The following is a 50,773-nucleotide window of genomic DNA, read 5'->3' as shown; positions in this document are numbered from 1 at the left end:
TAAGAAATACCAATCTGATGGAAAATGTGGGAAATATTCAAGAAATGAATTATATATCAGCAAAGAAAAGCAGCTCTATCGGTCCCTTTTAAATTGAAATAAACTTTTCAGCTCTGAACTTTTTTCTCAACCAGACTCTGAAGCAACGTTTATCTCCTTGGACAGCAATTTGCCTGCCAAGGATGAATAGAAACATTAGTGAGAGTATTAGATAAAATGAATTAAAATGAATGTCACCCATTGAATAACATCAGCATGGTATCGCCATGAGTGCAACAGACAGGCTCACACTACAAAGTTAGTGACCAACTCAAGGAAGGCTTTATAGCTGAGATAGAAAATGAGTCTCCTCTCATATACCAACATGCACAGATGATGGCTGCTGGAGAACTCTGTTGAGAGGAATTATGAAGTCACCTCCACAATTAATCAGTGATGTCTGCACAGACACAAGGTGGCTCTGTGTGTGTGGGCGTGTGCGCGCGTGTGCATGTGTAGGAGATGGAGGTGTAATTATTGCTTAAGGGCACTTTTTTTTATATTCCAGCAACATCTCCTTTAAGTCATGCCTAACTACCTGCAGTTTCTATCATGCACCTGTTCTCTCTATTCCCTATGACTTTGCTTGGGCTACTCCCCCTGCCTCATACACCCTCCTGGGTCTAGTTTCACTACTGTGTGGCTCTGTGAGTTCCAAGTAAAGATGGAAACACTAATAAAGACAGGCAACTTCCCTTTCTGATCCAGACCAAAACAATAAGGAAATACAAAAATAAGGACAAAGCACACACGAGTACTGGAAATGAACCATTGAAATACCAGAAATTTCAAGAGATAGCAGTTGGATGCAGTGCAGATGAGTCAAGATTGAAGAAAAGCACAAAGTCTGGTTATGCAATTCATCACACTAAGAAAGCAGCCTGATCTCTTAAAATATTAGGTGGGGAAAATCTCAAAAATAACTCCTTGTTTGGAAGGGCAAAAGCAGGTTGTGAGACAGAGGGGAGGGTTTGGGGGAAGTAGTTCAGTCTGGCTCACAGTGTCGGGAGGGTGGGGGGCTGGGAGGAGTAGGATGGTCCCCAGGGTACAAGTAGCTGCACCGAGTAAACAATCAGCAGTGGAATGGGCTTGCACGAAACACCTGAAACACAACTAGAATTTGGGTCAAGCTATGCTGAGGGGTCAGGACTCAAGCAGAATGAACCTACACCAAACTGTGACACTCGTTTATTTCTTCCCATAGAAAACTTTTAAAAAATTTTAATTAAAAAATTTTTTAATAAAACTAATATTAAAGTTAAGGAAAACCAGAAATGTATAAAATACAAAGCTTCCAATTCTTCACCCAACATATACATGCACCAACCCAATAAACTTTCAAAAGATTACTTTTTATGATCTGGTTTACATTACTCCCAACATGTTTTTCTCATATATAGATCCATACTCACATATTTAATAAATAGGTTCACACTGTTTTGCAAACTATTGTTTTTACTCCAAATATTTTTTAGAAAGCCTTTCATGACAGCATGTTTAAATCCTTTTCATGGCCATAAAGTATTTCATTTTATGAATGTATAAGTTGTCTCCAATGTTTTGCAAATATAAGTAATGTTGCTGTCGTATATGTGTGATGGTTTCTAATGGACAGAGTCCTAAAAATAGAGTCATTTGTTTAAGGAACATGCATGTTTTTAACTTTAAGAGATATTGTCAAATTATATTCCCACCCACAATACGTACGATTCAGAAGAGACCTTTCACCACACCGTTGGCGACAGAGGAATATCATCAATCTAAATGTCTAACAGCAGAGTGCTGCTTAAGGAAATGATGTCATACCTATATGAGGAATATAGTTATGCTGATGATATTATTAAGGAAAAAAGATGCAGAAAAGAATACATAGTATAACACTATTCTGAGCTTTAGTGTCTTCACTAATAAAATGAGAATAATAATGTCTATCTACTTTGATAGGACCAAAATAAGATAATTTCCTTGAAAATGACAAGTAAACCATAAAGTTTCTGACAAATTATGATTCCCTAATTGAAACTAATGCTGACATTTTCCCAGAAGCTCTAAGTCAGTGGTACAATGCATATCACACCCACTGGATTTTGTACATAGAAGACCAACCAGAGGCACAGTAAATGGAACACAGTTTTTGCTCTGCCCATAGGCTGCCTGACAATACTGGCAAACGTGAAGACCCTGAGGACTTACAGACTCAGTGTGAAACAACCAGCACAGATTTGCAAAGGGCGTGAGTTTTCCCTTAAAAGTTTCCCAGGCTCCTTTTCTTTATCACTTCTAAGAGTGTTTAGTTTTTCCATAGAAACTTTCCTGACCACTCAAGTCTTGAATCATTTTCCTGTTTTTTACATTCTTCTGCATCTGAACACTCAGTCTCCCAATGCTGCGCAGGTATTTTAATGAGTTGTGCGTGTATGTCAACCTCGAGTCAGACAGATTCAGTCCAAAATCTCTGTCCTATCTGGTTCCCATTTGACCTGTATGAACTTAGGCTACTGATTTAACCTCTCTGGCCTCCAATTTCTTTATCTGAAATATGAAGATCATTGAATTTATCCCAGATTATGAATGTAAAGTACCTTACATAGTGACTGTCACTTGCATGTAAAGTACCTTACATAGTGACTGCCACAAAATAAGACTGCAATAAATGTTAACATTGTTATAATTGATATTATTATTTCTACTATACTTAAAGGCAGTAGCTAGGTATTATTCCCACAAGATTAAGTATACAATACTTTTTTTAAATGAACTTATTTAAATTTATGTACCTTTTATAAATTTGTCCCAGTATTATTTTCTTCAAATGACAACTTTTTTATATAGGTTCATACTCAAACTCACGATATTTAAGTCATAAAACACGAAAGATTACAAACAGAAAGGCAAATATTTCTTTGGAGATAGAAGATGGGAGGGGGAAAGTTGAACATGTGGAATAAAAAGAAAACACGTGTCTCTTAAAAAAAAAAAAATTGCCCCAGATGAGACATTATTAACCAGACCAAAATGTGTCAGGAGAAAAAAATAAAATCTTCACAGCAGAATATAAGACATAGAGAGATGAGATATGCATATATATCAGCTCAAGTTGAACACTTAGACATTTGTATCACGCTATGAGCAATTGCCAGGTATTGTACTTCCTCTTTAGTCAATAGAGCAAGTGTCATTCAGAGTTTAGGTCTGAACAAAATGGCTGGGCTAAAATTTGACTTAATGAAGTCAGAGCGGCTCAAAGTAGTTTGCACTGAGTGAAGCAAAACAAAGCCTCCAGTCTCCAGGGTGCTTATACTCAGAGGAGAGGTACCGAAACATACAGTAAAATTTGCAGCAATGGTTCTCAGATTAAGAATGATCTAAACAACCTTAAGGTCATCCATTGTTTCATATAACCCCACTTGCATGTTTTTAGCCGAATCATGATTTTTAAAAACATCCCTTCTTTGTGTCTGGTAACAAGCTGAGTCTGGGCAGGGCTGCTAATTGGCAATTCTAAAGACTCTTGGGGCCAACAAGGTCTCCTGAGTAGTGAGTGATCAACAGACTTGATTTATAATGGAAACAGAACAATGGAGATTAATAGTAGCATGTGTCTATCTTATATTTTAAAGGGATACATTTAAAAGAGTATAAAACACGTAAAGATTCCATCATCTTTCTCACAAAACACACAAACTATGTTTTAATGTCCTATATTTAGTATAAAATAAGTTGTTATATACTTATTGTATGAAATTATTTAACCCCACTAAGTGCTTTGATATGGCACTGCTTAAAGAACTTAAATTCATTAACTTTATCCAATTTTTGTTTTTTCTTAGACTCAGTTAAATTGATATTTCATATATAGGAAGAACTGGATTTATAAACACCTTCTTTTATAGCAGGATTTCAGCACCACATTGAGTACTGATTAAATATTTACCTACTTCCTAACCCATACTCAGTTGCAAAAAAAGTACAATTGATCGATGCATTGTGATCATACACAGCTTAATTCCTCTTATTAAGTACTGAAACTTTTATGGAAGGGAGGGAGCAGAGAAAGGAAAAGGAGAACTCCTTCACCCTGTAAGGGGTCAACAAGATGCACAAGTTTTGCATTCCTTATCCCATAGTACATCTGGGGTTGGCTGTGCAGTAGCACTGCTGCTAAAGATATTCCACAGCCTGAACATCATAACACCTAGAAAATTCGTGGACCGATTATATATTCATCTTCCAAAGCCATCTTGGCCCATCAAAGGATTTGAGTACACTCCCCATCCCCAAGTTCCTTACCTTAATAAAAAACTCTGGGGAGGCAACGATACAGGAGGAGACAGCCTTCTGCACACCTGGTATCCTCCTTGCCTGAGAAGAAAATTGAGGCTCAGGGTACATTTTTATTTGTATTAACTAAACCTTCTGAAGTTTTAAAATGTACATTATAAATTCATGTAAAGTTTTCATGAGTGATCCACATAAACTTCATTTTATTCTGAAATAAAATAATGTTTGAGGGTACTTTATATACAAGTCATTTATTAATACTTAAGTATCTAAGGGAAAACATACAGAAGAAAATTTCAAAGATCACCGTTTATATTATAATTATCTATTTCCTTTGGGTTTATTTCTCTATATGTGAGATTTTCTAAAATTACATTTAATTTTCATATTTTAAAGCTATATGTCACAGGGCTACAACTTTATATATTCAAAATTTATAGAATACATCTCTTTATAAATTCATCATACTGTTTTCTGCTATCATTTTCTTCTAACCACCTAAGTGTGGAATATAATTATCTATTTTAAGGTTAGGAAAGTCAAAGTTAAAATTGAGTATTTCAAACATAACTAAATTACTGATTAAATCTACCCATAAATAATGTTCACAGGAGATTGTATTTGGTTAAATATTTCAGTAGTTTCCATCTTTAAAAAACTTCAAGAGAATTCATGGCTGTCCTAGAATTCAGCAATTCATTTGCCTGGATGCATAGAATTCAATGAGAAGATTGTGAAGAATCCTTTTGAGCTCTACAAAAGCTCAGGAGCAGAAGCTAGCCAGAAATTTCTCACATCTACTTGGGATCACATAGAGCAGCTCATTCTTACTCAGTACAGAGAATCTGGTCTCCCTCCTCCTCACAATGGAGACACCTCTAATAATGCCAGTAGCTCTCTAAAGGCCCGTTAAAAAATTAAGCCTTGATAAGCAACCGCTACATACATAAAGCATAATGTTAGGTGCTAGAGGGTAGAAAAGATGGACACAGTTCCCATCCTGAAGAAGCACAGATAGTAGGAAAGGATTAATAAATACCTATTTTCAGGTTTGCTACATGAAGCAAAAAGTTATACAAAAGATACCAGAGACATAAAACAACCAACTTTCTTTTAATATAAATATACATTTTATACAAATATATAGTCCTCCAGTCTACCATAGGAGAAAGTTGAGTGGTACTGAAAGAATAACCATATAGCTACATAGATTATACATATTTATGCATATATGTAGGTATAACATATACACACACGAGCATGTGTACAAAACACACAAAGAAGGTCAGATGTTCAGGGTGAGAATCGATTTGGCCAAATTAAGATTGTTTTTTTCTTTACATTTCCATATTTTCTAAATATTCAAAATTAAGTGGTTTTTACTTAGATTTAGAAAAATAGTTGTTAAAATATAAAATAAACTTAAATCTGGGCTTTAAATATTTTCTCTAGCTCATTTATCTTCCAGAAATTTAAAAGGCACATTTCTAGTCTAGAAATCAAATAGAAAATGTAACTAGTGGAATAAATCCTGCATTTTGGACATCATGTCTAATCTACCTTATTAACATGATGAAAGAAGAACAGAAAGTAATGTTACAATTTGTATTCTAGTCAAAAATCTTTCTAGGCTGCCAGACACTATGATGATGAGTGCTTTAAATGCATGAATGAACCAAACTATAACGTAAAATCACAAGTGATTCTATCACAAATACATCCAGCTGTGTTTAGAATTTTGCCTCGTTATTTTCAAAAAGCCAACAAATTTAAATGCACCATAGAAGCTAATTATCTTCAAAACTCATTTCCTGTGGCTAGTAACAGAGAAAAATTTGCAAATAAAGCCAGTTTTATTTACTGTTATTGTCTTATTAAAACAAACCTTTAAAAATATTTGTTAATAATCAGTCACTAAGCTAAATATTGGGAATTCAAAAGTAATGTGATTAATTAATAAAAAAGACAGACAATATGATTTGGTAAATGTATAAAACACTTGAAGAAACACTTTGCAAAAGATATCCCAATGGCCAATAAGCAAATGAACAGGTGTTCAACATTATTACTCGTCAGATAAATACAAATTAAACCCACATTACATATCCACCAACGTGACTAAAATTAGACAGCTGGCCATACCACACATTGATGAGAGTGTGAAGCAACTACGAGCCTCATTAATGGTGGGAGAGTAAAATGCTAAACCACTTTGGAGAACTATTTCTAAAAAAGCAAAACACAAGCCTACTCTATGACCCTACGATTCCACCCCTAGGTACATACCTAAGAGAAATGAGTGTATATGTCCCCAGAAATACATGTAGAAGAATGTTAAGATCAGCTTCTTTCATAATAGCTCAAAACTGGGAACAATTCAAATATTCATTAACAGGAAAATGATGTATTCATATAATGGAATACTAAATAACAATTAATAAAACAACCAACTGATACACACAATGAAACAAATGAACCTCAAAATATGACATTGAGCTGAAAGAGTACACACTGAGTGATTCCATTTATATAAAGTTCAAGAATAGGTAAAACTAATTTATACAATACATATTACAACAGTGGTTACCTGGGAGTGGAAGCAAAGTCACTTATTAACTACTGACTGAGGAGGGACAGAGAAAACTTTCCAAGATGATTGAAATATTCTACATCTTAATCTAGGTAGTGGCTACATGGTGTATACATAAGTAGAAAGTAACTAGCTGAGTTGTACGCTTATGGCTTGTGCATCTTAGCATATGACAATTATATATCAATTTTAAAAAAAATTAACTTGAGTTTGACTTTTTAGGTCTCTACCTTCAAGAAGTTATAATAGGAGGAGACTGATAGTAATACGATGTGATAAGAGTAACGATATGCTTAGTGAACAGAGTGTCCACAGAGCTCAGAGGAGGAATCAAAGAATTCTTTCTAGGAAAGACTCAAAGGTACCATAAGCAAGTATGGAATTGGTGTTTGACTATGACCCTTAACCCAGGGAAGTCTTTCTCAAGGATATTATCATTTTCCTATTTACTGGTATATTAGAATCATTTTTTAAAAAATAGAACTGAATATTCATCCCAAACAACCCACCATAGGCATTGTTGCTTTGTATTTCATTTGTTATAATCTGTCACATAGTTCAAGCTACTCTAAAATATGTCTATTGGATCCTTAGTGTCCCTTATATTGGGGTGATGGAGAAGGCAGAGATAAGTGAAATAAAATTACAGGTTTCAAAAAGTTTATAATTTTTCAGAAGACCTCTTTTATCCATTTCTATTCCATTTCTCCTGATACCATCTAAGACCACCCTCTTTCCTGCAAAACCTGGACGAATCACAGTGGAATGCTACCTAGTGTTCTTGCTTTCCAGCCTCAGTGGTCATGTACACAACTGTTCTCATTAAATTCCTTCGATGTTCTGAATCTTTCAGTGGTTCCCCAGGCTTAATGCATCAAGTGCAAACTCTTCAGCATGGCTTATAAAACCCTCCACAATCTGGTTCCCTCATTAGTCTAGAAAGGGTAATGTCTGCTGAGTGACAGTAGTACTATAAAGACAAATGAGAGAACAATTCTTAGCTTACATTTTCTTCAAAACTTTTTTTTTAAAGGAGAAATTTGAGGTGATTTTTAAAAATGCATAATATCAATTCTAGGGATTCTATCTACATGGAAATCTGCTCTAGTCTGAATGCATTCATTCATTCATTCATTCAAAAATCACTTACTGATTATTTTGTCCACTCTGTGTTGGAGGAAATGCAGAAATATAAAAGACCACTTTACTTTCAAAGGAAAGACCAACATTTAAAGCTCACATACATCGTTTTTCCTTTTAACTTCATAAAATCCTTCTTCCCTACAGGGCCAAGCACAACAAACATCTATCTGCAATAGAGTTCCCTGGTGCAGTCACAATTTCCCTAAAGAGGATGCGTTAACTGGGATATTAGAGGGCATTCTCTTGCTTTATAAATGTTTAAAAAAAAATGCAATAACTTGAAAGTGTCGATCTGTTGATCTCACCCACGGAGCCTTTGAAGATAGATTTTTCCTTCTCTCCTTGCTTCAGATTTTATAATCATCGTGCCCTCAGATACAAGAATCATTTTCAAGACACCAACATTATTATTGAAAAATAAGACATTACCATCGTAAGCAAAACAGCTTCTTATGTAAATGTCAGTATCTTTTAAACTACTGTAGTCTGATTTTTGTTTCGCTAGAAACCATCATACGACAGTCTTCAATCAGCATCTACGGTGAGCAATATTGTCTATGAAGAAGCAAAAATACAGTTACCGGCTTTGCTTTTCTGTCAAAACTAATCTGGCTGATCATTTTTACACTTTCTTCATGAAGGTTTCACATCTTTTTTCTACCCTCCATTCCTGTCACAGCCTTCCGGCAATATGATGTTTCTGCACACAGATTTGATATGCATAACCATCAGTTTTTCCGGTGATTCATAATCTGTAATTTTAGAAAGATTAGGTTCTTTATCACTCATCTCATTTTAATAAAAGATCTTTGCTAGTATTTTCTAAAGTTCTTTTGGAAACAAAATCCTCTAAAAGATTTTCAGTCTGCAAAAGTGACAAACTCATTTAAATAATCAGTTCAGAACAACATTTTTGTTTATGGTAAGAACATGGCTCTGATATTTAAAGTGGTTTAAAGAAGTTGAACCAGTGAATATAAAATTAAGCATAATTGTCTCTTCTCAGAGAGCATGGAGGCTTCAGGGAAATCGATAACTCAGAAGATGTGCGGGGCCTTTCCTTGCTCCAAGGACTAATGCTGAATGCTGAGGACTGTAATTTGCAGTCTATGCTTACTAACTGGATTCTCAAGGTTTCCTTTCCCCCCTTCTATGGTAGCCCACTTATCTATGCCATTATTAATCATTCCGAGGCTACCTGATCTTTCTCAAAATTCCACTATAAGTCAAATATACAATTTCATACTAAGCGAACATTTTCTGGCACCAAGTCCAGAGCTTCGAAAGCATGAAGAGTTCAAAAGCTTAAGTTGTACAGCTTGACTCATTTTGGCTAACATGTTGAATGTTCACTTGATTATTGACTAAAAATGTATCCAGTGGTATAAGGGGGTGAAAGGGAACTATGGGAGACTCCGGCAGGCTATCTCCAAGCAATTTTTCAGGCAATAAATGTTGGACACAGAGAAAAATTCCTTAAAATCCTTGGGAGAGTTCTGAATTTACTAAGTCTGTCCAAATGGTCTGACTCGCCCAGGAGGCCTCTAGAGCTTCAAGGGGAGGAGCCTCATAGGTTAGAGAGGAGGCTGACCCAGGCCACGTGACACAGGAACCCTCTACCCCAGACTGCCCTCCTTTCAGACCCAAACTCCCACCTGGAGGAGGGAATGCAGGGCAGGGATGGATGCTGCGGGATCAGCTCCCAGGATGGAAATTTAAGGCCCTGCTCTTTGGGATCCAGCTGCATCTCCATGGAAGATTTTTTGTCGCAGAGCAGGTCTTCACACCAGCAAGGACAACGGCTCTTCTTGTTTCACAGAGCAGTACATCCAGGGGAACGTCATTCGATTTCAACTGCATCTTCACATTTTAAAAATATTTTGGGCTTACATCTTTTAGCTCACCCACACTTGTTAAAAAACTTTAATGGGTGGCCAGCACAGATGTAAATTACTCTGTCTCTAATTCCACATTCTTCCTCAAATTCAACAATGGCTCATTATGGGCTGAAATGTTTATTCAAAACTGGTGAAAAAGTACAGCTGGTTGGGCAGCCAGAGGGTCTTTTTCATTATAAGAAATAAACAGTGAATTCCGACTGGAAGAAACCACTTACTGTCTTGAAACAGGCACTATATACATCCGATTTCAGGAATATCTGAAGCCCTAATTCAGGTTAAAGTGAACCAGAAATGTAACAGCTCAAGGCTGTGTGCAATTTTAGACTGAGTGTCCTCATTATAGGGTAAAAATAGAAATACCTAGATAATATTGTGTTGTTCTGAGGTAAAGTGGGGAATAAGCCTGGGTGACTTCAGTTTCTTCTAGAATCTTTGAGAACAAGCTGTTTCTGAAATCCTAAGTATACAAAATGATGAATGAAAATAAATATGTTAAATTGCACACTACGTTGAAAAAATAAACACGATTTGGGATTTTGCAAAGAAAGAAAGAAAAGAAACAGACTTCTGGGAAAGAAAAAGTTCGAGTCCTAGAGGAGAAAAATAGCCAATCTATTTTCTCTGTGCCCTCTGCCACGGCAATGAAAGTAAACCAAGACTGCCTCAGATACTTGTATTATTTTAGAAACTTCACAGTTGCATTCTCATCTCTAGCTTTCTGGGCAAACTTCAAAATGATCATTTTCCTCTTTCACTTTTAAAATAAGTAAAAGTATTTAGATATGCAAATACTATTCTTGAAAATCCAGGGGGAAACACAATTGAGAGTATCTTCATCAAATTCTTGACAACTTTTCCTATTTTCCTTTTCAAAAAGAGACCTTACTTCCTTTCTCCTAATTGATAACAGGAAGGAATGTTTTCAAGAGATGAAGAAAAAATTAGCTTGCTGCTCTACTTGTACCTTTTAAAGAAAAAGGTTTCTAATACTGTGGTGTCTAATTGCTTTGTCTCATTCTTTGATGTTTCAAGTAGGCCAGAACAAAATCTAGGCCAACCTGGCCTCTTAAATCCTAAGTTAATAGTGGAGGAAAACTATTCCTCATTTTTCATACCTGTAATTGTTTGGAGGGCGATAGATAGCCTGCCTGATGGGATGACTGTTTTTGTTTTTCTTTTTTTTTTTTAAACAAAAAACAAACAAACAAAAAACATTCTATCACACTTAGCTAGGAAGGAGAGAAGCTCAGAAAATGCCTATTACGATGTCTGGCCACTCAAAGTCGTCTCAGTCAAAACTGTTAGTTATGGGGAAGAAGGGGGCACATTTGTCAGAATCTTAGGTCTCTGTATGAGACTTAACCAATAGGACTCTTTAAATCTGCCTCAAGTAGAAGTCAATTAGCTGAGACTTGAAGAATGGCAAAGGTAAAATATTTACTTGATTGTGTTTTCATTGTACCTGTAAAAATCAGATACATAAGTGATAGAAATAGAGAAATGACCTTGAAAACTATAAATGCTATTAACAAAAAATAGAATAGGAATATTGTATCAACATTGCTATCAGGACATGAACATAAATATATATCAGGAGGTTCAAGTGTTGGTGAAGACTAGCCAGGTGGAAGAAAATAAGCACAAATATCACAGTCCTTTTCTTACTTTTTGAAGATTCTTAGATATATTTATTATACATGGAAAATAAACCAGCATCACAGATATAGGTGACATGACAGCCAAGCCCATTTAATGAAACCAAACTAGAGCCTACTTCCTTCCCCTCAAAGCAAAGCCTTTCACCACACCTTCCTTGCTCAGCCTCCTCTCTCTTACTATCACCAGGACAACCAACCAACATGCCATAATAAACATAATAAGATGTTGTCAAAGGAGAGCTTTTGGTGCCTGTCTCATTTAAGGAGCTGACCTTTCCTCTCTGAGCTCTTGAGATGCTTGAGGTATGAAGGTCTAATTAATCAGCATTTGAAAGCTTCTATCAGCATCCCATCACCAAGGATACTATGAAGAACCATGTATGTGCACCTCAAAGGCCAGCACTGATTCATCAAAGATGAGGCCAACAGCAAGCCTGCAGAGTCACAAGATAAAACATGATATAAGACAGGCTCTGGCAGTACAAGACAGTCTAGGTCCCTTACACCTTTGAAAATAAAAGAACTAAAGGCAGAATCCTTAGTAAGGAGGGGCAGAGGAATGTGGGATAAAAGAATGCAAGACAAACTATAAATCTGGATCTGAGTAATAAGACTGACCAGTTCCATATTCTCTAACTCACCTGTAGGCCTTGATATACATTGTTTCCACTCTCTGTACTAATCTGTACTAAACACCCAGTAACCACTTCCCTGTAAGATTCATTGTGGAATATCACTGCCCTTTGAAATTCATTTTTCTAGGAATCTTTGCTATAGGCAATGGTCATATTTGTACCTAGCCTCAAAGAGTCTTACTAGGCTCTGAGGCTTACTAGTAGACTACAGGTACGGTGATGGTAAAGTAGCCCACCACCACCAGTCAGATCTGGGCTTAGGAGAGGAAGTAGCCCCTCCCTCACTGACTTGCAACATGACAGTTGCAAGTACTTAGTTCTTTAATATTCAGCTTTCTCACTTGTAAATTGGGAATAATAAAAGAAGGTACCATACAAGTAATTGTGAGGATAAAATGGAATAAGAAACATAAAGTACTTGCCACTATACCTAGTAAACAATAAACACTGTAAGTATATGCCATTAAAAACAATATTATTATCACCATTATAAACTCAATGGTTCATATATTTATAGTACGTGCTAAAAAGGAATAAAAAGTTTTATTTTGAAGTTTCCCACAGATTGTTCATTTCATAAAAAATTATCATCATTGGAGTTAGATTGAAATCTCCCAAATTAAGCTAACGAAAGTGGAAATTGCGCTAATGACATTATTTTAAAGGAGTGCAGTTTTTTCCTTCATAAATTCACAGAACAAGCAAAGATGTGTAAACATACACATCTTTCTAAATAAAAGTCCAGTTGGGGAAAGAATAATAATCACTTATTTGTAATTAGCATAAGCTCTTTAAATACATAGCAATATACTAAGTCTTTAAAGTAATTATGGGTTTTAAAAGCAATTTATTCTCCAGAACAAATTAAATGTGTTCCCAATACTTGTCTCAAACTAATAGTTTGCTTAGCAAACGATTATTTACTTTTTTCTTAGAGATTACTTTTATTTAAATGGTCTGCGTCTGTCAAATAATAAAATCCAGATTCATGATGTCTGACTATGTACACTATGTATCATAGGACATAGGCATGGAAGAAAGACCGTGTGAAGACACAGGGAGAAGACAGCTATCTTCAAGCCAAGAAGAGAGACCTCAGAAGAAACAGCCCTGCTGACACCTTGATCTCAGATCTTTAAACTCCAGAACCGTGAGAAAATAAATTTCTGTTGTTTAGGCCACCAAATCTGTGGCTCTTTGTTAGGGCAACCTTAGCGAATCAATACAGTTGGCTCTTCTACGACAGCTATATAATCAAAGAATTTTTTTAAATTGAAGATTCTAATGTATATAAATAAAAATACTAGGTGTAAAAAAGACATTAAGTATCTAAATAAAATTAAATATAAGGATCTGAGACTGCCAGGTCATACCTTCTCCATAAACATTAAACAGATCTCTTAGGATAGTACACTCTGCACAAAAGCCCCATAGTGAGTGTCACTGTGAGAGTCTGCCTATACTGCACCAGCACAGCAGTGCGCTGCAAAGAGAAAATAGAAATGGAAACGATTATCTATCAGCGTAAGAAAATCAAAACCACACAAAGGCGAGTACTTTTAATAGCCTCTCAAGAAAAGTATGTTCACAGGGAATGGAAGACCTCCTGCATGCAGTCACCAAATGCACCATCCATATAAAGGGAGTGAGCTCTGTGGAACCTTGATGCTTTGATAAACTGTTTTTATATGATTCCCCCCCTCCAACCTTAAATGGCAGCTTTAGTCCCTTGGGACAATAGCATTAATTAAGGCAAATAAACCCATCTCAGGAGGGCTCTCATCTATCCCTCTTTTGAATTTCCATTTCATTGTGTTTATACTTTTAGGGCACTTAAATTCCACCCTGTAGTGGGGTAATTTGTACACTTCTCTTATCTCAACAGGAAGCGAGGATTATTCCTTATCATAACTCTTACTTCTGGACCTAGCTCAGAGACTTGTACTCAGTTAATACTCAGTAATATTCATTAAACAGATTCAAACTAAATTGCCATTCAATAAAGCACCAAACTGTTAGTTTGCATTTTAGGTCATAGGTAAATACATACCTTAGTTAGGAAGGCCAGCAGTCACATTGAGAAAGTCACGAGATTAAGTTTGGAGAGATTAAGCAGGCATGGAACTTGGATATTTATTATCCTAGGAGTGATGAGATGAATTTAAACAGGGGAGCAACAGTTTCAGATTTGCATTTTTTTTTTTTTACAAAAATTAGTCTGGGTGCCAGTTGAAAAATAAATTATAGAGAATCATGACTGAATCCAGACACTGAAAGTAGGAAGAATTAGAGATCAGAGGTGTCTGAGTTTTGCAGTCCTTGTAATTGAAAGACTAGTGGGATCACTGTCAAACCAACCAAAGTACAACCAGGCAAGGTATGAAGGTAAACATGGCAACTTTGATTAAAGAAAAATGTTTTTATAGAGATATTGTTATATTAAGGTATGCAAAATGCTTTATTTTGAAATGACCAGCTGATGTACTTATACATACATGTATACTAATGCAATGTCTACCCAGATCAAGACAGAGAACACTTCTATTATCTTATGCCTCAGCCTAATCAGCAACATGTTAACTAGGGCAAAAATATTAGTTTTACAGAGAAAATATGGGATGCCACCTTAACCGAGCCACCAAAGATAACATCATCAAAATGAGACAATGGTATCATACATTTCCTGATATAATAAATTGCAAAGAGCAAAGATGGCAACAAATTCTTTGACACTTTTCCCATAAGGAGGTGTGGCTTACGTCCTCTGCGCTTGAATCAAGGCAAGCTCTGTGACTGCGCTAACAAACAGAATAAAGAAGTGCTGCTGAGAATTTCTGACAGTTCTCCCTTATTTGTCCTGAAACATATGCTTTTGAAATCCAATCAGTCATCATGCTACGAATATCTCATGTCATATGGAAAGCTTGCCTACAGATGCTCTGATCTAGTCTTAGCTAATTCTCAAACAACCAGCATTGACTTCCTACCTTAGGAGTGGGCCCACTTGGACTTCTAGCCCAGTTAAGCCTTCAGAAGACAACCACCTCAGTTGCAACTACAGGAGAGAAGCCCAAAGAAAACCACCCAGTGGAGCTCCAACAGTCTAAAGCTATGAGAGATAATAATGAATTGTTAAGTTGCTAGGTTTTGAGATGGTTTTTATGGAGCAAAAGATAACTGAAACAGCAACTAACATTGTACAACTATGAGCTCCATGAGACTTTGTTATCTTCCTTGCTGTATCCCAGCTTCTAGAATGGTGCCTGGCACACAGTAAATATTTGTGGTGGATGGATGGATGGATGGATGACAGAAAGGCAATATTATCAATTTGAGGAAATTATTTGAAAAGCCACTTCTTTTAAAAACTATTAAGCAAAGTTAAAATGTTTGCCTTCTTATTGCTTAATAAATTCCTCCAGCAAGCAAAGAAAGTTGTTAAAAATCGTCTTATATCTACATTCAAAAGTGGGTCACATATTTGACCTACCTAAAAGTGGGTCTTTTAAAAAATAGAATGTGGCAACCTAAATATTTAAAGACTTTGTTAAAGATATCTTTTGAAGCTTTAGAATCTCTTAAATCTAGTCTTTTTAAAATCCTTTATCTTAACCCTTGCTATTATTCTTCCAGAAGTACCAGGACCAGCAACATTTGCTTTGGTGACGTAGTATTCCTGGGATGCTTGTTAAGGCAAAAAATATTTTCTTTCCTCCCTCCCACTCTTTTTCTCTGTCTCTGTCTCTGTCTCTATCTCTGTCTCTGTCTCTCTCTCCCCTTCTTCCCATCTACAAGACAAATTTTATGTAGCTTTCCAATTTCCAAGCTCCTTATCTGAACCAATACTATCAGTTGTGGACCAGCACCAGGGGCAATTAGACAGACAGAGAAATTATTGAATAATAAATGGATAATGGCCTACGGAGCAATAAATTGAGTTAATAAAAGACTTGCACACTGTATGCAAGGGTTTCCCTACAGTAATAGTAATCTAAACAATAAATAGGAGCCTAGTTGTATTGCTTCTTATTTAGGTAATTAAAAAGCAGCATATTTTTATGTACTCACCAACCCACATAAAGATATGTAAAATCATATTGTATATATTTTTAAAAAGTAAACTAAAAGAAAAATAAATTTTAAATGTTACACAAAAACATACTGTTTTGTAACCAGCATCATTAAAAAATGAAATTATAGATAATTCTAAAATAAAAGTAATCTTCATTATACGGTTCAGTTAAATTGATTTATGTGTACCTTGAAATGAAAGAAGACGTTTTTTAAAAATCTGGCTATGATATTTCCTGTATATGTGTCACAAAGTATACTAAAATAGCAAAATTGCTCAAAATCATTGTCTCTAAATGGAATTGTTACTACCAAACATATGTATTAAATTTAATCAATAATTATCCTTCTGGGATAAGAAAAAGGCCTAAGGCTTATTTTAGAAATATTGTTTATTTCTTCCTCAGTGGCCCCCTCTATTTCCAGATGTGAATTAGTAATCAATTCTATACATAAATCCTTTCATTTTACTTTCTCTGGAGCTATAAGTAGAGTTCATTGTTAGTCAGTCAGGTGGCATGGTTGTGGCTTTCTTCTTTCAAAATTAGACAGTCCTTCCAAAATTTATATCCTCTCATGCAACCAAGAAATTTTCCTATTCAACACTGTTATCTATTTCCTTTCATCTCAGGGATTACTTCTTAACTCCCAAATACTGGCTTACCCCATTTTGATTAAATTTTTGTCTCCAAATTATTCATCTTTATAAAAACCTACCTGTTGCCTTTTTCCTCATAGGAAGCAAAGAGGAAGCAATTTTAGTGTTAGCTACTATGTACTTCTGTCACGAGCAAGGAAGGTGGCTACCAATGTAACAGCCTTGGACATGTTTGTCTTTCCACAATGCCAAGTTTATTGAGTGAGATCTTCTCAGATAAACCAATCAGGTATCCACACAGGTTAACATGCAACACACAGAGAGGGGAAGGTACAGAGGCCTGTGTGACAGAGCAAAAGAGTAAAAGTCCTCCACGTTCCTTAAACGAGCTCTGGAACAGGTGGCATGGATAGACTCATGATGGTCCCAAGCCAATGGCTCTTGGGGCACCCATCCGTGATGCTGTCGGGTCAGGCTTGGGCATCATCTGTATTCAGCTTATATGGTCCTTACAGGGTGAAATCCTTTTGTTTATTTATGGGCTCCTGCTGCCGTGGCTTATCAACTACAGTCCTGGCTGACATTTCTGTGTTTTGGGGAAGCCCCGTCACACCCTATGAGCAGTCCCATCATGTGACTTATTGTTTGCCAGCTGAAATTACCGCCATGGCTCCCAGTGGAATCCATTTTGTGAAGTCCAAAAAGTCCTCCATTCTTTATGTTCTACACAATTTCACAACATCAAAACATTAAAAATTACAGAACTTCATTTCTGCTAAGAATCCTGTTCTTCAGGTTGGTGAGCCTCTCTTCTACAGTTCTACTCACAAGGGCTCCCAGGATGCAGTTCTGTTGCTGGAGCAGTGACAATGGCAAAGAAAGGCCATGGAATTAGTGGCCCAAATACTCTGACTGTAAAACTTTGGTTTTTATATAGATAGTTAGATCTAAGTATTTCTGATATTTCTTCATTCTTCCTAACAAGTAATTCCATCCTACTATGCCTAAAGCAAAAGAAATGGAGTATCCAGATAAACAAATGAATAGACATTCCTTCTCTCAAACTGTTTAATGGATTATTCTTTGTCAGGATAAGTAAGAGTAGCTATTAAGCAATGAGTGATAGCTATTTAAGATGCATAAAACAATTTTAATCCTTTACACATGCTCATTTCTTATACATTTTTCAGCTTGTACCCAACAAGTTGTCTTTAAGCACAGCCCCAATTCAGGGTGCTTTAAGCCATTTGTTTAATCTCTCCATGTATGGGTACAGAAGCTTCCTCATCACACCACCAATTATCCAGGGCCCCACCCACCTTTTCTTGGTATTTAAGGTCATGGAGTAGATGTGAAGGGGATGTCCATGCACAAGCACTAGTTGAAGCCAAGGCACTCTGGCAGACAAGGGTCATTCCTGAGTAGTTAATGGTAAGATGCTGAATGTGGATGAAGTGGAGCTAAGAAGCTTGTGTCCAGATCCCAGGTGGCCTTCGAGACCTCCATTAATGCCTTTTGGACAAAACATTCCAGTTTATGCCTATTGTCCCTATTATCCTAATTGCTGCCTCTTTTACTTGCAAGTGTTCCAGTTTGGGCAATAAATTATACGGTGACCCTATTTATGGTAGAACTTTGCCCAATCCACTTAGGAAGCTTTCCCTATATCAGGTCTCTGGTTCCCGTTCTCCTTCCTGCCCTATAATTAACCTCTCTCCCTCCTCTCCTGACCCTGCTAACCACAACTCTTCATCTCCAGGAATTTTCTTCCCCTGCCAGAGAGCTTCTCTCCTCCAAAGCCACCCTTCTATCTCCTGCTCCTTCCTTTTCTTCTTCCACAGTAAACTTCAGACCCAGACCATGTTGATATGCAAACTGCACAGGTCTAGTTTGGCCATTTTGGTCCCACACTGGTCATTATTTCTACATTCCCAATCCAGAGCCTAGCAAAGGTGTCTCTCAGACTTACTAAACCCAAATATCATAGCAGATAGGGCCCAGACAGGTATTTTTCCAGAGCTCCACAGGTGATTCTCATGTATAATGGTCACGAGTAGTCCTGGCTTCCTATGTCCCAGGCACCTTGTATTGCCATCTCATGAGAGGAAACAGTGTAGCAGTTAGGACCACAAGGTTTTGAAAATAACCTACTAGCATTTAAATCCAGATTATAACACTTACTAGCTGATCTTTGAAGTTACTTTAGATCTCCATGCTTCAATTTTCTTTGTAAAATATGAGTAATAGTACTTATCCTCATACCTGTGGTAAATTTTAAGCAGGCTAATACATGTAAAACACTTAGATCAATGCCTAGTACAGTTAATTGCTTTTAAGATGTTAGCAATTATTACTTGTTTAGCAGTTGAGGACATTTCTAAGATTACATGGCTAGTGGAGATGCTTGAGATCTATACCCAGATTTTCTGAGTATAACGCCCGACTTTCTGTGACACCACTACTACCCAAGTGTTCTCCTATATATAATAAAAAACAGTAATAGGACAATGAATAATATGGGAAGTACTTTATTCTATCATGTGACACCATATAATAGCCATATTTATAGCTGCCTAACCACAGTGTGGATTTAAATAGGGAAGATGACAAAAATAGCAGTATTATTGATTCAAGTACTGATCTTTATTTGATAAGGTTTTGATGATTTACCAGAGTTTTAAAATGCAATTTTATATTGAGTTCTTGTTTTCTTAAAAAGAACTGTTTTAAACTAAACATAAACTAGGTATAATCACATAACAAAACTGCATTTGAAAACATTAAACATTTCACTTCTCAATTTTTCTCTTCTTAGTATTACAAATACCTCAATTCATCATCATGCTGAATTCTTCGGCACTTTCATACCATTTGCAGAGGACTCCCTAGGAAGCAGTGAATGCCTATCTTCCCTCAGAGACACTGATAACCTGGAATTTTTCTTACTACATCCCCCAGTATTCCTATAATTCATACCTTCTGTTCTTCTGAGATATACTTCTCATTGGCACAGCAGAAAAAAAAACACACTAGGATTTTGAAAACCTAAATTCTGGGCCTAGCTATGTCATAAAACTATACAATAATCTTAAATAGGTCATGAAACTTTCCAAGGCCTATTTCTGTTCTCAACTGCAAAAAAATAAGTCATATTTGTTCAGGCCTTTATTATCCTATTTATCTTCACAGGAACCCTTAGATTTAAGGCAGCATTACACTCATTTATAAAGGAAATTCAATCTCAAAGAGGTTACACAACCCACCCAAGATTCCACAAGTAGTTACATAACAGAGCTAAACTTAATAATCTCGCTGAAGCCCCTAGTACTGATATACATCATGCTTAGTTTGTTAAATAAATGAAGCAGCAATCTCAGGTTCCTTCCAGTGATCACATTTTATGCTTCTACTTGCTATTTTTTTTCAATCAGCATTTAAATTATAAAATATATCTAGTCACCAAATTTCATTTATCATGGTTCTTTGATTTAACAATTCTTTAAATTTTTCTTGTATTTCTATATTAAGTTCAGAAAAGTTATTTTCTTCAGAATGTTCCCACTACCGCCTGCCTCTCTGAAAGCTTTTGAACTTACCTGTCAAAGGAGAGACTGCTACGATTTTATAAATAACTCCTTATTATAATTTAAAAGTTATTTCATATGCAAAACCAACTCAAAACAAATAAGAAGGCCTCATTAGTTCTTATTTCCCAGAGCAAGAGTAAAAATGTATTTTCTGCTGATTTTGTGTCGTCTCCTGTCTGCCTTTACTTGGAACACACTGTTACTGTTATTCAACCTCGCTGTCAAGCCTCCAGTTCCCCAACAAGAAAATGTCACAGTCATAAGAGTCAAGAAAGCTCTTACTTTCACTATTCCATAGGAAGAATAAACCAATCACCTAAATTGAAAGGTGAAACTAAATGTTAAATGCGGGATTCAGGATATTTCCCAAGAGGTCACATAACCAATTTAAAAGCTTGATACAGTGTGCCTGAAATAACGCATTAACTCTTTGTAATACATTTATACATGTTCTATTTAGTCATGCTATTACATAAGAACACATGCCTAAAACAAATTAAAGTTAAAGAAAACAAAATTTACTCTATCAGCAGTCCTGAAAATTCATCAGAGCTCAATAAATAGTATGCTCTCACAAGGAGGAAGCTTTAAACAGTCGGTAATTTATATAATTTAATATGCTAAAAAGGAGAAAATAAACAGGACAAAGAAATGGGGAGTAACTTCAAGATTTCCTTCATTCTGATTGGATTGCTTTCCTGTCTTCAGGAGGGATGATTTTGACTTCAAAAGTAACAAAATATCTGAGAACGGAATTTACATCTTTCTGTTCTAGATGGTATTCTTCTGCTATTTTCTCAGCAGTCCATGTTTCTGGATAAAGTTTATGATTGTTGAGAAGTGTCAATGCCTCTACAATGGAAATTTTGCCTTTGGGAATGTTCTCAATATTCATACCAAAGTGATTGCCTTTTGGCAATCTGAACTCCTTTGGCTGTTGCCGTGTTCCAGCATCTTTTACCTAGTATCAGAAGACAAAAACAAAAAAGCTTTCAAGATGAGAGAGACAACTACATTCATGCTTCTCAAATTTCCACTATTCAAACAAACACTATAAATGCTTCTCTAAACTACATTTTCTCATTATAATGAGCCATAGTTCAATGGCACTTTTGCCACAGAGCCATTTCATAGCTATAACTAAATCACCATGAAGAAATTCAGGAAGTTCTAGAAAATAATACTCAAATGTATATCATCTATTCACCACATTATTTCATGTATATTAAAAGAACGATGAATTGATTAGATTATATTAAAGCTGCTTTAGAAGGGCAGGACTCTGATGCTATCCTAATAGATTACTTGACAAACTCCATTCTGTTTCCTAGTTTTGTATTTCATATTCAATGCCTCCGAATACTTTGAATGGATTTAAATATTGCTAGAGATCTTGCCTCTTCAGAGAAAATAACTAATGCTTCTAAAACTCCAAAATATACCAATAAAACAATTTATGCACACCCATGTTTCCATCTGACTGTCCCATCCAAGCTTATTCCTAGCATTTGTGGTCTGTATCTCATTCCTGTTACCTAGTTACACCAATCATTTATTCCCTTTTCCTTTTCCTTTCAACTGCGTCCTGCCTACTGCTGCTGTTTGGTCAAAATATATAAATGCCATATATATAAATATATATAATACTACCTTTTAGAAAAACATATAAATACTACTTTTTAAAAACATACACCAAACCCAAAACCAATACTTTCCTTATGAACAGTTTCTTTGTTTCCAATTAAGTTTTAAAAGGTAATGATTTTTTGTGATATCTAATATAGAGGATTAGATCTTAACCCAGAGGACACTTTTTAGGCTTTATTTGAACTCATTATAGCATCTGATGCTGCTGACCATGCCGACATAACCTTAATTATCTTTCCCCATAGTTGCCATGCCACCCTCCTCTGGTTTTCCCCTGTCTCTCCAGTGGTTCCTTCTTTTCTTTGTGGACTCCTTCCCTTCAGGTGCCCCTTAAATATTCATGTATCCCAAGTTCTGGCCCAGGCCCTCTCTTCATCTTATATATTCCCCCTAAGTAATCCCACATACCACAGGAACTTCCATTACAACTTATACTTAATTACTTTGAATCTGTTCTCAAACCTAGACCTGTTTCTTGATGTACAGACCCAAATTCTCAAATGTCTAATAGGCATTTCTATTTGGGTAATCTACGAGCACCTCAAAATCAACATGTTGAAAACTGAACTTATCCCTTTCCTCTAAAAACACAATTCTATCCCATATTCTCTATCTTAGTGACTAATACAACCCACCTCCTATATCTCATTCCAAAACTCACAGCTTCTCTTATGACATGTTATACCTGTCGTCTCCCTCTCCTTCACTCATTACATCCAATCAATGACCAAATCCTGTTGATACTGCCCTCTTAGTCTCTCTTGCAACCATTTACTTCTCTCCACGTCACTCACTAAATCACCTTAGTCCAAACCAATGCCTCTTGCAGGAACTACCTCAAAAGCCTCTTACCCGATCTCTACCTGGATAAAATGCATTTTGTTCTTGCACAGTCCAATCTCAAAACTGCCCCTATTATGAAACAAATCTGACAGCACTCTTCCACATGAAACTCTTCAATGACTCCCCACTGTCATAGGTGAAAGCCCAAATTCCTTAGCATGACAAATAAAAATCTTCATGATCACCGCATCCCAGTTCATTTCTCCCAGATTCATCCCTCACACTTTCCCCTAAAAGTGCTGAACTCCAACCATTCTCCCAAGGTATAACATATGCTCCTACCTTTATATTGTAACTCTGGTTGAAACACTCTTCCCAACTTCTTCACTTTCCAAAACTCAAAACTCCTCTTATCTCCTTCTACTCCATACACATTTTTATTAAGATTTCCCTTCTGATTAATATTAAATGCTGAAATTTATATTATTATATACTGAAAAAACATCTGATAAAATTCAACATCCTCTCTTGATTAAAAAATAAAACTTCTAGCAAACTGAAAATAGAAAAAAAGTCCCAAATGTGATAAAAATATTTTTAAATCAGAAACCATATCATTTTATTACAATTAATGCTGAAACTTTAGAAGCATCCTATGCAGGGAAAGAACAAGATAGAAAACAACTTTCGCTGCTTTGCTAATGCTACAGACAACACAGTAAGAATTAGGTATAAATACTAGAAAGAAAGAGAAAATTGTAATTTTATGCTGATAAGAATATCTTTAGAAAAATAAAGAGAATCAACTGAAAAACTAATAGAAATAATCATCCAGCAATGTAAGCAGCTGCAATACAAAAATTACCCACTTTCTGACATATTAGCAATTAAGTTAAAAAACTTAGTGTAAAAAAAGATCCTATAGTAACCACCTTCCCTCTGTCCCTCAAAAAATAACCCAAAGATGTTAATTCTTCTCAAATTAATCTATAAATTCCAATTCAATTACACTCAAAATCCCAATAGGACTTATGAAAGAACCTGACAATTTGACTCAAGTTCATCTGTGAAAAAATATGTGGAAAAAAAAAAAAGAGCCAGGAAACTTTTGAAAAGAGAGAAGGTCGTAACAGATATCAATACACATTACAAAGCTCTAGTAACTAAAATTGTATAATTCTAGTGTAGAAATTTTAAAAAAATAGAAATGATAAATCCATAAACAGAAACCATCCCTGAGCCTCCAATCTCAAAAAATCCCCCTGACATACTCGCAGTACCTATATTTCTCTTTCATAGACAATTATCAGTTATTCTGTATTTATGGTTGCTCATCTGTTTAACGCAATACTATAAGTACTGTGAGAACAAGCACTAGGTATGTTTTGTTCGATCACCTTATACAAAGCCCTTGTGCCTGGCATTTATAGATGGATTTATATACAGGTTCCCATTCCCAATGTATTGTGACCTCCCTACTTTTACATATCTTATGTGAATATATCCTCCAAAAAACAAAAACAAACAGCACTAACACAATACTGAAGGAATCCCTGAAATTAGAACATACCTCAGTACTCTAAAAGGTGAGAAAATAACATTAAAGCTCTCCTTTGATAATTCAAATGAAAACCATTGGAAGTACCTTACCAAATCCTACAAATTCTGAAATAATATCAAATAATTAACAGATGCATTCAATCAATACTTTCACAAGTCTTTCAGAGTTTTGGTAAATATCCAAGGAACCATGTTTCTTGCTTAGACCACTGTGCTTATTTAAATTTTGCCAATGCACTACATTCTGGTCACAACTTCACTGGCATTTTTACATTTGCAGAGAACCTCCCTTTCACCATTTGCCACACTTTTTTTGACCATTTTCCTGGAGCCCCAAAATATTAAATTAATTATTTACTTAATTATAGCATACATTACCTGCATAGAAGACACCGGATCTTTGGAATCAACATACACATCTTTCAGTAATGACAGCAGTTTGTCATCTTTTCTAGCAATTTCTCCCTTAATATCTGGACGGGCTACAGAAAGAAATAGAATGTCACAATATCAAAACCAAAGAAATTCCCTCTAAGGTCCTAAACAATACACGACAGTCACTTTTAATTTCTTGTTAAGAAACAATCACTTGGCCAGCACGGAAAATATTTTAAAGTAAATCAAAATGCTAGGTCAGGCTCGGTGTCCATCGTTCTGTGAAAACACCTAGGGAAAACTTCAGCTGCACATGATTCCTTCTGATTTTGATTCTCTGTATCAAGTGGGTAAGTGTTAAAGACAAAAAGCCGGCGAGGGCCGGGTCAGTGGAGTCGCAGGTCGTCATCTCCGGCAGCCGACTCCGTAGCGGGCACAAGGGGGAGGGGAGGGGGTGGCTCAATGTCACCGGCCTCGTGGCTCCACCTTCCCGCGCTCGGCTGACCTGAGCAACTGAGGCCGACACGGGACACCCCGGCCACTGGACCAAAGTCCACCAGCGCGGAACTGCCCAGCCGGCAGCGGGAGCCCGGGCGCCCTCGCACCACTTACAGTTCATCTGCTCTCGCAGGAGGCTCTTGGTAGACGGGTGCCTCGGAGCGGCAGAGGGCTTCATCTTGCTGATTTCCCGTTCCGCCCGGTTCTCTAGGTTGAAGTTCCTGATCGCGCGAGTCACCGAGGCCCCCATCTCTTCACAACATGATTCCCTCAGGTTAACAACGCACGCGGGGGAACGCCGACGCAGGGAACCTCCGGAACGAACCGAGCATGCGCACGTGTGGGGTCGACCCGGTCGCGCTCCGGAAAACCGGCACTAAATGCGCGCAGTTTGCCCCCTAGCGGCTGGGAGGGCACAAGCCGCGTCTCCGCAGCGAGTGTATCATCAAAGGGAGCGCCCCACTCCGTGACCCGCGTCTTGCTCTCACCTGCCGCTGCTTCCGGCAGGAGGGGCGGAGGTTAGGGCTGAAACTCAAGTTTGTTCTCACCAGTGGAGACTCCTGGAGTGACCCAGGCAACTTTAAGACAGGACTTGTAGACTCAGAATTAACTTTTCTAGAGTAAGGCGCAGCATTGGTTCAAGCCTCCCACGTGATTCCAAAGTTTCAGGCCGGGTAGGGAAAGCCGTAAGGAAATTAATTGACCGTGACCTTAAAGTATTTTTACAGGTCCATGCAGCGAAAGAGGAAGCCAATAAAAATGGAACTAATTGCAGCAGGATAAAGGAAGATTCGCAAATTGCACTTCTCTGCTTTCGTGAAAGGAACATAATGAAAGTGTATTCATTTTCGATGAATTTTGGTTCTCTGTGACTCTTATTTAAATGTTCCTTATTTTCCTGTCACCTTGCTTGTTACATTTCTGAGGTCTTGTGTTTTTTTTCTTGATTTTTTTTACATCCTGCTGTCATAACTTATTTAACTTAATTTTATCGACTTAAGTTATACTGCCCTTTCCTTTTTATTTTTGATACTAATTTGTGTTATTTACTCTTATTATTATTAAGTGTTCAGTCACCATGTCTTTCCCGTTTTTCCTGCCTTCCTCATTCTTTTTAAGCCAGGGAGACCTCCGTATAACTTAATGAAAGGAACAGCCAATAAGACATTAGAAAAAAATTATTGTTACATATTCCCTACACACACACACTCATTTCTGAATGGATTACTGTGTTGATTTTTTAAAGATTCTTTAGTTATAGTGCCATTAATCCACAAAAAAGAACCTGCCAGGAAGTAGCAGGGTTTCCAAAGTAACAATATTTTTCACAGACTGTGGCTGCAAGATCTGTTTTTAGTGTTCCCAGATCTGCTTAGCAAAATGAACTTGCTTATTTGTTTTTAATCAGTTAAAAGCAAGACAAGAATCCATGTAAAGATAATCGAATTGAAGTAATAAAAAAAAAAGAATCGAAGTAAGGAAAGAGCAGTTTTATTTAAAGAAAAATAATGAAATTATTAAATATACTTAATCATAGTAAAAGTACTACAAGGAATGTAGCTTCTACCATTATTATGAAACATTTTTACTGGGATTGGTATTTGGATTTTATAGAGGCTAAAACCAGTTGAGAAGTTATCCTGAAGGTGGCAGGCTACCCCAACATTTCCATCTTTGAGACAGGGATGCTCCTAACTTGGTGCTTTTTAGCCCAGGTTTTCATATTTCCACGGGTGTCAAGAAAATTTTATCTGCCTCGTTATGACCATGACCTTCAAAAACTATGGTAGCAATTCCACTCACTGCCTGTTAAAATATTTTGAAAGTGAAAAACTAATTTTCATAGAAATGCCACCACACTTCTGACAGCATGAAAAAGTAATGTTAGAGGTTACAGGAAGTGTTAGGTTGCTGTGGGGATTACTGCATAAAAGAATTCCTTGAATTCCCACATTTAGGTAGTGTTTGGATTCAACATTTATGGAACATTCAACTTGTGCCAGCTGCTTTGCCTGGTCCTGGCCTGGTGCTGCTCAAGCCTGCAAAGAACTGAACAGAAGGCAGATGTACACCACCAGAAATGCACAATTGGCTGTCATCCTTTGGGAATCATCATGGAACTAAAACCTGAACCGCAAATGCATAATTTCAGCTCTTCTTGTCAAAACATGTAAATTAACAGGAAGTCTGAATTTAGAACTCCCTCTGGGCTTATGTTAAGTGTTGAAGTCAGGTCCCCAAGGAAAGGATAACTAGGATGCTTCTTAGAATTAAGCATCTCTCTGAGCAGAGTGTTATGATGGGTATATATTGCCGAATATCTTAAGATACAAATAAAATAAATCCAGGGGCTGGCCAGCACACTAGAATGTAAATTCTAGGAGAAAAGGAATTTTCGTCTGTTTTGTTCACTGCTGTATCCGGCACATTGAACAGTGCCTGATACCCAATAAGAACTAAACAAATGTCACGTAAATATCAAATGAGCCCAAAGACAAGCAGAGCCCCTGAGCTGGAGTCCAGACCTTAGGCAGGTCCTCTCTGCCTGAACACTAGCCCCTCTGCCAAGAGTGAATCTTTGTGACAGACACTCATTCTGTTGAACATACTTTCCTCATTTTAAAATTGGCACGATGGTAGTAATTATCTAATGGGTTTCACACAGTTTAAAATATAAAGTGTCTACTACAGTACCTAGCTTAGAATATGATATTCAGTATTTGCATTGCTTTTCATTGTCCAGAGGAGCAGAGAGAAGTTTATGGCGGGGGGGGGGGGGGGGGGGGGGGGGGGGGGGGGGGGGGCGTGGAGAGGGAGATATTGTGACATCCTGGTCTCTAGGTAAATGAAAGGAATAAAATAACTAAATATCTAAAAGTAAAATAAGACTAAATTAAAAAATAAGTATTCTAAATTTAATTTTTATTTGCTAATTTGTGTGTTCTCCACACGTGGTGGCATTGGGGGGCTCATTAAGGTCGGAATTGGGTAGATATTATAGCTCAAGGGCACAAAATGCCACCTGCCTTTGTATAGCAGTGGCAACAGAAATAGTCCCTAGCCGGTCCCCTGTTTGCTTCCCTCCTCCCTCATCATCAGTCTTTCTCTATCTGCCTAGACTTTCACCTTGACATACTCCTTCCTTTGAACACATTTCAAGAGCAGTTTATATTCTCCAAAGAATTGCCCTTACTAAATCCACGTGACTGGTGACTCAAGGAGTCCAGGACAGCCCCGGAGATTTCACTGCCCAAACCCCAACTGTTAGTGGGCAGAGAAGCAGATCTGGGAGGAATGACTCACCCTGACAGAACCTCTCCAGGGGCAGGACTCCAGCTCAGGAGACAGGGGATTAGGGAAAGCCTAACAGGTCATTTACAAAGTTCCCAAGCTTGACCAGTTCCATAGTGATGCATAGTGATGCAGTGTTGTAGGTTTGTGAAATCTTGAATATCTGGGAGGAAAACCCAAAGCCCCACACGGAAACAAACTAGGCTTTGAACGGATCCACTAATTACATTGAGAAACACTGGGTCTCATAGATAAGAATTATCAACAAGCAATTATACCCAGATGCCCGCTCTGTGGCTACTGCACTCATGACTTTTGTCATTGTATGAGTTTCCAATTAGTGCTAACAAATTACCACCAAGTAGTGCCTTAAAACAGAACAAATTTATTCTGTTACAGTTCTGTAGGTTAAAAGTCCAAACTGGGTCTTAGGAGGCTAAAATTAAAGTGTTAGCAGAGTTGTCTTCTTCCCAGAATCTCTAGGAGAAAATTCTTTGTTTTCTTTATTTTTGTTTTTTGATTTTTGTTTTTCTTTGTTTGTTTGTTTGTTTGTCTTTGACTTCTAGAGACCTACAGCATTTCTTGGCAGCCAGTAATTGCATAATTTTATTGTCATCTCTTTCTCTGACTGACTTTTCTATCTCCCTCTTTCCCTTATAACACTCTTGTGATTACATTGCAAAGTACCTTTTGCAAATTTTGTGAATTAAGTGGGGAACATTTGGTGTGTGGGGTAGGGCATCATCTTCAGAATATTCTTATCTACCACTTTAGCTATGATATGTAGTAAAATTCAAAGAGAGAATAATGGAGAGAACATCTAGTTTTCTTCATTTAGCCCACGAATTTATCTTCCAATGAACCTGCCTAATTGTTGAAAAAATAAAACCGTCTTGCTTGGGCAGTAGTAGTCTTTCAAGATTTGCCAAAGAACCATAGTAGCTCACTAATAAATTGCCACTACTTTGCCAGGTCTGTGCACTGCACAGGGAGGCAATTCTTATGTCTTCATCTTCTTTGGAGCACCTGTATCTGAGAAGCCTCAGTCAACAAGAGTAGGAATCTCCCTTGTATAAAAGCAGCATGACTAGTTTCCCTAATTACAGCATGTTAGATATGCCAGAAGTCTACCACTTTTCTCTTCTTACTTTCCTCCACTCCATTATTTCCGTCTAGGTTCAGAATTTTATAGTCACCCACCCATTCCTTCCTTTGCATTCAGGTTTTCCTCCTCTTCTCTGCATGTATCCATTTTTAAAAGGCCGGTACTCCAAGGGAAGGAAAGCCATTTGTGGAAGAGTTTATGTTTTCTGAACTCATGGACTGGAAGAAGATAGCTGTCTCAAAAGCGGGGATGAGAGGAGGGGAGTAGAGGCAAAAGCTACCGGGAAAAAATGGGAGATGAGAGAAAAAGAAGAAAGAAAAAAGAGGATAGAGTCAGAGGCAGAAAGGGGGGTCTACAGCATTTAACATGACCAAGGAGGCTCCTTATCCAGCTCCTCTCCCTGCAGCTTCTTCTTTTGCCATTCTCTGTGCACAAACTATTTAGAAATGAACATCAATGAAAGAAATAATTATCAAAACCTGCAGAATACAGTTAAAGCAGAATTAGAAGAAAATGTATGTGTGTTTCTATTAAATACATTTGTTAGAACATGAGAAAGACTGCAGGTAAATGAATTTGAATTAAGCATTCAAATCAAAACACAAGAAAAATATCAAAATAAATGCAAAATATATTTCAAAGCACTGAAGATAAATTAGAAATTAATTACATAGAAAAAAAGAGTTCTTTGAAAATATTAAATCCAACAGATCCAAGTGAAAATAAAGGCATGAATAAAGCCCTTTGAATTTTTTTGGAAAGAATATGATCACAAACATAGAGAGTTTTTTTTAATTGAGAGAAAATGATATACATAAGTTTATATACAACTTTAATATATATCTCTTCTCCTGAGTGACTTGCTTTTAACCAAGAGAATGTGGCAAATGTGAATAGAATCAAGTAGAATAGAATAGAATAGAATAGAATAGAATAGAATAGAATAGAATAGAATAGAATAGAATAGAATAGGGCATAGTTATAGAGTAGAAAAGACTATAAAATAGAAAATGCTTACTCTCATTACTACTTTACATTAGATAAGACTTCATTGTAGGATGCAGGAGTGAGAGATTTTCCTGTTGGTTTTGAAGAAGCAAGCTGCCATGTCATTACAGAGTCTTTCAGAGAGGCCAGAAAGAGGTCATATGGCAAGGAATATCAAGGGTCATTAAGAGATGAGAGCAGCCCCCAGGTGACAGCCAGAAAGAAACAGATATCTCAATCCCATAACCACAAAGAACTGAATTTTGCCAGCAGCCACATGAGCCTAGAAGAGGACTCCAACTTCCAGAAACTAACACAGCACAGTCAATACTATATAATTATTTCAATTGATTCACAAAATATAATTGGTTAAATTCAACATCCATTACTAACAATAAAGTCAACCAGCTAAGAACAAAACTTTCTTTAGTGGATAAAGAGTACATATCAAAAATTATAGCAGATATCATATTAAATGGTGAAATGTTAGAAACAAGATCAGTAAAGTCAGTGCCCTCCACTATTGACCCTATTCAACTTTTGCTGAAGGTCCTAGCTAATAAAGAACAAGAAAAGAAAATAATAAAGATTTGTTCTTTTGCAAAATCACCACCTCTGTCTTCCTAGAAAATTCGAGAAAATCGTTCAAAAAGCTATTAGATCTTATAAAAGAATTCAGTAAGCTAGCTGTCCTATACATCAGTTAGAAAACATAATGGCCAAAAAATTCCACTGACAATAGCCACAAAAACTATTACACATCTAAGAATAAGCTTCCAAAAAGGTGCAAAACCCAAATTAAGTAAACCACAAAACTCAAGAAAATAGAAAAAGAAACACAAGGCTATATATACCAGGTTCCTTGATGCAAAGTCTCAGGAGTATAAAAATGTCAATTCTTCCACAAATTAATCCATAAATTTAATATGTTTTCAATTGAAATTGTAAAGCGAAACATAACAACTGATACTAAAGTTTATCTGGGAAAGAAAATGAAAAATTAGGCAATTAATTTTTTAAAAACCACAGTGAGGGAGGACTTATCCTATATCAGAATACAATATAAAATCTTACAGTGTAAGATTGATACAGAAATAGGTAAATAAATCAATAATTATAATAGTGACAAGACAAATCTAATTACGCATAGAGTGACATTTAAAATCACCCCATGATATAGAGATCTAACTTCCTCCACTCCTAAACAGTCAAATTTTCAACCACATTTATTTACTTACAAGTCAGCCCTTGCTCTCCATTCCCATTTATCACTTGGTTTCTTGTCTCCGTCTGTCCAGTTTTCCCTGCATAACATAGCTTTCATAATTTATCTGCCCCTCTACACCCTCACTCTTGCTTTTTATACAAGTAAGAAACAAACATTTCATCATGATTATGTTTAGGTTTGATTCCAATGAGGTAATTTTGTTATGTCTGTAGCAATTTAATCAATACGATAATTCTCTGTCTTGGCCCCAGCTACAAAGGTATCCCAACAATTAGGCAAGGAAAAAAAGTGAAGAGTCATAAAGAACAAGCAAATACTAAAGAACTAATTTTCATTTCAAAAAATGTGAAAAGGGAATATGAAACAGAATTCCAGAAGGACTCCAGAATAGCTGTGAAGAGCAAATTATAACAAGAGCAATTTACCTTTGCTAGCAAGCCCAACTCAGTAACTCCAGAGTAAGGGTCTGTGTCCTCTCTGTCTGTTTGTCCATATTCAGATCTGGCCTTTTCTTCCTGACTCTTCAACCCTTTCCTTAACAGTTGTAATATAACATAGTGATTACAAACAGCCTTAGCACCAGACAGACCTGCATTGCATCCTATCTTCCTGACTACATGATTTTTGAGTAAGTCCCTTAAAGTTTCTGGTACTGTTTCCTCATCTGTAAAATGGAATAATAATGCTATTTACCTGATAGGATTGCAATGAGATATAATCCATGTGAAGGCATAAGACTTGGCATATAGTAAACATTCAAAAACTGTTATTCTTTCATATAACAAAATATTAATATGAAACATTTTAATAGTAATAACTTTAGGTTTGGTTAGCACTGTACAGTTTAGAAATTAATATTTTCATGTCCATTATTTCATTAATACATTATTAGAATACTCTTTAGTGTTTTATTCCTATTACAGATATTTCAGAAGAAGCATTTAGCTGCCTGATGTTGTTTTTAAAATGGTGGAAATCGTAGGAAGTGTGTGAAATGTCCTTGCCTATCGACATTTGGGAGCAGTTTCTTATTGTCAGTTCACACCCTTGCAGGCACGACTCTGTCTTTTCATCCCAATAGTCTCCCCTTTTGCTAGCTTCTCCCTCCCTCTGTCTCTAGGAATTGTATACCTCTTTCTAAACTTTAGTACACACAACCCTTGCTGAGTCTCATTTCTGTTGGACGTGACATTATTAGCCAAGACAGGGAAGCAGATGTGGTAGGCAGAATTCTATGACCCTTACTGACTCTAAGCAGAGAACCCAGATAAGCCTGCCTGGACTTCTGACATACATAACAATGAAATAATAAATGGATATTGTTTTAAGCCTCTAAGCTCGTGGTGCCTAGTTATGCAGCAATAGAAAAAAATAAATACTGCATGTGGTCTGAGTGTAAGGTTTGGGATTAAGTGGGTGGCAGAGGATCTGGGCAATCATAAAATCAGAGAAAGCTATACCCCTGTGTACCCTTGACCTTGAAACCACAAACTCAGGACAGCTCGAGGATTGCATCCTCCCCTCACATCTCACTCAACATATCAAATGCCTGATAACATGCCAAAGCACTATATGAAGCACTAGGGACAAAGACAAGGTCAAATCCTTGTGACCAAGAGTGACAATACTGTAATGTGATGTTATCACATGGGACCATTAACAGAAAGAACATACTAGGAACAAAAATACAAGAGGGTAGGAGTAAGCATACGCGAAGTGACACAAAGACTTTGCCAATAAAATGGGAAAATCATGACTCACGCAAATATAAAAACATGTTCGTGATTTTGCTTAACTCATAAATGAGGGAACTAGTAAGATTTATAACCAATTAAAAGAATCAAAAACCATGCCATCAGTGGGGAGAGAGAGAGACAGATAGACAGAGACAGAGAAAGGGAGGGAGGGAGAATGAGAGGGAGGGAAGAAAGGAAAGAGAGGAAGAGAGGGAGAGAGAGAGAGGTGGTTAGGAAGAAAGGCAGGGAGAATGGAATGAAGCTATTATTGAAATCATTACAGTTCAGCTGGTAGAGGTCTTTAAGCGATGAAATATGGAGCTCGGTCATTATTCTCTATGTGTGAAGGTCTCTTGAATAGAAGTTAGAGAGTCATAGACCTGTTATAGAAAAATGGTTGACATCTACATAAAGAATGGTTTGAAAGAGAGAGCCCAAGTAAAATGCTGTTACTATTGTCCATTTGGGAGGTAAGCTGTTTTTGTCCAATTTTCTTAGGATTATCTATTTAATAAGAAATCATTGGAGAGAAACTGTTTAGACAAAGTTTGAACATGTTTCTGTAAGCAATTGTGTTTATGGAAGTAAGAATCTTCTTATTTGGCAATGCAGCTTTGTTATAAACTAGTGGTAGCCCTTTTAAAAATAACTTTTGAGTCTATGGCCATGCCACCCTGAACATGTCTGATCTCATCTGATCTCAGAAGCTAAGCAGAGTTGGGCCTGGTTATATTTGGATGGGAGCCCACCTAGGAATACCAGGTGCTGTAGGCATTAAAAAAAACAAAACAAAAAACACAAAAAAAACCTCTTGATTATGAAATTTTCAAACATTTCAATGTACAGAGTTTAGTATAATGAATCACTATGTACTCTTCACCCAGTGTCAATAATTACCAATTCATGGCCAATTAATTTTTTTCTACATACTGTATCTTCCCATTTTCCCACCTCCTCCAATTGTTTTGAAGCAAATCCTATATATCTTGTCATTCTAAGGGCATCTTACTGAAGATTGGACTGCTCTTTTAAAACATAACCATAAAATAATGGTAGTCTTTTTAAAACAGCTGTAAATGAGAAAAAGTATAGACTGTTGTGTGAGCATACATTTGCTAATTTGTTATTTGTTTTCAATGAACTTCAGCAATAAAGTCATAATATGGCTGTTAAATGCTTCATGCACAAGAAGCTCTTGAAATGGTGTCTCACCCTCTCTGCACACTTCACTGCCCACAGGCTTCCATTTCACTGACTTTCTTCCCTCTAAAGGCTGATTAGTTTGCTGTTCATTGGAAAAGTGACTCTAATCTCAAGACGCCAAAACTGAACTCACCCAGCTCATTTCTGTATTAATTCCTGCTACAAGGCCATTTTTGTTTTTAATTGGTTGTTTGAGCCAGATGACAAGTGAAATGTGATTCATGTGAATAACAACATCCCATCCCTGCTCCCTTGCCAGCACCCCCACCTCCGTCCCCCAATCGGTGTTCTGGTTAGTGCCTAATAGCTCTACTTTGCATGCGAGTGACTAATTTTTCATTTTCTAACTCAGAATCCAATAGAACAAACAGAAGATCTGTATACTCATAAATAGTAGATCATGCAGCAAAATTCCTAAACTTGACACATAGGACAACAAAGATCTAGAGATGTGAGAGGCTAAATAATGGCCCCAAAGACATCCAGGTCTGTGAAAGTACCTTCCGTTACAAAAGAGACTTTGCAGGTATGAATAAATTAAGCCTCTTGAGACTAAGAGATTATCCTAGTGGGCCCTAAATGCAGTCACAAGTTTTCTTATGAGGGAAGCAGAGGAGGATTTGACACAGGAAAAGGTGATATGATCACAGAAGCAAGATGCTACTTTGTGGCTCTGAAGATGGAGGAAGAGGCCATGAGTCAAGGAATGCTGGAAAAGCTAAGAAAACAGATTCTCCCCTAGAAACTCCAAAAGGAAAATGACCCTGAAGACACCTTAATTTTGGCCCAGTTAAACTGATTTCAAACTTCTGACCTCCAGAACTGTATAAAATACATGTGTGTGTTTTTAAGTCACAAAGTTTGTTGTAATTTGGTACAACAGCCAAAGGAAACTAATACAAGAGGTCTTCACTGTCTTGCCCAAGATAATGTAGCCAAGTCGAGGTATAGCTGCACTATATCCCATGTCTTTTGGCTCCTGTTTTAAAAGATCTCTACTCCGCTATTCTAATGCACACGTATGTATACAATTGATATATGGTAATTAAGTGCTTTGTAGAAAAACAAACACTTGTCTTGATTTTGGTTCTGGTCTATGCTTTGCAAACTAGCTTATCCCATAGTTTTAAAGAAAAGCAAATTTGCTGCTACTCTGTTTACCTTGTCTGGGTCACTCTTTAGCTAAGGCAGTCACATCTCTTAGCTCCATAATGAACAGGTTAAGACGAAACCAAATCAGAAGAGATGGAGTGACATACCTGAGAGCCTATAGATGGTTAAGGGCAGGTAATCCAGGTATACTGATTCCCCATCCAGTGTTCTTTCAAACTGCATGGAACTATTTTCAGTCTAGAATTTGAGAGCTGACCAGAAAAGGAAAATAGATATAGTCACTACTGGGACTGTATAAGTAGTAAGAAGATGGATGGTAGTTTTGAATTGAATAATTTAGAGGACTTCGCACTTTTTCACATATGTGACAGGTGGGAAAGGAGAAGTGGCAGGTGGAGGACTGGAGGTATGTGCCAGGAGTTCAGCAACAAGGCACATGCAGCCAGTTTTTGAGGGGATCCAGGTTACCTTTTACCGCATCTCTATTTTGAGATGGCACTTTCCCTAGATTGAATGGCAAAAGCCTCTCACTCTAGGAGTGAAGAGCTACCCCAGGTTTCTGTGTCCACAACAGACTTCTCCATGACCCACAACAAGCACCTTCCATAGAGTCTCCCTTTTTTGGAACCAGAGTGTCATCTAAGGGGTGTTCCACACCTAAAACCTTGTTTTTAATAACCCTGGTCCAAGGACAAAAGAAAAAGTAATATTCCAACAGAAAACAAGGCAAAAAAAAAATAAATACAAACTTCCTCTTTCCCTGGCTGTCAGACAGGTTTCTCAAAGAGGAATATCCAAGGATGTGTTTATATGATGCAGTGAATACTGGCTCCCTTGTTTATGAGAAAAAATGTAAACAATACCTATAGCATTTTGTGTGAACACACAAACTTGTGTTGTTTATTGCTTTTACTTTTGCACTTTCTCAACTATATTGTAGGACCCCTGGGTCAGTATCATAATCACTCCCCTCCATATGTCTACAGCACTTTATATGGTGATTGCAAACAGTACATGGTTTATAAACATTTATTGCTGATAATAAAATGCAAATTTACAATTTTTATTTTAAAACTCAATTGTATCTTAATGGAAGTTACTGATTTATTCCTTAATCTTTGCTGCATTTCCACATGTAATTCCTTAAGCCTTTTAGGTAAATCCTCAATATTAATAGAAATATGATTTTAATCTGGATTACCATGAAAAAATTAGATTTGGCACAGTTTCTTGATAAAATTAGGGAGATGTAAAGTTAGAAAAGACTCAAGTTTTGACTCTCAATCAGGTGCTATCCTGAATAAATAATTCCTTACTTTATTTAAAATATTACCACTTACTGAAATTAGTTATTTATATATTACATGGTTAGTTACATGTGAATATGTATTATAAAATGAATACAGTAAATTATATAAATAGTACAATAAGACAACTATTTTTTTTTACAGGTGAAAAGAAAAGTTTTATTAGAAGGGAAAGTATACTTCCAGATGTGGTAGGGGGCCTGAGCAAGAGAAGCATGGCTCAGAAGGCCAAGACAACTATTTTTAAGTATCTTTTTAAAACTGTACAGATAGTGCTTTGACATTCAAGATTAGTTTGCTAGGGCTGCTATAATAAAGTGCCACGAACTGGCTTAAACAATAGAAATTTATTGTCTTAAAGTTCTAGAGGTTAGAGGTCTGAGGTCAAGGTGTTGGCAGGGTTATTTCCTTCTGAGGCTGTGGGAGAGAACATGTTCCAGGGCACTCACCTAGTTTCTGGTGGTTTGCTGACAATCTGGTTTCTTGGCCTCTAGAAGTGCCCCATCTCTGCCTTCTTCTTCACATGGCTTTCTCCCTATGTGCATGTCTATGTCTGAATTTCCCCTTTCCATAAGAACACCAATCATGTTGGACTTGGAGCCTATCCTACACTAATATGACCTCATCTTAACTAATTACATCTATAATGATGCTGTTCCCAAATAAAGTCACATTCTGAGATGACTTTCGGGGGAAAGCAATTCAACCTATTACATATTTTTCTAGTTAGGAAATTTTTATTTTTATTTAACTAAATGATTTATTTGTTCAAATAAGGTCTCATTTCTTTTCTTCCTTTTGGAGAAAGTTGGCCTCAGTCTGTTCCTTGCCTATGGCAAAGAAGGGAACCCCTCTTTTCACCTCATTTTTAGTCTCCCCCAAGCAGGAACAATGACTAGTATAAACATAAACATAGGCCACATTTTTGTGGGTGAGGTTTTTAGGCCCTAAGGGCAGGATTCAGGCCTGGATGTTTTTCTTTCTCTTGTATTTCTAACTGCCATCCCAAAAAAACAGACCTGCCAAGGGCCCTGGTCTTCCTCCTGGAGCAGGCAGGTCTGGCCAGCTACTCTGCACACTCAAGTCTAGCTCCTCAGCCAAGAAGCAGCTGGCTAATTGCCCTCCATCATGCATTCATTCACATGACAGTGTAAGTGATGGAATCAAAAGCTCCTTGCAGGCATTGTAGCTTCTGGGCCTGTGCCTCATGCTTACCAGGCATACTGCACTGGAGGTTTTTGTCAGGGTCTCTCCTGACATTAAGGACCCCTGGCCCAAGTGAGTGGACTTTAGAGTGGGTCTTTTTTTAGCTAATGGTGAGGTCTTACACTTCGGGCTTGGAAGTCAAATAAGCAGATTCAGAGAAGGAGACATAGGATGCTACAGTTTAGCCTTAAGTCTGAGCCCTGTCCTTAAACTCACTTTTGCCCCTCCATCGAGGTTCCTTGGGCACTTGATCAAATATTAGGAAAGCTGTTATGTTGTTTCCTTTCATCTCTTGTTTTTCTTATATGTCCCCTGATATAAACAACTTGGAGATATATCGAGTCTATTGGCATCTTCCCATTTCCTTCCCCTATACCTCACTGCTGGGAACAAGTAGAATCATTCTCCATCAAAACTAGCACTACTCTCCAGTGTTCAGCCAAACATCCTCTACTTACATATCGGAGCCATTGCTTCCTGCTCTGATCAGCCATTTTTCAAATATCTGACATCTGTTGCTGTCTTTTAATAACTGGTTCTTCTCTGGATATGTGATTCTCTGGGGAACTTTTCACGATTCACTAACTTTAGATTCCCACTTAATGCTCAGCTCTGTCCTTGACACTCTGTGCAGCTTGGGAAAGCCTATAGCTTAGAAAGCGTAAGCTCCTGGCCCAGTCCTCCTCTTCAAGGCAGGTCAGAGGGATGTGGAGCTTTTGCTGTGAACTTCTATACTGGGTCCTTTGCCACCAGAAGAAAGGGATGATGGAGAAGCTGTGCCTGCATCCTACAGAATGACAGTGTTCAGCTTCCAGCACTCACAGCTTAGCAAGGAGAGAAGCAGGCGAGACTACCAATAGTACACTCACCGATGCACTTTTTCACACCACTGTTTCTCTTACATCCTAAGGGTTGACACCAACTGTTTCCAGCTCCTTCCAACAATATTATACCAATGTTAGTGAAGGTTATGGTATAGTGATGGCTAGTACCAGATTTCCTTTTATTCTGAAGTTTTTGCAATGCTGTGATATAAAATCTGATTCTGGTACTTTCCCTCTGATTACAAAAAATTATATTTGTGAGAAGAGTTTTCTTGTGCATAGATAGATTCCTATCAGCCTCATCTTTTTTTATTCCTGGTGATGATTTGTGGGGGAAAGAGGGAGCAGAAGGGAATTTGTGTGATGTTTGTAAAACCTCTTCATGCATTCTGAAATGACAGCACTAAGTCTTGAGACTCCTGGTTAAAAATCTTGTTTTATCAGCTGTTCCTCTTAGAAAGGTGTTCCCAGTCAAGGATACAGATAGGGCTTTCATTCCGTGAGGATAACTTCAAGATATAGACATTGTTCATGAAGCCTATATCTCTGCCATGCTGATATACTTGCCTTTCAAGCCAAAGGCAGAATCTCTCCACAAGCTTATACACTCCAAACTGGAGTGGTGTTTCTTATGTCTTCACCTTTTTTCTAGAAGATCTTGGTGTCTTTTGTGAAGAAAAAAAAGTCTTGAGGTTTCTGCCCACCAGTTTTGCAGCCTGACCCTTCCCACTTCTTCAGGGATCTTGAGTCTCTCAAGTGCGATCACTCTCTCCCCTGGTTTTCTTCTCATCGGTCTTAACTCTCTTTACCTGTAATAATTCTTCATCAATTGTCGACTCTATAAGCTCTCTCGCTCCAGTTTCTTTCTCACCAGCATATAGATGTGGTCAAGACTCCTCCAATTTGAAAACAAATAAATAAACAGTCTCAACACTGTCTCTGTATCTCTTTTCTTGTCGAAGTCAAATTCCTTAAAAGAGTTGTTTACATTTCTTATTTTCACTTCCATGCCTCTCATTCATGCCTCATCCATGGCCAACAGGCTTTCATCTCTACCTCATCAATGAAACTACTGCCAAGCATACCACAAGGCCTGGACTGCTAAACCCAACAAATACTTTCTCCCCTTGTCTTATTTGACACTGTTGGCCATGTCCTTTTTGAGATGCTCTTTTCTTTCCTTGTGGTGCTCATTCCTCTACCTGCCCCTTAAATATGGATTTCCTCAGTGCTTTGTCATAAGCTCTTAGCTCTTCTCACTCTATACTGTCTCCTTGGGTAATATCATCCCATTGCTGGCTTCGGTTTTCATCTTTGGCTTGATAATTCTCAATTCTGTCACTCCAGCTTCCTTAGGGCTAAACCCAGAGAGCCACTTGCTTCCTAGATACCTCTTCTCCCCTGTCCTACACACTTTTCATGTGACATTCTGAACCCGAACTCATTATCTTCCCCCACAGACCTACCCTTCCTCCCGTGTTCCCCATCTCGGTGATGCACATCATCATCTTTCCAGGAGTCTAAGGCACAAACCTGGGCAGCATCCTCATATCTTACCCCGTCAACATCAGCCATGTTCAGTCTCTCTTATCTCCTTCCTGGATCACATCTTCCTCACTGGTTTTCCTCCCTCTGCTTCTAAGCTGATGACTCCTTAAAAATAAGATAACTTGCTCATGACCCTGATTAACAACCAAACACATAAACGCTGCTTACCAAATCCTTCACAATCAAGTCTGGGCTTTTCTCCATAGCATCCATATTTCATCACCTGTCACTTGCATCTTTAGTCAAATAATCATCCTCATGTTATGGAACCCATTGTGTCTTTCCTTATGCTGCTCCCTTTACTGGAACTCCCTTCTCTCCATTATGCCTTAAAATGGCTATCTCCTACCGTCTCAGCTCTACCTCTCACTGTAAGGCCTTGAGCAAGTTTGTTTAACTTAGCGCTACTTCAGTTTATTTGTAAAAAGAAGATAATAATACGTACCTTATGAGTGTCAGAAGAACTAAATGAAATAAAATGTGCTTAAGTGCTTAGGACTTGACTGAAATACAGAAGGTACTCAATATTAGCTATCATTAGTATTACTTGTTGGACTCAGTTTATATGTCGCTTCATCCAGGACTTCTTGCTGACCTGAGAAATGTCAGTGAGGTGACCTCCTAAGTACCTCCTTGAACCAGTCACCCTGCATTATAATTTCCTGTTCATTTGTCTGTTCTCTCATTTCCCCACCTCCTACACGTGTACACACACACACACACACACACACACACACACACACACACACACACGTTTCCCACCAAGGTAGCTTGTGCGGACTATGGGAGCAGCAACCATTCTCTCATTTTACATTTTTTGTTGGCTGAAAGAACATGGATATAACATGATCCAAGTGTGTTATTGCTATCTGCTTCTGCTAATTCTCCACTTCCTTGACCAGCTCTTAAGTGCTGGAGCGCTCATCAAGCATGGGTTTGTGGCTATCCATCTTGTTGCTAAGATTAGGAGGTATTATTAATGAAGTGTGCCCTTCTTGACATGCCTGCCCTGTTTCGGTACATCATAATTTCGATTAGCCTTGGCAATACCCCAGCAACTAATAAACTGAATCCTGCTTATCCTACTAGAAAGCAGAGTCTAATTAGACAAAAGTGTGATCTATTTGGCCTTGGCATCTTTGTCTCAGAGACTCAGACTAATTGCAGTAGATAATGATCTTTGAAATGTAATGTGGGTCCCAGCCTGACTGTTGCTGAGCTCACTTTTAAATTTATGTATACCCAGTGGTATAGAAAATGTATAATACCTGACTCTCCTGGGCAGGGGGTGGGGGGAGAGCCTCTATTTATAGTATTTACTCATTTCCATGGTGTAAATAGTCTTACTTTGGTGATGGCAAATAGTGCAAGCTTGTATACCATAGCACAGTCTGGATGGGTGGGTACTGGGACTATGTGAACTTTATTTTCAACAACATGAATAATTGTTCATCTTAAGAACATAAGAGTTAACTGTTTATGACTGAAAAAAATTCTGAGAGAAAGTGGTGATTTTGAGAATGGCCTGCCTCTCCAGGCTTTCTTTCGGTATATGTACACTTCAGCATTGAGGGCTCTTATCATGAAGGCCAGGTTCAACACTTTCCCCTAGGGGGAAGGTTGTAGTAGGCAGGATAATGACCCCCAAGAGTGTCCATGTCCTAATCCCTTCAGTTTATGTTACCTTACATGGCAAGAGGAGTTAAGGGTGCAGATGGAATTAAGAGTGCTAATCATCTGACTTTAAAATAGGGAGAGTATGCCAGATTATCCAGGGGGCTCAATGTAATCTCACATGTTTTCAAAAGTAGAAGAGAAAGACGGAGAGAGTGAGCCAAAGAGATAGCAGCATGAAACAGATTAGGACTAGATTTGAAGGTAGTGGAAAGGCCCAGAGCAGAGGAATGGGAACCACATCTAGAACCTGGCAGAGAGGCAAGGAAACAGATTCTCTCCTAGTGCTTCCAGAAAGGAACTCAGCCCTGCTGACATCTTTAGATTAGCCCAATGAGATACATACTGGACTTCCAACCTACAGAACTGTAATATAATAAATTTGTGTTATTTCAAGCCTCTACGTTTGTGTAATTTTTATGCAGCAATAGGAAATTAATACAAAAGGGTGTCACTATTAAGTACTACCAAGGTCCCTCTGCACTTGCCAAGGACCCGATTACCTTTGGATCCTTATCCAGTGGGCTCCAAATCCTTGACTCTGCAGCCTTAATTGTGGTTCTACCTGGGGCCCTTTGGTCTTGGCTGTGCTTGGTTTTGCTGGTATTAGAAACCTAGCTTTTCCAAATAGACTTATTTGTCTAACTCCCTGCACCAGTGCCCATTTAGCAGGCACTCGGTCCAGTCACCCTGCATCACACCCCTCACGAGGGACAAGTGGGTGAGCTAGGCATAGCCCCAACACTATTCCTCTTCTTTCCATCTCTTCGTCTCCCATTATGTGCTATGTTCCTAGCCCCTCGATCCTGGCAATTACAATGAACCTTCCTTCACAACATTAGAAGGTCGACTCTCCTAAAGAGAAAGAATGAATGTCACCTGTGCCTCCTGACTAAAGTACAAAAGCCCTAGGTTGGCATTCGTAGCTTCCCATAATTTGGCTCCAATCTACTTTACTGAAGGTATTTCTCAATGTTCCTCTACTAAAGTGTATAATTCAATTACAATGGTGCCTAAAGCTGTTTTGCATTTCACTGCTTCTTAACTCATATCCATCCATTCATCTACCCATCCATCACCTAACGCATTTACTGAGTACTTTTCTAATACCTGTGCTGGGCTTGGTAAAAAATATCAAAAAAGTGAGACCAAAAAAATAGGTGAAATAATATCTATGCGATTGAAGAACATTATGCCCCAAAACTTAGGTAAAATATGTCAATGGATGATAGGGATACATACCAGGTACTCTGAGATCTCAGTAGAAGGAATGGTCTAGCATGTCTTTGTGATTCTTTCCTCCACTTAGAAGCAGTTGCACCTTAAAGGAAAGGGCACTGAGGTTGGAAGCTGGAAACCTGGGCTTCATTCCCAAATTCTGCAATAGAGTTTTTTGTGAATTAGATAAATTTTGAGTATTTATTCATAAAGGAAAAAAATGGGATAGATAATACTTATAGAATTGCGAGTAGTAAGAGCGAGCATTAATAATGCTCTTTAATCTTTAAAGTACTATGTATATATGAGTCCAAGTTTCTTATGAAAGAGATCAAAACATGACACCCAAAATATGCCGGTATTGACATTTGGGATCAGACATTCTTGGTTGTGTGGAGTTGTCCTGTGTATTACAGAATATTCAAGCTGCATCCCTGGGTCTACCCTCTAGATGCCAGTAGCATCCTCTCTCTCCAGTCACGAAAAACAATAATATCTCCAAACATTTTGTCCCCTGGGAGGCAAGATTGTCTTTGCCTAAGAACTGTCCATCTAGAAGAAAGGAGACTTTTTTTTTTTTTAAGGTAAGTAAAAAGGAAAAGAACTGATGTCCAAGGCACCAAGGGAAGCAGCACTTAAGCACTTACTGCAACAAAAGGACCGTTTCCTGAGTTACCAAGGATGTGATCGGTGAGTCATTAGAGCTTTTTAGTAAAGTATCTTTAAAACAACTTCAAGTGGGTGAAGCTGGAGAAATATTTTTGTTATTTTTGACAGTTATTATGACCTATTTTACTTTAGGCTGATGTGACCTGGGAAACATTAGTTAAGTTTGAATGAAAGGGTGATTTTAATGAATGAAGTTAACATTTTTTTTTTTCTTAATGGCATGGTTAAATTCATACATTACTGCCATGGAATTAGAATTTTAGAAGCATCAGGTACATTCATCTACATTATACTACTGTAAAATAGAGATGAACTTTCTGTGAAAATTGATCCCACACAGTTCTAAGATTAGAAAGTAAGATTTTGATGTATCATTAGAAAGTAAGATTTTGATGTATCATTTAAATTCAATTTAAATTCCACGATAGGTAGCCTAGACATAAGAGAGAACTTTCTAAACAAGGTCTCTGAGATGTCATCTTTACATTTAGCGAGTTATTCATCGCTTTTTAAGAGAATTTTTATCATTGCAAAGAACTTTCATTAATTTGTTATAAAATAATTCGGATTCCACCTGAAATGTGTTTTGAAGCAAGTAATGGCACAGGAGAGGAGATAATAAAAGGAAATAGTAACAAAATTCTTCAGTTAAGTCTCCCTTTAAAAGATGAAGATAATGAATAGCTATTGTTTTTGCCTGTGCAGCATTCCTTGCCCCTTATTAAGGTAAGGGAACTTCACTATTCTTTTTGGGAATACTCCCTGCCATTGCATTCCATATGGTTCTGTCATACCTCCCGCCACCTCTTCTTCCAGCAGAGCCATGGGTCAGGACCTAGACTGGGCTAACTGACTCTCCTGGGAATTTGAATCTCAGTTAGAGTAATATTATTTGGGTTTCGGACCCTTCTTAAAGCTTAGTTATTCATGTTCCCCCACCCCACCCCCTGCCACCAGTCCTTTTATTCTCTGAGCCACCAGTATCCTTCCAATAAAATACATTCTTGCTGAAGTGATCCAGAACCAGTTTCTGCTGCTTAACAGAAGCCAGAGAAATGTGACTATTTTGGAGACTCTGACCCACATATTGTGATGGTTTGTCACTATGGCTAAAGAGACAGGGAGAGGGTCAGGAAAGAGTATGGAATCAGAGCTGAAAAGTAGTTATCTCGGGTCTATGTTGACCATGTGTTAGAAACATAGAATCCATTTACACGTGTTTTCATCCGTTTGGTTTTTAGCCTCACCCCTACTCCATGCGTACATGCAGGCACAGTTATGTCATTGCCAGTGTAGCCTGTTAATTTCATGATTTCCAAAATGTCTAAGTAATTTTTTCGTGACTATAAGGCCTACTACTTTCCAGTTAATGTATTATAAAGCCCGTTTTTACAGGTCAGTTCTAAAAAGTGATACATTTATAAATGCATTTTGATATAAATTTTATTCATGTTCTTAAAAATTACAAGCACTACAGAAAGATATAAAATGAAAAATGAAAGATCTACACCATCCCCTTTCTCAAAGAGAATACAAGTTTTCATCTAGGTTATTTCTATGTATAACTGATATGCTTTTAGTTGATATGCTTCTGGTGTTTCCTTGGGCCTATTCACCATTCTACCAAGTAGACGTTTTATTAAACTTCCCTCAGAGGAGGAATGACACTAGAGACAACAGCTTAGGAAACAATCAAACGTGACGAGAAGTGACGCTTCCTAATTGGGGAGACTGGCTAGGCTTCCCTGGGTTGGGATGATGGAAAAGAGTGAAGACTTGACAAGAGGGTATGGTCCTAGGGGCCAGGACAAGGGGCTTGATTAAGAAGAATCCTTGGAAAGGAGCAGAATTGGCATCTAGAGACACCATCCTCTACCACAGTGAGCACTGCCTGTCACCCAGTCTTCATTCGACTGAGCCAAATACAACTGTCACCTGTTCTAGAGTGTTAGTTTTCCTTTCCATTGGTGTCACATCACTTTCCAACATCCGGCAAGAGAGGATCCCATCTGTGCCTTGAGAGGGGCCCATCCTAACCTTGTCTATGTTCTAGGACCTATGTCAGCCCCCGGGTCAAAGGGTCCGTGAACCGTGTGACAGGAAAAGTCCCAGCATCTGCGTGTATGTGGAACTGCATGAAGCCAGCCTGAGAGTCACCCTTTCCTTCTCAGCCAGCAAAATGGAAAAACACACTATTACACACTCACATTTTCCTCCTCCCCTCCCTCTCTTCCTCGACTTTTACACAAACTAGATCATATTACACATACTGACCTTCAACTTGGATTTTTTTTCACTTAGTGGTATATCGTTGACATCAGTGTGTAAAGATCTACTTTATTTTTTAAGTGGCTACTTAACATTCTAATAATTTGACTGGTCTCCGAATGACGGGCTCTAGTTCTTTTGTTCTCTCCCCCTTCTCTTCCTTTCCCCTTGCCCTCTTGCTCTCCCTCTTCCTTTTGGATATCACTAAGCTATCGTGAGTATCCTTTTACATAAATTTTTACATAAATGTTTGAGGTAACCCGAGGACACACTCTTAGACACAGAATTGCCATACAAAAAGGTATCCGCATTTAACAAAAACAAATATATTGACACGTTGTCATCCAAAATGTTTATATCCACTTGAATCTTCTAAGTTCTTACTTACCCATATTCTTTCTAACAGTAGGTATTATAATCTTTTTACATCTTTGCAAATCTGTCATATGACAAAAATCTAATTTATTTTTAAATTTGTTTTACCCTAATGATTAAAAATCCCTTTTGCATGGTACTGTTATTTGGATTTGCATCATTTCTATATTCTCAAATTTGTGTATGTGCATTCCTTTTAGGCTATAATTTTGGATTGTTTTTTTTTTTTTTAACAATAAATTTCCTTTATAAAACTAAAAAAAATACATATTCCCTTTTGTATTTTGTTTTATACCTATTTAGTAGTGCAATTAAAATATCCTGTCTTGAGGGTAGGGGTTATTTTCTATTCAGTACAGTAAATATTTACTAAGCATCCATTATGTGTCTAGTCGATTAGACTGAATTAGACTGAAAACAACATAACAACAACAGCATTTGGTACTAGAGAATGTGACAGAAAATATAAACGTCGAAAATATTAACGGTAAAAGATTTTCCCATGACATAACTAGTTTTGAGTGGCAGTAGCTCCTGATGAATTAGATGAATTAGCTACAAAATGAACCCACAGGTAATTAAATAAATTGAAATATTAGCAAGTTATTTTGTATTTTCCACTTAAAACTGGAGAATATCAGCCAAAGATCAGTTTGGGTTTGGGCATAATTAATAATGATCTGTTCTCTCTGGAAGTACAGTAATTAGAAATCTGGCCCAGTGACTTCTTAATGTCACTACTGGTTTGTGACAGAAAATCATGACACTGGTATTAAGAATGAAACCTCATTTGCTATGGGATGAGACATCTATGATAGGTGTTTGTTCTGGAGTTGAAGAAGAAGCTATGATATAGCTTTCTTTTATGATGTAGTTTTAGGTTAAAATCTGATCTGTTTAGAGACAATTCCAACTCTCTCTGATTGTCACAGACCTGTTTAAAATATAGATTTTATGAAAGCTTTGACAAAACTGGATTTATGCTTTGCTTTCACATCTTGGTTCATGGAGAAGCTCATGACAGATGAAAAAAAAAAATGCTACAAAAACTAGCATGTTCCAAAATGCTTCTCAAAGTGTGTTAAGAGGTAAGTTGAAAAAAAAAAAAATTCATATTCGACCTAACTCCAGGACAGTTGTTTAAGAAAGTGAAGTAGGTATTTATTTTTATTTTTATTTTTCTAATTTTCCTTAACCTCAAGATCTCAGGGTCTTTAATACGTGACTGGGAGCCACTTTTCAGTGTTTCCCTGACTCTTTTGATCCCAACACCCAATTTCCTATGGTGGATGTATGTTGCTTTTCTAGCTACACAGGGTCCATTTTTCTTTCTTTAATCTGGTGAGAATGTGATTGGGGTTCCACCCTACTCCTGCTAAGGGACAGGGCAGTGCTCCAAGTTAGGACAACTGAAAGCTGGAATCTGAATTGGGAGTATCAAAGAGCAATAGATTGGAATCCTCCCATTCCAGCACGGGAGACACCCAATCATGACATTCCTGTTGTCACTGCTGCTGTCTTCTGAAGCTGTTCTAACTTCTGCTGGCTTCCTAGCCTGGTTATCTAGGTAGGCTGCCTATAGCTTCTCAGAGCTCCCGTTATTCTTCCATCAAATTGCTTTCATTTAAATTGAATGGAGTAGTCTTCTGTTGCTTTGCAACCAGAGGACCCACACTTTTTCTTCTTTAGCTTCTCTCTCATAATATCACTAGATCGAAACAAGGACAATGTCTATTTATTGACAACTGAAAGCCCTATACTGATAAAGATGGCATATTATAAGAGATCAAAAAAAATTTGTTATTGAACAAATGACTAGTATTCCAAAGCACAGCTTTTGAGAAGCATTATTTTAAGTTATTTTCTTTTAACAAGGAGAAAGACCATATAAAATGGTATCCAAAAAAGAAATAGTTCCTAAAATCTATTTGCTCCTCTAGTAACAGAGTATACCAGAAAACACTTGTGTTGAGTTTTGATGGCTAACAAACTCTGGCATCTCTGAGAGAAATAAAAGGCTTTCTTAAAATTAAAAAAAACAAAACAAAACAAAACAAAACTATACTTTAAACCATTCTTTAGGAATCATTTATAAAAAAAAAAAAAATTGCCCTTGCTGATCTGGACATTTTAGTAGGCATTTTACATACATTTTAAAATTTAATCCTCAACATTTATGTGTCAGTAACCAATATTTATCAAGCCCTTAATATGTGACAGACATTGTGCTAACACATAGGAATACAATGATGAACAAAACATACCCAGCTTGGGCAGTAAGAGACTGTTCCACAGTCACACAGATGGTGAGTTGGTGGCATAAAGATTATTTTTCTGTGTAAATACAGTTATATCGTTGCTCTTTGTTTAGTTATATTTAATCATAAATAGCTTCTATTCTAAATAGATAATTCAATTAGATGGGTTTCAGATTTTAAGGACAGTCACCCTAATGACAAAAAGTTTATGAATCTTAAAGGAGTGTTTTTACTGACACCAGTTATTGTCTATATTTTGGGTTCAAACATGCTTTGACATTTGATCTTCTGGTATAACAGCACCCAATGAAAAATATCATGTTGCTTATGAAAAATTCTAGAGAATGACACTGCACCTAATGTTTGCAGTCACTTGTCATTCTTCCCCCTTGGTGTCCAGTACTGTCAGATAAAGTAAGTCCCCAGAATCTTCAAGTCCAAAGATCAAGAGCATGTGAATGAAGACCTGGAATTCAGACAGACAGGCCCCAAGGGGCGAGGGTGGGGTGCACACAGCTCCAGAAAACATGTGGGTCTGAAAGTGGAAAATTTGTTGACCCACTGACTTGAGACTAATGAGAATGTTAAAGACATTTCAAAGTAATCAGGGCATGGTTCCTAGCCCATGTGAAAAGACACTAACTTTCAAGAAATGTGACAACATTCTGTAAAATTCCATCTTTGCAGTAATTTAAACCATGCACTTATAAAAAATAGTTTACTCTAGAGTTTCCTTTGCCTAGTAGCTTAACTCCAAGTGGGACCACGGTTTTCAATACAAAAGTGAAATATGGTATATTTTTTACCTATTAAAATGATCCACTTTGTGTGTGTTTCTGAGCATGTTTTACACAAGCATGATGTGAAAGACCCACAAGTGGCACGAGAGTGAACGGTGGTGTTCTGGGGTTGGTGTCTGTAGTTTCAATGCTGAGTTAGCTGTAACCACATACTCTTCCTCATCCTTCAGGTTCAGGGTTTTCATCCATCCACAGAATCCACTGTCATTTCTTAAAGTTACTGTGAAGCAGTTCTCGACATTACTATAAAGTCTATCAATCCTAAGGACGGCCACTATTTAGGTCCTGTAAAGGGGCCTCTACGAACAGGGGCATTTCGAATTTTACAAGTTAGCTGGGTCAGGAAGAGGGAAATACAGGGCCAGAGCCCCCAGGCACACTACGTTGGGGTCACGGCGTCAGTTACCGCAGGTTGCTCGCCATCCTTGGGAACAGAGGCTGGGAGCATGCAGGCTGGTTTCCTGGGGCTCGGTCGTCGCCAGAGGGACCGCAGCTGAAGCTGCAGGCTGCGCATGTGACCCAGCGGCCGCCAGCGCAGGTGCGGGAGAGCGAGAACCCGGGGGCGCGGAGGAGGGGGACTTCCGGGGAGAGCGGGCG

The 50,773-nt window shown here is 37.6% G+C and overlaps 1 protein-coding gene and 1 pseudogene across 1 annotated transcript; one reads left to right on the top strand and one right to left on the bottom strand.

Moving 5' to 3' along the window:
• Nucleotides 1-19,428: 19,428 nt before the first annotated feature.
• On the bottom strand, nt 19,429-25,716 carry NDUFAF4 (NADH:ubiquinone oxidoreductase complex assembly factor 4). Its single transcript, XM_011360748.2, has 3 exons — nt 25,481-25,716; nt 24,872-24,975; nt 19,429-21,464 (listed from the first exon to the last, which is right to left on the bottom strand). The coding sequence occupies exons 1-3, from the start codon at nt 25,614-25,616 to the stop codon at nt 21,180-21,182; spliced, it is 525 nt and encodes a 174-aa protein (XP_011359050.1). The 5' UTR covers nt 25,617-25,716; the 3' UTR covers nt 19,429-21,179.
• Nucleotides 25,717-34,369: 8,653 nt separating this feature from the next.
• LOC111740144 lies at nt 34,370-34,487 on the top strand (annotated as a pseudogene).
• Nucleotides 34,488-50,773: the final 16,286 nt, after the last annotated feature.

The sequence above is a fragment of the Pteropus vampyrus genome, unplaced genomic scaffold (assembly GCF_000151845.1).
Source record: "Pteropus vampyrus isolate Shadow unplaced genomic scaffold, Pvam_2.0 Scaffold58, whole genome shotgun sequence".
Lineage (NCBI taxonomy): Eukaryota > Metazoa > Chordata > Mammalia > Chiroptera > Pteropodidae > Pteropus > Pteropus vampyrus.
Note: the sequence above shows the minus strand (reverse complement) of the source record. Positions and strands in the feature narration are given on the sequence as shown.

Coding starts and splice junctions, on each gene's coding strand:
- NDUFAF4 (XM_011360748.2), bottom strand. CDS start 25,616: ATGGGGGCCTCGGTGACTCGCGCGATCAGGAACTTCAACCTAGAGAAC. Junction 24,976..25,480: donor CCTGCGAGAGCAGATGAACT/GTAAGTGGTGCG, acceptor TTCTTTCTGTAG/CCCGTCCAGATATTAAGGGA. Junction 21,465..24,871: donor ATCCGGTGTCTTCTATGCAG/GTAATGTATGCT, acceptor TTCTGATACTAG/GTAAAAGATGCTGGAACACG.